Below are 72,089 nucleotides of genomic sequence, written 5' to 3' on the forward strand. Positions count from 1 at the left end.
ATGGTTGGGGTCCCTCGCATCCCAATCGTCGTGTTAAGACTAGGCCCTAGATCGGATCGTGACAAGAGCTAAGTGAGACTTAGGGATTTTTCTTTTTATTTGTCCACCAATATTTTCTATAAAGGTAAGTTATTCATTTCTCTAACATGTAGTTCGATTCTTAGACCTTAGAATCTACAGGAATTCATTTGGGGGAAGGGTTTGGCCTGAAACTAATAGTGGAAAAGCCCTAATTGGGGGACATGATCATGAAATTGGCCAAGGGTTAGGATTTTGATATAATCTGGATAAAATAGGCCAGTGTTCATTGATTATATATATTGTTTATTTGTTTTAGACCAAGAACGAGCCAAGGCATTGGAAAAAGGAAAAGGTCCAGTTCTTTAGAGTTTCCAAGGTTTGTTTCGAGGTAAGTGATGGTTGTGTTTTCTCATTTGTGTTATATGTTCTTGTTAACGACTTCACTAGTATTGCATGGATAATATATGATTAGGGTAAAAGGAAGAACATAAATTAAAATGATATCTTGTGATCAAATTGCATGGAATGACTGTATTACTTAGTTGTGTAAGTGTGTGTGCCTATTCATTATGGCTGTGATTGTGATGTGTTAATTCATATTGGATTGAGTACCATGCAAGTACAATTAGATCGGGTACCACGCTGGTACAATTAGATCAGATGCCATGTGAAACATAATTAGATCTAGTACCACGCTGGTACACTAACTATTGGGATGAGTACCACGTCGGTACACTGATAGTTTGGATATGGGTTCCATGAGAGGACCATCGTTGACTCTAGAACTGTCATTGAGCATATATATATATAATGATTTAAGATTTGGCATAATTGTGTTATGATTGCATATTTTATTGTCTTACCATTTTTTGGTTTCTGGTGCATATTTCATTTACTGGAAATCACCACATAATCCTACCAGTACTCTGTGGTTTTGTGTTGATACTGCAATTTCTCTTTCTTTGTTTAATATAGGGCATCTTCATGTGGTTGTTGAGATACCTTAGTTAGGATATCGCTGACCGACAAATTCAAGGGTGAGCTAGTTCTTTCAGGTTGTCATGGATTCATCTTGGTTCTTAGTACCTTATCTTTAAACTTAGACCTTTCCAGACTTTTATTTTTCATTTTTTATTTTCAGGGTTGCATCCTTTTAATCTAGACCATTAGTAAAGTTTTGGTACAATGACTTTAAGGTTCTAAGGAGTTAACTTCCGCGTTATTTTGGTAAATTTCCTGAGTTTATGGGAACTTAGTTTGTTAAACTATATTTAATCTATTTTCACTCGCTAAATGCATGTTTGAGTTAATAGTTGTGTTCTAGTTTGGTCAGTTTTGGTTATCCCATTGTAGGACTCTTTTCTCGGGCTTTTCAGTATTTAGAGTTTTCCGGTAGCGACTCCAAGTCATTTATGACTTGCTAGGACTGACAGTTCGATCGCCTGTCTGTGTTTTGGAGCTCTTGGAGTTTGAATGGTTTACTTGATCAAAACTTCAAGTTAATGGCCTTAAAATGCAATTTTAAAGATTTTATTAGCTCTTGAACGTCGAGTTTGGTCTAGAAGGATATTTTGCTCGGGTCCCAAGGCTTCCAGACTCATTTCGAGCTACCTTATGGAATTTGACTTAAAATGAAGTTAGGATGTGAGACCCACTTTTCATTGAGACTACCTTGGTTGGAAGTTTCGACACCTCCATTGCTTTCAGAATGTCAAATTTTGTGGGGTAGCATAGTTTATTTGCGTGTACGGGGTTCTGAACGAATCTCAAACAGCCCATCCGAGAATTTCCAACATTGGTGAACTAGCTAATGCACCAGCATCTGGTGCACCTCAACTTCTTCTTCGCGCTCGCGGTCTTAGATCCACATCCACGTTCGCGGGCTCAATCGTACATTCGTGAAGAGGAGGGATCTTAACCCTTAGCGATCGTGGATGGCTTCCCGCGTTTAGGGAGAAGAGTCTGGATTGACCAGACTCGGTTGACCACCGTGATCGTGGCCATAGGGCACGCGTTTACATAGATCTCTTGATCGATCTTTTTAATTAAGGCCATTGGCAATTTCAGCATTTGTTATTATATTTAAAAGACTATTTTGAGAGTTGTTGACCTCTGAATTGGGTGATTCAAGTTGCTTTTGGTCCAGAATTAGTGTGGCTACACATTGGAGTATTCAGGGAAGTGTGGGGAGCGTCGATTTGAGGTAATTAATATCTCGAAGGGGCTGCCCAAGCTTTGTTTCGGTGATTTCATGGTGTTTTCTTGCATGGGCTATTTTTGGTCTATTTCCAGCTCGAATTGTGCCCATTTGGTTGGTACAAATTTGTTGGGTTAATTAAGACCCTTTAACGGAGCTAATTTTGGGATTTCTAGTACGGGGCCTACAATTCTATTTTAGACTCAATTTTGGGTGTGTCTCCAATTATTGCGATTTTAGTATCAAAACGTCCATATTGACGTCGTGATCAATATTTTGATAGTGTGGTGGTGACTGGAGGGTTTTGGAAGGGGAAAAGCTCCAACTCATCAGATTGGAAGCGCGCGTGATCGTCTTTGAGGTAGGCTACGATCTACTTTCTTCTAGATTGGGCTTCATAAGATAATGTATAGCATTAATTGCATGTGAGTTAGGATTGTATGTGACGGGCTTAGGATTATTTGCCATACTCTTATTTTCTTGATTCTCATAAAAGTCTCAGGCTAGTATAGTATTGTGATATCCTTAGTCTAGGCGAGAGATGCCTTGTTTATGGATTAGTGTGATATTGGAGGCTTTGGAATAATTGGTGATCTAAGTGCCTTAGAATGAGATTCTATTGGACCGTTAGATAATTTGGTTGTTCCGTGTAGAAATTGTTATGGTTTGGTACTCTCTGCTTATGCATGGACCATAGGGTTACTTTAGTGTTATGGGAATTCACCCTGATTAGACTCTTAGACTTGATATTGATCCCTAATTTGGACTAGGCTTCAGAATCTTAGGTGCTTATTGTAGCCATAGGTTGTCTTTAGTTGTACTTATTGTTCCATTGAGTAATACTTTTGGGTAAATGTGGAGATCCTCGAGTCTTCCTTCCGTTACTTGATCCCTCGTAATTCCTTTCATTTCCTAGTAGTGTTAATCTTGTTGTATTATTATTGTTGAGATTGATGGAGTATTTTTGGGCCCAAACCTTGATCGAGGACTAGCTAGATTCCAAGTCAGTTTTCTATGCTCTAGGAGAAAGGTGTTTTTGGTTATATACCATAGGTTGAATAGATGTTATTGTTTGGATGTTAGTGATGACATGCATTGCCTTGAAACTCATCCTCACGTGTTTTGTAGTACGACCCCGATGCATGCATTGGTTGGTCATCATCATTTTCAAGAAAGCAGGGTTTTTGTCCTTTGTACTATTAAACTTATTTTTTTATAGGAGTCGTACTACCTTTACTATGGAAAAATGGATTTTTGAGATAAAGAGGCATCTATGATGTTCCCACTTTTTACTTGATCGGTTGGAGAGTCGCCGACCCATTCTATACTGTGTTGGTATTATATATATCCGATCACCATGATATAGAAGATCCAAAAGGATTGATTGGATAGTCCTGAAACGAAATCAGGAAGGTATATACGGACTTCCTGAACCCCCTATGGATTCCTCGATCCCTGTGATCCACTAAACAGGCGGAGTAAGGCGCATGAGTCCTACCTAGCATGCCTCAAGCAGGAAGTAGGTGTATATACTTGGTACAAGGCACTTGGCACTATGGCTTTATTACATAACTTGCATTCATATACATCGCCTATCACCAGTATAATTGATTGTTATTTGCACCTGACAGTTATATGAGGGCCATAATATTCTTTACAAACAATAAATAATAAAATCTAAATTATTTGTAACTAAAACTATTTTAATATAATTCTCAAATATTATATTTAAAATAAAAAGTAAGCTAATTTTTTTTAATATACTATGTAAGTCTGGCAGAAGTGCAAGGTAAGACTGCGTACAATAGACTCTTGTGGTCGGGCCCTTTCCCGGACCATGTGCATAGGGACCCTGCGCATAGCGGGAGCTTTAGTGCATCGGACTGCCCTTTTATACTATGTAGGCCTGGCTCTGCCAGCTAGTGTTAAAATGAATCAACAGCAAAATGGATGAGCCATAAAACCATAATAGAGATGCAAAAGAAAAAAACTATTTCAACTGCAACATAGTTTCTTACACAATATGAAGCTTAAAACTTAGAGCTTATACAAATCTGCAAGTAGAATAGAATCAGAAAATTCAGTACTTATTTTTGGTGGATCCTAAGTTGGTATCCCTGTTGTTTCACACTAGTAAAGCAAAAAAATGTTGAATACAGTCTAAGAGAAAAGCAAATCCCTGATAAAAGAACTACAAGAACAAACAACAGCAGCTTTGCCAGTCACTAAACCGGACAAAAAAGTTTTTTTAAAAAAACTCTACCTCTCGACATAGTCCAATGGTACTCGCTTTGTTATGGATGCACAAGACACCAACTGTAGTGGACGGTGTCAAGTATAATCGAATATACATCTTGATTAAATGCTGATACAGGAGCCTAAATTGCTTTCGAAAAATTGAAACATCAAACCATAACACAAAATCCCTTTAAAACTGCTCTCTCTCAATATGTATCCTTTTTTCAGACAGGCCCCTCGTTAGCTCTATATGATCAGCTATAGCTGAAATGCATATTATGTGGATTATGTATTAACATTCCCAGCGCACTTAATTTTCTTAAGGCACTTCTAAGAATCTTCAGATATCCAAAATAAAGAGATCTCCTATGCTGCAATTCCTGAAAATATTCAAGAACAAAAGATTGAGCAGTCTAGGTATCTGGACAACTTTCCACAGAGTAATATATAACATTAATTCAAGAAACTAGGCAAGACTCGGAGAAAGATAATGCACAAAAGGCAACATTCTGCATTTACTCAATAGCAAGTTTGACGAAAGAAAAATAACATCATTTATATATGACAATTTTTTTGTGAAGGAACTCATTGTATACTAGAACACTGCATCTAACCAGGTTTGTCTACTCCCCACATTTGAATAAGGGCATCCTTTGCAATTAAACTGTTACAGGAGCCTACAACTTAAATCTTCAGAGTTCTTTCTCCTGGGTCCAAAAGACGTGATCATTATTCTCTTAAAGCAAACACAAAGGAATGTTCCAAAACATTTTCAGACAGATTGAACTAGAATGTTGTCTATTCTGGTATACACAGTCCTTTTATATGTCCACTACAAATTCATCATTCATCAGTAAGGGATGAAAAAACAGAGCTCAGCAAGAGATAATCCTCCTCCAGCCCCTAAATATAGACCTCCTGTAGATCTACAGGATCCTAGGGAATGTAGGAAATAAAATTTTGAACCATTTTCCAGGGGAAGCAGGAGGCGAGGAGGAAAAGCCCCACACATTCAGCCTCTCTTTAGGCACTCTAGCTTGTCGGAGTCACTAATCTTTATTTGCCCTTCCCTTTTTAGCATGCAATTGATTTCCATTATAAAAGAAACAAATTTAGCTAAGACAGTCACGATCATAAGGCCAAACAGCTTAAGCAGCTATGGCAGTGGAAGGACAAAGGGAGGAAGAACCTAATTCATCTCCCATCTAACCACCATTACTGTTCCCCTCAGTACTATCTCATGCTAAATGAGGAACCTTTTACTCATTGTTGCATATATAATGATGTATATGGAACTTGGCCATGTTAACTCGAAAACAAAGTTGTGCTGCAAAGTCATAATTACAACTGTAATTTGAAAAATTTAACACCAACACTGTATGACATTAAAACAATAGGACAGCTCTTTTGAAAGTTGTCAAACCTTAGTACATGATTTGCTCATGCATTAACTATCAGGAGGAAAAATATTTTACCCCATTCCCCATTCAAAATCCCTCCTCTCACACCATTATGGGCGGACGTACACAAATCCCTAGTTCCTTCAACCTCATTCCCGTAACAGCAAGGATTTACTATCTTATGAAAGCTCATGAAAACCATTTCTGGTTTACTGAAGTGGTTATAATTAATGCTTATGTAACTCGAAGAAACTTTTTTAGTAAAAAGTTATGGCACAAGCTTCACCATTATAATCTTAAATTTAAGAACAATTTCCAAGAACTTAACTGGTAAAGACTATTTATTTTTGTGTTTTGTTAAGAGAGAAAAGGAAGTTTCACATTTAGGGACATATTGCAGACTTCGAAAAAAAATCAAATGCAAGATTGCCCAAGGACCTTAGGAAAAGCTGCATGCCCACAGTTCTACAAATATTTCAACTACAATTGCTTGAATAGTGAGTCCTCTTTTCCCTAGGAGAAAAAGGCCAGCAAAGGTATTCTTAAGTTTCTAATAAGGTATTTTCAAGTTCCATATGAGGCATAATAAGGGTTTTCAACCACTTCTGTTATTCCGGATAAAGAAGACTATGATTCATTCCACTACAAATTAATTCAAATGAGCATACCACATCAATGTAATAAATAGAAAATTTTGGGTGTGGAACCACATTTTTTTTACATTTTGAATCCTTTTTTTAACATATCTCACTCCATATCTTCCAGTCAAAACTATGATAATGAAGTTACAGTAATTTTTAGAATGTCAACTCAAATTTAAACGTAGAACAAATACTAACTAAAATGAGATCAAATCTTCAAGAGATATTTTGCAAATATCTTTAATGATCTTTCAAGTTAAGAGTCTACTAATCACAAAAGTAAGGTGTCCTCCTTGCAAATGGAAAACCAAGTTCCTATAAAAAGAAGTATACTAAATCCAAAAGGGGAAAAGCCGGTCATTATCTACTTGACCAATCTTGGTAATATGACAGATATGTGTCAAGATTCAAGAAATCTTCTTCAAAAGGAAAAGTAGAATACACAATATGAAGCCTAGGTTAGAAGTAATGGAAGAAAAATATCAAAATTATACAGGGTATGCAATTGGATGAGTATTCATACCTCTATTTGATTGCCTATTTGCAATACTATAATTTCCAATATAATTCTCAGAGTCTTTAGCTGAATCATCTGCTGGATTTTCAATTCCATATCCAAATGTATTAGAGCCATCCATATCAGAAGACACAGCTTCCCATGTTGAATCACCATACATTGAGCCACTGCGATATACATCTCCATAAGGCCCCTCATAAGCACCACTTGATGCAGCAAATGAAGTTGGGACAGCACCTGCTGCATTGCTTCTTGCAAGTCCGCCAGATCCCAGCCCATAACTGTTTCCCCCACTCCTGAACCCAATATTCCGACCACCATATCCAGAAGCACTACCAACTGGAGCAGAAACAGCCGACGAGCCCCAATTGGTACCATTATTACCAAAGACCCCATAATTTCCAGTTCCAGAGCCCGAAAATGAACCGGAGCTACCAGGACCTGGAGAACTGTTAAGACCACCATTTCCCCATACATTCCTTGTTGGTGAGCTAAGCAAAGAATCACCTCTATTGCTGCCTGTGCTATATCCAATGGGCGTAGTGTATCTGCTTGAGTTGCCTGTGAAATATGGGTTCAGAACCCGCCCATAACCAAGATTGTTGGTAAAATTGGAAGCTCCTGCAAAGCTGGGGCTCAAAGCTGGGTCCAAATTGACACCCATTCCATAAGCAGGAGAAGAAAACTGAGAGAAACTTGTACGTGCGCTGGCAACTGGACTAAATCTACCATCCATCCTGACCCCATATCCTCCAACCGAACCTAAACTATACCCCTGAGCATAGTTGTTGAGGAAGTTATTTACTCTACCAAGTCCATAGTTGTATCCAGTGAAAGGGCTCCTGTTGGGCCCTGGAGACAGCTCTTTAGGAACGGCACGCTTCACCTCAATCATTTTACCATTTAGATCATGAAAGGTCTTATACAATGCCCTATCCACTGCCTCCTCTGAATCATAAGTTATAAATCCAAAGCCTCTTGGCCTCTGAGTGTTGTGGTCATACATCACTACAACATCTGTAATTGTACCAAACTGATCAAAGTATGTCTTGAAGTCGCTCTCAGTGACAGTAGATGCTAAACCTCCTACAAATATCTTTTTTGTGCGTCCAGGACCTGGAGATCCTTGAATGATGCTATTGTTTCTATTTATTATGTGTTGGTCATCCCTAGGAACAGCCTTCTTTGCCTCAACCTGAAAATTGGAGGCCAATGAAGAATTTGGAGATACAGAGATGATTATTCATCTATTCTAATCAACACAATCCAGCTTGGATTAATCTTTAATTCAAACTTTCCGGAAACATTTCAGGCGTTTTTCCATCAGTTATGTGTAGTAAATTGTGAACAGAAAACTAGCTGAAAGAAGCATAAAATTCACTTAGGCAATACCAACTAGTTGAGTTCCATGATGATAAATTATGAACCTCTAGTATTAGAGAACTCCCAATTGTTGAATACTGGAATGAAGCAGGTCCGAATAGAGTGAAATAGATTGCAGAATTCATATAACCGAGCCCAACTAAACACGTAATTGTTGCTGTTGTATTCTAATCAAACATGTAATGAGGAAAAAGGCAAAAAAAAACTGACCGTCCTCCCATCGATGATGTGCTTCTCATTAACCACTCTTTCAGCAACAGCAGGATTAGCAAAGACAACAAAACCAAAACCACGAGCACGACCAGTATTGCGATCTCTCATGATCACAGCTTCTACCACTTCTCCATATGAAGTGAAATATTCCTTAAGACGTTTTTCATCTGTGTCCCAAGATATCCCACCAATAAATAGCTTGCCGAGATCTGTCTCCATCATTTCTGCTATCAAAATTCAATAAATAAATAACAGTTACATCCAGATCACAACAAATACAAAAATCAATAACAAGTATTAATAACAATAACCCATCATCAATACTAAGCATACAGATCCAGATTTGGATAAGAAAAGGAATCAACAAACCTTTACGAAGAAAATCAGGCAGACCCCAGTTTGCAAATACTGATTAAACAGCAGTTTTGGATTCAATCTAAAAACATCAGATCTTTATACCATCAATCAAAACTCAATCCACAATCTCTGAAAAATACAGAATTCAGATCAGAAACTCATAACAAAAGCTAAAAAAGAAGAAGCCTATGGATGAAGCATAAATATGAAAAAGAAAATGCAACATTTGTGAATGATGAAGAAGATTAAAGAGAAATGGATACAAACCAGAAGAGATCTATAAAAAAATGAAAACAGAGGATGTGGTCATCATCCTCTTTTCTTTTCATTGATCTTTGGTTATTCCAAAGCTTCTTTTTTTTCTCTCTCTCTTTTTTATTATATAGTTTATAAAATGGAAATGGAAATGGCAATGCCGAACAAATAATTTGGATTAGAAAAAATTATATACAAGAAAGAGAGAAAGGAGGGATTGTGTGAGGCAGCAAAGAATATTTGAAGTGCACAACATGGTACACGACGACTACCCTTTTGGTTAATCCAAAGGCCTATAATACAATGTACTACCATATCTATTTCATTTTTCATTTATCTTTTTTACAACTAGCTTAGTCTGTTTCAATTTATTTGAAGAAATTTTGAATCTTGTTATTCTTAATTAAATTTACATTGTCTCCTTATTCTTTGTACATGGGTTTACTGTATTTGAATTGAAAATCTTTCGAAAACAGTTTTTCTATGTTCATGAGATAGAAAAACATTACACGTGGAATGTTTTTGATATATAAAATGTATCAAAATATTCTTTAATTTTGTTATTTTAAACATATCATGTGACAAGTTAAAAAAGATATTTTTAAAAAATAAATAGAGAAAAGTAAAACAAAAAAATTAAAACGGATGAAATATTACAACAATGGAAATGAATTGTTAAAATTACAACTAAGCAAATAAAATTGTCATCAAGAAAGAGGAAGGAGTACAAGTAACAAATATTTTTGCTAACTGAAATCCGAAATTCTCTCGCATTGAAACCAATTTATTTTTATTAGTCAAATCAAAAAATTACTTGATCACTTGAGAATCAGCTTTTGAACTCACTTCATTTGCACCGGGCAACAGGTATTCGAAATGATTCGTCTAAGAATAATTTTTAGTACCCAGATGGCAATAATCATGAAAGCGATTACCATTAGTTTATCCTATAAATTCCTCACTTCTCTACTATTGTACACATCTAAATAATTATTATACTTATTTTCTTCTTAATTTTTTCACTATTGTTGTTCTTGAAAGTTGATTGTCGTTTATCGACGATAAATGTCACGATTCGAAAATTGAGTGATGATGCGCCTACTATAATCCCCAATAGGTGAGCCAAACTCAAGATAACATAAGATAAATAAAATAAAAATAACTACAGTGGAAGCAATATAAAGATGAGAAAGGGACTCTCGCATAGATATGTATAAAACTATATAAAATATACAAAATGGGCGAAAACGAGATCAAGTAAAACAAAATATATAGAAAAAAATCAATCCTTCGAACTTGGTGTCACCGATACAAGATCATATAAAGTACGAAAATAGAGCTATACAAAACATTACTATCTAACAAAAAATAAAATATAGGCAGTAAATATAGAAGGAAAAACAGCAAGCCTCCGAATACAAGGAGCTCGCCACAATTCGAATAAGAAGAAGGCCTCGAACAAGTGAAGGTCAGCGAGGATGACTCGTATTAGGCGTTGCATCTGAAAAAATTGCAGAAGCATTGTATGAATACCAAAAAACGTGGTACTCAATAGGCATCATAAGCATATCATGTTTAAAAGACACTTGTTGCGCTCCAAATCTAGGGAGGTGTGATCGGCACCCGAGTGAACCTACTAAAATCAAGCCAAACAACACATGGATCATCATGGCCAAACTAAATTAAAAAACGCAATGAAAAACTCATACTGTTACCAAAATGAAATAGAAGGTCTTCTAGGCAACAGCTTGAAAACCACAATTAACATAAGGTCAACATGGCCACAATTGACTTACAAAACCCCTAACAAATGTCTACAAGCCTCTAAGATGAAAAACTACCAACACCTGGTCAAGGTAGGGCCCCTAACATACCCATTAGCTACACAAAACAAAGGAAGACTCCAGACTCAGCAACTCTAGAAAGAATGGAGCATACCAATCATCAACTGAATTTGACCACATGCAAAGAGGATCCTTGTCCACCTGAAAATTTGCAAGCATGAATGCAATGTCTCCGGGCAATGGAAATGTCAATACAAAATCAAGTATCGAGCATGTAAGGCATTAGAATAACAACAATAGCTTAACCAAAAGTGAAACCAAATAAGACAGACTTAATCTGCACCAAACCAGAGTAGTTTGTATCCACTTTTTATGTTCCTAGCTCAAATCACATAAATAACCAACAGTTCAACTGTCTCACAATCATTTACCCAAGCCCCCATAAGCTCGATTGTTTTCATCCACAATCATATGATAATGAATATAATACAATCAGAATAGAACCAACTACAACTAAAAATAATCTTACATGCTCCTACCTAAGGTCACCAACCATATCAATCACAATAAGAACAACCATTTGTCGTTAACTCATATCCAAATCTACCTACTTCTATCCCATCTTACATCACTACAGTATCAACAACATACTAAAAGTCAGAAATTATGTACTGAGCTGACCACAACAACTCAAGCCATAATACACAATATTATGAATTGTAATGCAATGCGGTGTAGGTAAACACCCTGATACATAGCGTCAAGAACATAAATGCATGTGGAGTAGGCGAACACCCCAATTCTAACCTCAAGTACATAAATACATGTGGTGTAGGCAAGCACCCCAATTCAATGCATTTGGTGTTGGTGTACATCGTGATCTCCTAACCTCAAAGGCATGAAATGCAATACAAGTGCATTATGCGTATGTATGTGGACTAACGATAAGCAAATTGTTACCTAAAAACAATCTCAGCTAACCCAATAGTTCATAATAAAAATAGATAAAGCGTTATATGAGTTGGCAAGGCCATCATGATATCTAAAACTACGTAAATTGCTATGCAAGCCAACAAGGCCATCATGATATCTAACAGCAAGTAAATTGTTATACGAACCGACAAGGCTATCATGATATCTAAAAGCACGTAATGCATGAATATATTTATACACAAAATAGTAGCCCCGCAAGTAACTTGCATGTAACCTTTCCTTCTACGTATCACAGTCATAATATCATGATTAATCTGATAATCATTATAATATGATAATCACAACAATATATCTAATCACATTCTACTAACCAACTTTACGTGAAATCGACATTATTGAATATGAGTTTTTAATAAGAATAACACAAATAACAATTTAGAGACATCTAGAACCAGCTCTTTGATAGCACACTAGACCCGAAAATCACATATATTAAAAAATCAGGCCAAAAAAAAGAGCCTCTGTACACCTTAAACTTGAACTTGAATAACTTGATATAAATAATTAATTTCCTTTTGAGGATCTAATAAACCGTCAAAAATGTTTTTCCTACCAAACTTCAACAAAGTATATGTAGGTATTTGAGAAACTTGTGATATATACATATAATTATCCATAATCCAAAAATAACAGCCGAAGTCAAGTTCCATATGTTTTGCTGCAATAACAGTTAACCACTAAGTTGAAAAAGGAAAAAGAGAAATGTATACTAAGCATATATATTCTTATCTATGTATAGACGATATGAGTTTAAAATTGCCCAACATACCTTAAATACTAATACCACATTACTTATTTTACATATAATAAATATGCTAGGGGGGGCAAGTTGCAGCATGCCAAAGTTAAACAAGTTGTCCATCTCCCTCACTCCACGTGGAACGGAGTGGCAACACTAAAAATGTTCGTATCATTACGTGTGCACTTGGGTATTGCATAAATTTATGATAAAATAAATATAATTTTTTAAATATATATAATTAATAAAAAGAAAATATTTTGAATAAAACTTACCCCATATAATAATAATTTCTTAATATAACTATACTTATTATCTCCGTTAAACTTGTAATACATCATAAAAATCTTATAAAATAAATGCACTATACAAATATATCGTCATAAATATTAAAGACATTTTTCAAATACCAATCTAAATTGAATGTTACCGAATCACGCACAATATTACAAAAAAATCTTAAATTTAGGCTCATAACCTTCGACATGGAACAAACGATAACGGTAAATACATTATACATTATAAAGAACATGAAAGTAATAATACTATAAATCAAAAACTACACTAGAAAACTATACTCAAAGAAAATAACGGTGGTGCATATTTGAGGATGTCCTGCAGTGTGGGCGGGATGGTTTAATGCATATGTGGTCAATACATAAAAGTAAAAAGTCTCAGAATTACCTTGTTGACCGTTCCTAGGCTCCCCAAAATATTTCATAGATTCGTCTGAGCTTAACTACAAATGCAATGAAAGTAAAATCCGAAATGATCCTTTGGGCCGACCGAAATGCACCTCAGACTCATAACATGTCACTATCTTAATTCGTCGTGATGGGCACCCACATTAACTCTCCGATGGGAGAATCAATTAATAGCTCAGCTAAATTCATCAACCCATTTTAGAGAAGCCAAACTATTCAGTAATAAGAGTAAAACAATTTTAAATAATCAAAACTTGAGTTCCCATAAACTCAATCAAATGTCAAAAATCTTTTGCGAAAATTAAACTCCCTAGAACCTGAAGGTCATAGTATTAAAATTCTAACAAAGTCTAGAATAAAATGGTATGCAACCCCAACTAAGAAAGCAATAAACTAAAGTCTCGAAATGTTTTAGTCTGAAAAGATGGACAAAGAAATAGAGAAGAATTCATGGTAGCTCGAAAGAACTAGCTCACCCTTGGATTTAGAACTCTAGCATCTCTCAGCTGAGATCTCTCAACAGCCGCTTGACTATGTCATGTACTCAACAAAGAAAAGAGCAAGTGTAGCATCAGTACACAATCACCTTGTACTGGTAGGATCACACGGCTAGTTTCAAACTATGAATATAAACAAACAACTACAACATAGTAAAACATGTTCAACACATATATACATCACAGTCACAACATAATATAGATTCTCAATCACAGTAACCTAAATCAACCAATGAATGAAACATGTCTCACATGTTCACACAATATATATATATTCGATTCTCTCATGGAACCCACATACAAACAGTTAGTGTTTCGATGCGATACCCGAATCAACCAATAATGAATCATACCAAGTGTGATACCCGAAGCTAACAATATAAATATTTTGTACTGGCATGATACCCGAGACAACCATATAAATATCCGTACGAGGTGGTACTCGATTCAACCATCAATCATAACCAACATGCACATTCACAATCACAACCACAATGAGCAATCACACTTGAAACCACAAGTAAATAAACAGGGTTATTTGCATGAGATCCTCAACATAATGCCATTTCACATTAGCCTTTTTGTTTCCTTCGCCTACATTACACAAGTAATACTACAAAGCAGTAGACATGCATACACACACAATTTGAAAACACACAGACTATCACCTACATTGAATCAAGCATTGAAAACTCTTAAAGAATCTAAGCTTTTCCTTTTTACAATGCCTTGGCTTATTCTTGGTCTAAAATAATAAATAAATAAATAAATACAAAATATCAATTACAATGCCCTAATTAAACCCGAATTAAACTTAAATCCTAACCCTATACCAATTCATGATCATTCTATCCAAATCGGGGCTTTTTACACCATTAAATCAAGTTTTTAAGGCTTAAGAATTAATTTACAAGATTGGGGAGTAATTAACTCATCTTTAACGATGAACACAGTGAAAAATTGAATGAAAACTGCCCTAAATCGTCTTTCTCAAACTCAAAAATGAAGTTACAGAAAACAAAAAAAAATTGAGACTTTTCTACATAAAACCCTACTTACTCCGCTATAGTGGTCCCTCCACAGCGGTCCACCCCGCTATAACACCTGATTAACCGCTATAGCGCCTGAAAGATTGTTTTGCTATAGCAAGATGACACCCGTTATAGCGGCTTGCATGGGATCACAGACTCATAAACTCTCCCAAAATCCCATATTTTACAACATATCTACAATTCTTGACGTTCCAAACTAATCCTTTCATGCCAAGTTCGATTCCAGGAGTTCTATTCACTCGAATTCAATTTTGAAAAGTCCTACAAAATCCTTAATATCTTTGGCTAATAGAAAAAAATCATACTTAAAAATCACTCCAATCCATTTTCGGATTGCCCTAGACCTCACTTCACACCCAAAAAGTTTTCTGGCCCAAGTCTGTCATGCCCCGAAAGGGTACCCTAGGCGTGACCGGCACTCGAAGACCATTGCTGGTCCCCAAGCGAACCACTTGGTCCAATCACACATCCATTTACTATCAATCAATTAGCAAAAAGTTTAAAATAACAAAATAATTTGGCGGACAATCCAAATCAACGATCTAATTCAAGAAAGAAAGGTCATGGGCCAACAAATCAAACTTCAATCTCTGTCATTAAAAATAGTTTGACAAGAATAATTCAAGGAAAGAAAATACTCAATCGACTCATCACTATCTAGTCTATGAAGCCTATATCACTACTATCTAATTGGTGCCAATGACATGTTCATGGCTACCTCAAATCAGAATGAAAAAGGGTTAAACTCAATGCAAGAATAACATAAGCGGTGTCCTCCAAATGTAGGGGAGGACTCACCAACAAGCTGAGTGTGAATAGATCCTCAATGGTGCTCCTATTGACGATCTCTTAAACTTGTTTCTGTATCATGAAATGATGCAGGCCCAAATGGACGTCAGTACATGAAATGTACGAGTATGTAATATGGCAGAATGAAACATACCTCAAGGAAGAATAACATTGGTTCAAATATCTCAAATCAGGAAGATAAGATAGACTCAATCAAAGTGTTATAAGTCTAAAGTAAGAATACAATTTTTAGACAAAGATCAATCATATACCATATAATCCAATTCAATCATGTACAATACAGTTCAATCAAATCATTTACAATTCGACCCCATCCAATCATGTATCATCCGATCTGATCCAAGCATATACAATCGGTTCAATCCAATAATATATAATCCGATCCAATTCAATCCAATTGTACACTATCCAATCATATATAATTTAATCCAATCCATCACATATCACCTAATCCAATCCAATCATACACAATCCAATCATATATCCTCCAATCCAATCATATGCAATCAACTCCACCATAAAGTCAAAGGAATCAACTCAATAAATATGCACATTAAATTATGCAATGTTTTACAATTTAACCCAATCGTCTACAATCACAATCAAACCAATCATACCAAGCATAATCCATTCAATTGGAAGTTTCTCTAACCAACAACTATCACCATATGAGCGAGTGATAGTACAACAAGCTGAAGTTGTTGCCACGTCCATTCATACCTTGCCAGGGTAAGAACGAATCAACAATCATGGATCCATAACCAATCAAGTCCTATAATGTCAGGATAGTAATTTAGGAAACATCCAACTTTAACGGTTCAATCGTTTCCTACATTTGGCGACGTAGTTTATTGGTTCGAGTATGGACTATACTCTTATCCAATTCGGTGCTCGATACTCCTCCCAAGACTCAATATGCTCATATCTATCAAGTGAGTAAAATACTTAAAATACTCATTTAGTCTCATTGGACTCTTTTCAAAACTCAATCAAATCTGGCCTCATTGGACCTTCTTTCAAATCGACTCATCTCAAATCATCAAACTCTTCTCTTTAAATTTGATACCATCTCAACTCAATGAATGCAGAAAATATTAGATGCATTTAAAACATAATTTCAACTCCTCAACTCAAACTCAAAATAGATATTTTTATGTAAAAATACTCAACTCGTTTATACTCAAAATACACATGTTCAAAAATAATTAAAAGACTTCTCAAACTCAACTCATGCTTAAACTCCTTTTAAATCATAGATGAAAATAATCATTCTTTGAACTCAAAATAGTGTGTAAATAGTTTATGCAAAATGTTCACAATCATTTATTTAAAACTCTTTCTCAAAAGATCATTTATTTTCAAAATATTCATAAGACTCCAATCAAATCAAATTATGCAAATCACATATCACATAATCACATTAGACTCCAATCCACTTCATCACACAACATCCTCATCAACATAACCTCTCCATTCACATCATCATCAAATATCATCATTCACATCATCATCAAGCATCATCATCACATCATCCTCAAATATCATCATTCACATCATCATTAAACATCATCATCACATCAACATCAAACATCTACTCCAAAATCCTTATTTAATTCTATGTTCAATTTATAGAGACAAAAAGATATTTTAACTCTACCAAGGTTTTGTTCCTTTTTATGCCCTTCACATTCATAACTATCCCAAAATTCTCATATAACTAAAAATCAATTTTATCAAACTCATGTAAAAGAATACCTCATTTCACTATGAAAAATAATATTATTTTTATTATACATAAAAATTATCAATCTCATCCTCAAGACAAATTATGACCAAAAAAAAATCTCATCTTGGGTTCATGTGAATGAATACATGAATCCATACTCTCAACAAAGTCAACTCAAGAACATCATTAACACATTTTAGTAATATTCTATAGTTTAGAAAATTTCAAGAAAACCTTCATAGAAGATTCAAATCTTTCACAACTTCTATCCAACACTTCTATGGGCATATGGAAGAACTCAATCCATATTTTAGGTTAGCCTTACATACCTTGCTTGAAGATCATCTCACCGGAAACTAAGACTTGACTTGAAGATCTTAAATCCTTGAGCTTTTGAGGGCAAATCTTGTTGGAGGTGTTTTGTCACGCCCCGGGAGGGTACCCTAGATGTAACCGGCACCCGAAGGCTATTTCTGACCTCCGAGCGAACCACCTGGTCCAGTCACTCCTTCATTCAAGCACATTCTCTTAGCGGAACTCAATTAATGAAATACTTTTCATACTATAAGGGCCGAAGGCTAAACATTTACAACCCAACAAGAATAGTAAATTAAGACTCCTCAAGATAACAGTTTAATCCTCCCCACACTCCAGTCTACGAAGCCTCTATTCAAGTCTAAAAGGTGCCAATGACAAGCCTATGGCTACCAACAATCTAAATAAAAGAAGAGACAACAAAACTGTACAAGAAGGCCCAATATCCTCTGGGAACTAGGAGGACTCACCGACTGGCTGGAAGTGTATATGGATCTTCAACGGAGCGCCGGTTGATGATCTCTAGTACTTGTCTCTGCATCATGAAATGATGCAGGCTAAATGGCGTCAGTACATGGAATATACGAGTATGTAAAATGGCCGGATGAAACCACATTAAGAAAACATCAATATCAACTCAGGACTTCAACTCATACATGTATACATCACAACTCACTCAATGTCCTAAGTCCAACAAGAATAGTTTAGATAGGACTAACTCATAAGCCACTTAACTCAACTGACTCGGAGCACTAACAAGGCCTAAATGGGAGTTTCTCTTAACCGACAACCATCACCTATGAGCCGGTGATAGTACAACAATCCGACGTTGCCACGTCCGTCCATACCTTGCCAGGGTATGAACGCCTCTCTAATCATGAGTACCATCGATTAGTCAAGTCCTATCATTTCAGGACAATACAAATGGGAAACATCCGACTTTAATGATTCGATCCCACGAGAAGCATCCGACTTTAATGGTTCCAATCCCTCGGAAAGCATCCGACTTTAACGGTTCCATCCCTACCTACGTTGGCGGCGTAGTTTCTGGGGTTCGGGTATGGACTATACTCGCACCCGCTTCGGTGCTCGATACTTCTCCCATGACTCTATGCTCATAAGACTCCTCAAATCATCTCAAACAAGCCCTCACGGCTAGTTTCATGTGGTACAATACCACCTCATCAACTCGGTTCTTATTTGCAATTCAATTGAGGCATAATGACAAGTCTCATTTAGGACCTTGTCCACTTGCCAATTCCTTCCTCATATCAACTCAATCAAGCCTCCTCTATATGAACATTTATGACATCTCCTCAAGATTTAACACAACTCTATGACTTCAACTCAACCATTCAAATAGAATAGCGCATTTAAGGAAATTGACTTAAACAACATATTCACATGGCTAAAGAGGTCAACAAAACATAACAACAATTCATCTCCATCAATTCATACTAATCATGAAGGAATTTAAGGACTTCTTGGCTCAACAACATCAACACATATAGCATTATATAAATAGGAGACAAAGTTCATATAGGCATACACCATACCAACAACTCTATTTTTCATGAATATCTAACCTCAAGCAAGAATAGGGCACATGGGTGAACTTAGCCCATGTTTTGGATAGCCTTACATACCTTGTTTGAAGACTTTGAAGAAACCTTGATGTTGGGTCTCCAATGGGGGACTCAAATCTTGAAGCTCTTGGACTCTTTTTGTTGGAAATGGAGAAGATGAAGAAGAGAGAGATAGAGAAGCTCCTAGGGCTTTTTTTTAGAGAAAGAGTGGGGGCTGCCAAATGGGTTCCCAAAAGACCAAGGGTTACATATATATAATTTGGGTAAGTTCCCAAATTGCCCCTCCTCAAAAGTTCTGAAAATAGGCTAAAACGCCCTTGGCGCGATAGTGGCGCGTCGCGCCTTTACAGCGCCAAGGCCAATCACGCCTAAAACCTGCACAACTTTTAGTGGCACGTCGCGCCAGGGACCAAACTACTGAGGCATGTTTCTGGCGCGATAGTGGTGCGTCGCGCCCTTACAGCGCCAAGCCCATTGTTCTGAATTCTGGGAATTTGGCCTGAAAAACCCTGCACAACTTTTAGTGGCGCGTCGCGCCAGGGACCAAACTACTAAGGCATGTTTCTGGCGCGATAGTGGCGCATCGCGCCCTTACAGCGCCAAGGCCATTTCCCGAGCAGTTGCAACTTAGGCCAAAAAAATAAAATTCCTATCGTGCTAGTTCATCTTAGGATCGTCATATCTTTTGACTCCGAACTCCAAAATTTACGTTCTTGGTGGCGTTGGAAAGAAGACTCGACGACCTTTAATTTTGATAGGTCGTGGGCCACCCAGATTGACGCCTTTCAAAAGATAGGGTCATTAAAAGTCGACCCTTACATGAACTCATCCTAAACTTAGCCACAACGGATCTCTTGGACTTAGCTCGGTCCTAGGGGTCCTCAATGACCCCACATCACCTCCAACGCTCCTAATTTCTCAAGGACTCATCTTAACTCAAGCACATACTTCAAAATAAATATGATGGGCCCCACACGTATACAAAGAAGGCCCGAATCTTAGGGAAAATTTTGAGGGGTGTTGCATGTTTGGGAGAGAAGAGAATTGAGATTAGGGCTTTTTAGAGAGAGGCACAAGACTGAAAAAATGGTCCAAATCGTTCAAGGCTAGAGTATATATAATTAGGGAAAAAGTCCAATTTGCCCTTCCTCAAAAATCTGAAAAAAAGGGCTAAAACTCACCTAGCGTTATAGTGGCGCGCCGCGCCAAGTCAAAATAGGCTTAAAAACCCTGCAACCTAATAGTGGCGCGTCGCGCCAAGCCTAAATTTTCTGGGTTCTGAAAAATGGGCTTAAAAATCCTGCACACCTAATAGTGGCGCGTCGCGCCAAGCCTAAATTTTCTGGGTTCTGGAAAATGGGCTTAAAAATCCTGCACACCTAATAGTGGCGCGTCGCGCCAAGGACCAAACTACTGAGGTTGTTTTTTGGCGCTATAGTGGCGTGTCACGCCCTTGCAACGCTAAGCCTAAATTTTCTGGAGTTGGAGTCTAGGCTTGAAATTCCTGCAGTACTAGTTTGTAGTAAAAGGGTCATAACTTTTGACTCCGAACTCCAAAAATTACAATCTTGGTGGCGTTGGAAAGAAGAATAAATGACCTTTAATTTGGTAGTTCATGGGCCACCTATTTCGTTATATTCAAGGAGATATGGTCGTTTGAAGTTGACCCTTATACGAACTCATTCGGAAACTTAGTCGAGACTAATTCTTTGGACTCGACTTGGTGTTAGAGGTGTCTTATGACCCTAAACCACATCTAATACCCTTCAAATACTTAGAAATTAATCCTAACTACAAGTCTTTCGGTTCGAGCCTACACACACGTGAAGAAATGTTCGAGTCTTTGCAAAAAAAAAATTGGGGTGCTACAAAGTCTTTCGCCCTTGGCCTACCCATAACGATCGGAATGGATCGTTACATGACTAAAAGTAAAGAAGAAATAGACTCGAGAGAGTAACTGCGAACCATAAATAAAAATAGTACATTTTTCAAAACTCAAAAAAAATTAAGAATAAAAATCTCTTCAAAAGCTGAAACGCAATAAAAAGAGTGCATTTTACCTAAAACCAAATTTTCAACAATAAAATCAGTAGTACACTCCCTCGAAGCTCAAATATGATAAAATATAAGGCATAATAGTTAAAAAAACTGAAAATCAAATTATTTTTTTTGCCTCTAACTAATGTTTTGATTCAATGCGAGTGCAATGCGCGTGAATGCATGCTAACCAAAAGCATATAAGTACACATACATATCACACAAATAAATAAAACACCCTCCACAATATAATTATATTAACCTAAAACTCCTTCAGTCCAAATTCATGGCCTCAGAACAACAATCTCAACAAAAGAGGTACAACAACTAACCAGAATTTAAAATAACACAATAACATTAATCGAACAACCACAAATGTTATCACTAAGTTAACATTTCTTAAATCATACGAAAGATTTTATCTTAATCACACTGAGTATAAGAGCAACCTAAACTAAGGGTTAAGCGTAAGAATAATTCTAAAATTTCAAAAATAGTCAATTCATTCATAAAAAAAAATCAACGTAATTCTATCCTGCAATCCTCCCTAATGATCATGGAACATATAAATTATAACAGAGCTAAGTCTAAAGAGGGTAAGTTGTAACCTACTTCGAATCTGAATCGCAAATCATGAACTGTCATTCTAAAGTTTTTTCCTTCTGAATAGCTTTGAATTACTATCACGTTGTCAAATAAATAATCTACATGTCAATACGGGACTAATAATATCGATATTAATAGTAAGAAATTTGGAGTTTTAGATCAGAAATCGACCCTTGGGGTCCGATGACAAAACAGAAAACTAACTTCGCAATCCTATTTCCCTCGAAGTACACGTGTTGCAAAATTAGAAAAAGATGAGAGTAAATTCGGACCTCAAATGATCCGAAAAGCTCACTTTAGAGATGAAAGAATCGAGCTAATTTGAGACCCATTTCAAGAATGAATCGTGAATTTAAAGCTTAGATGTATAGTAGAAAGAGAAGGGGAAGAGTTTTACCTTGAAATCACAAGAAATTATTAATAAATAAAGTAGTTCTCTTCTATCCAAGCTTCAATAATATAGAATGTAGGTCTTTCTAGACTTGAAATTAAAGATGAAGAGTATTTAAAAGTACTTCATGATCGTCGCTTTTGTGGACCATTATCGCAGGGGTGACGTCGTAAGAGCGGAGGAAACTCAGCAAGAGCAGAGGCCATCACTTTCCTCCAGCTTTTTGTAAGGGCGGCCGCGAGCCTGCAACGGCGACGAAGCATCGTCGAAGTGTCTAAGCTTCACAGCAACAGAGGTTGCTGACGTCAGTAGCTATCGTTGGTGCGTCCTGCTCTCCACGGGAGCGGCACATCAACACCAGCAACTTCAACAATTTTTCAAATTCTTTCGAACGGACCCTCAAATTCATTCGATGTCCCGTCCACAAATAAGACATTTTATCCAATTAAAAATAATATTTCAGATTCAATAAAATCAATAAAATAACCATCGGAGATCGTCTTGACAAAATATTAACCAAAATCAATACTTTAACTAAACCAACTAAAATAAAGAAACAATCAAGCGCCCCAAAATCAAATCAACAATCTCGAAATCCAAACTAAAGGTCATACTGGGCCAAAATCAACTTTTCAGAGCTAACGACGTTGAGGATAATCTCATCCAAGTCCATTTACCAATAATATTAATTGAAATTAATCCTTTCAACACAAAAACTCCAAAATGAGGAAAACTCACCCCAAAACTCCCCTGATCACATCAAAAATTAAGTCATCCACCCTGACAAGCCACTAATACACACAAAAACTATAAAAAGGAACTAACTAATTAGAACACACAAAAACAAGCAAATGACCATGAGCATCATCACAAGAAAACACTATAAGAATCTCTTTATCCCCTCTTTCCTCAATCATTTATATTTGGTTAATTATCTGGTTATTTTAATAACATTATTTTCATTACATTCACATTATCAAAGATTAGCAAGATTTAAATTAATTACGTTGCTTATGATCTCATTATTAATAATTTGACTGATTGACCTAATAACAAGATTTTAATCTAAATAGTTTGACATCAACCGTAGAAGCCTAAAAATAGTGATTATCACTGATAATTCTTTGTTGAATTTTTATTTGTCAATCTTGCGAATTGTAATGGGAGGAGAGTAAAAGTTTATTCAAGTTCAAAATAATCTAAGGGGAATAACCTTACGTTAGCATGAGCTGACCTTTTTTATGGGAAAAAACATAACTAAATAATTTTTAAATAGTTATTGCAAATACATGAAATCATTAACTCGTTATCAATTATGACGTATAAAATATTAACCTAAATAGAAAATTATAATATACATGAAATCTGTCATAAATATACATACTATATATATTTGCTTTAAATACAAAAGTTTATACCATACATATACTATAAATATATATTTAATAAATGTTTTTTTTCAAAAAATACTTCAAAAAATAAATTTATACCATGAATATTTATTCCATAAATTTATACTAAAAATATAATATAATCTAACTGTGAAATAAATTATATTTAAAAAAATATATGATATATTTTAGATATAAAATTTTTATACATGCTTATAGACAAATAAAAATGTATATGTTATAATACTATCAATGTTGATTTTACATTGAAAGAAGGAGTAATGTTAAAATAACTTTTATATATACGGACTGTAGTAGAGATAAATTATTGTTATAATATTTTGAATATGCATATGTAGTGAGAGATTAGACATTCTTTTTATGATATATTTTTGCTTAAGGATGGAAAAGAAACTCTTAATTTAAGGTAAATTGATAAATTGTTATAGCATTAGATTAGGGACAATAACTATTTCTTCTGATTCTTAAAATCTGTTACATATGTAAATATAACAATAATTTATTTCTGTAATATTGAAGAAATACTATTATCTATGTTGCTAAGTCTTAAAAACTGTCTTACCACGTAATTTTTTTCTTTTATTATTCCATTTCAAATTAAGGATTTTTAATCTAGGGAAAATTAAGCTCATGCTCCATAAAAACAAAATAATTACAAACAAATGCCCCTTTATAATTCATACCTCCTAAGGCATGAGATCCGTGAGCAAGATATCGTCGCAGTATCAATATACTGACATAGTATCATTGAGGCTGCTTCAGTTCTTAATGATACCACCACAATATATCTATATATTGTCATGGTATGACTGATGTCTACTTTAATCCTTCAGCTACATCTCCATGAAAATCATCATATATTGACATGGTATCATTAAAGATCGTTTCATATAAGCATTAAGGATCATTTCAAACAAATGTTGATTGATACCATCATAGTATATATATACTGTGATGGTATCATAAAGGTTTTCCTAAGTCATTCGATATTACATGAATGATATTACCACAGTACTATATATTCATATATTATAATGATATTGAAAATCCTTAATGAGACACTTTTAAAATCCTCAATGATACCATAACAATATATTGATACCTTATTGATATCATATAACATTGAGCTCTTTTTTTTAAGAAATAAAAATAAAACAATTAAGAGAAAATTATTAAAATCACAATCTTATCTATTAAACTAATTAGTAAATATATTTTTTGTGATACTCCGCCGGTATGTTGATATCATATCGATATCATATAGAGTTGAACTTAATCCTCTGTGATACTCCATCGGTATATCATACCCTATCGGTATCATGTAGGGTGGATGCTGACGTCAGCGCACGAATTTAAAAATAATTATAGAGGGTACAGGGGTAATTAGCTTGGCTGAAGGGATATATAAAAGAATTATTTAAGAAAAGGGTATGAAATGATATATAAATTTGTTTAAATGATCCATTTTGTGTAGTTTTCCTTTAATGTAGTACAACTTAACTCGTGGTCCAACAAGGTTTGGTTGGGCTGTATTGGATTAGTTTTGAAAACTTTACTTCAGTGATATTCAATAAAATTATAATGATACAAAAAATATAAGGGTGTTTGAATTAACTTTTTGAGCAGAAGAAAAGCTAAAAGTTATAACTCAGTTATATTCAATTTTTAATTTTTAGCTTATTTTTATATTTTTTGGCCTAAAAATAGCTATTTAATAATATTTTTTGTTTTTCTCTAACACTTTTAAAAATAAACAAATAAATTTAAAAATAAAAAATTACTTAAAATAAATCAATTCAAACTTCCTCTAGTACATTACTACCTCTACTATTCTAAAATCATACTAGAAACCAACATTTTTCAACCATTATCTCGACATCGCCCTTCAAAAAATATTACACTATCTTCCGTTCGTTATTTATAGATAAGATGTATTTTATTATTTAATATACTAATTAATAGAAATGTGCATCAATTGATTCGGTTCGATTTTATGTATTATCGATTTAGTTTATCGATTTTCAGTTTTGAAATATGCTAACCCAATAACAAATCAATAAAATATTCTTTTATCGATTTTGGTCCTTAACGGTTCGATTTTCGATTTAACCAATAAGAAAATGCTCATAAAATAATTATAAGACTTCTCCAATAATTTAACGCGACAAGACAATAATATAACTTTACGAAATGTTCATAAAATAGAAACAATAGTGACTAACATGAAAAGAACTCTATAAATGCAACACAAATAAAAGAACTAGGACAATAATGTGAATTGAAAGCTAAAGAGCAAAGGTAGTAACTAATAAAGTATTGATATTAATATTTAATATTTATTTAGGGGTAAAGTAGTAAATTACTATTATCTTAATGGGTTATCGATTTACCCAATAACCCAATATTAAAAATCAATATCGAATCAATAACCCGATAATTTTTTTTATAAAATCATTAAAAATCCATTAACCCAATAACATTTTTTTCGATTCAATTTATTGGCCGGTTTGGTTTTTGCACACCCCTACTAATTAATGTGGATTTTTATTAGTAACTTTTAAATTCAAGAAGTGTTTATTTGAAAAAGCTTTTTTTTTATAACTTCTTTATATTTTAATTTTTGATCAAGCTAAACGAGTCAAATCATTTAAGTAAAATTGTATTTATCTAATAAAATAAGAAAGTGTTCTTTTCAAATAGAACCGATGCTAATTCATCTTTTCACACTTGAGAAAATTAGAGAATGAATCTAATGAATATGTTTGAGACTAAAAAAAAGGAAAAATGACAGACACAAATCAGCACCAATCTCAACAAAATTATGACTTATCACATAACTTATCATAAGGTTCGTAGATTATACAACCAAAAAATTTAATTGCACCACATTTAAAAAAAAATCTATATTTTTTAATCAAGCAAACACTGTTAGAGAAAAAAGAAGAAGGGAATTTTCAAGAGATTTGAAAGCACTATGTGACTAGTTTTTTTTTTCCAATTTTTTTACAATAATTGATTTATTTATTCTTAGTGCTCATTTGATCATGAGTTATTTTTATTTTTATTTTGAAAAATTATTTGAACATAAAAGTTTTATAGATTTTGAATTCATTTGAGTTGAATCCCATAATTTTCTGGAATTCAAAATATTCCAAAAAGTAATTTTCAATATAAATCGTTCACAAAAATTTAAAAACATCCAATTTGTATTCATGTTCTAACACGACTCTAATATTTAAATTGAAAACAAATATTATGTTTTTTTTTCAAATTTCATAAGTCTTATACACCCACTTAATATAATATTTAAAATTTTTGAAATTATAGTTGAAATTGTGTTTGATCATAGTATATAGATTTTATTGTTTTTTTAGAATTTGAATATATTTTGTTTTTTACATATGATACTCTCAATTTGTAAAAACAAACAAAATAACCCAACTTGACTTTTACAGCTCCACTATAATAGATTTTATTGTTTTTTAGAATTTGAATGTATTTTTTTTATACATATGATACTCTCATTTGTAAAAACTAACAAAATAACCCAACTTGACTTTTACAACTCCACTATAATACAAAAAAAAAAAAAAAAACATTACTATTGAACATTAAAAGCAACCGCATGAAACAATATTTTCATCTCCCATAACATCGAATTATCGAGCCTCATGAATCAATTGGTGGTTGTAAATGGCAATTTTAATTTGGTTGGTGGGTAAAATAAATGAGGTAATTTTTATAAAAATTGAAAAGTTGGGGTAATATTTAAAAATAAAATACTAATGTACAAAAAGTGTTTAAAAGAATATTTTTGTCATTATTTTTTTATCCCAAAATTACTATATCACCAAAGAAAAGAGATAATTTATCTCAATATTAATTATTAACCCCCGAATAAGTTATCACAAATCTGTCAATCAAACAACAAATTAAATAACACTATAATTTAGGGAAAACTACACAAAATATATCTAATTGTGAAACTATTTATTCAAATTAGATCAAACCCAAACTATTTATCCTTAATAGACCCATGATCTAAACTATTTACCCTCTTACTCAACTTTCTCCTTTCTTATTTTGCGCATGACGTTAGCATCACTGCCATGAATTAATCATTTGTGATATTTCATCGGTATGTTGATACCATATTGGTATTATATATGATTGAGCTGAATTTTCTGTGATAGTGTGTCAGTATATTGACACCTTATCGGTATAGGATTGAACTCTTCTTTTAAGAAATAAAAATAAAACAATTAAGAGAAAATTATTAAAGTCATAATCTTATTTATTAAATTCTAAATTAATAGAAAAATATATTTTTTGTGAACCTCTATCGATATATTGATACTATATCGATATCATATACGATAAAACGTGAATTTTAAAATAAATTTATGTCATTTTAAAATAAAAAAGGATATAAAAATAAATAATTTTTCTTTTTAAAAATATGTGTTCTTTTTCAATTTTTTAATTCTATGGCTATTTGGTATTATCGTTCAAGCCAAACAAGGCCTCTCTTTATTGTCTACCTGCCCTTGTTGGTCTAACCCTCATCGTCCGTGTCCACCCACCCCACACCTCACCCCACCCTCTACCCCAGAGGCCCACACCCCATCCCGTTTCTCTCCTTTTGACTGTGTCTCTTCCTACCTCAAAAAACTCTTCTGAATCCGTCAATGGAAGATTCTCAGTCTCAGTCCTACCCTCACCAATACAGTCACTCATCTCCACTCTCTTCCATCAATGAATCTTCTGAGCAAGTCAAATTCGCAAGCTCCGATGCTGCCTTCGCACACAACTCCTCCGTGGTTGGATCCAACATCAGTGCTAAGTACAAGCTCATGTCACCTGCTAAGCTCCCGATTTCTCGCTCCTCCGCATGTATCACCATCCCTCCTGGTCTCAGTCCTTCATCCTTTCTCGAATCTCCCGTTCTTCTTTCTAACATCAAAGTTAGTTCTTCTTCTCAACAATTGAAATTTATGCTTCCGGTTAATATTATGAGAAATTTCACTTTCATAGTTGAGATCCGATTCCCTAATTAGATGTAAGAAAAGGAAATTGGATATCTTAACTAATATTTTGATTGCTAATCTGGATTAGATTAGATGTTGTTGGAGTAAGGTAGTATAGTTGTGCTGTCTTCAAATTGTTTTCCTTATTTAATACTCTGTAGTGGAGGACCGGAGGAATTTATTGATGTGATTGCTGCTTTTCTTAAAGTACATTTTGAACTATTAATTAGATGTTTGGTTGTTTTCATTTTATTGCTATTTGTTCGTTTGATTCTTTTTCCACTTGAATGCTATTTTGGGCATATATTCGAATTTCTGTAAAATTTGCCACCGTAGGTTCTGATGCTTACATTAGGGACGCTGATATAATTATTCCTCTAGATTCTCATAGAATTATATTCTGTCTTCCTCTGCATATTTAGCCGTCAGTGTGTTTCTTCACATTTTGAATCTTCCTTTTGGCAAGGTACTCAACTTACCACTAAGTTGTTCCATAGTGAAAAAGATACTGTTGTTATGAATGTGGCCATACTAATGGCATCGGAGAGTTATAATACTCTTTTGTTATTTTAACCAGTATGATTATTATAAGTATGTGTGCTGCATGTGTCACTTAAGTCTTATATTGAAAGGTTCCAACTTCAGTGGCTGGTGATGAATCACCTATGAAACTACTATAAGTGGTATCTATATTTCTTGAAATTTTTTCTTGAAAGCATCTACCACCCACCACCGAGATAGAATGATAATTGATAAAGAATTAACAAAAAGGAAAAAGAAAAAACTTTTCTTCCCCCATAAAAAAGCAGGAAGCTGAGAAAAAAAGAGGAAAATTTGTATCACTTTGGTTATCCTATGTTCAGATGCTACTTCTATTTGGAAAGAAGATTGTGATCACTGAATATTATTTCACTTATAACCTGCAGGCTGAGCCGTCTCCGACCACAGGTTCCTTCTCCAAGTTTCAATTAATGCAAGGCTCTAGTGGAAGTGCTGCTTTTTCATTTATGAGAAGCTGCTCCAGTGGAAATGCATACGGTGAAACAACCGGCGAATTTGAGTTTAAGTTTGCTAGTGGATCTAGTTCTACATCAGGATCACTGGCGAAGGAAGCTGCGGTGGTAATGCCCTTGACTGTTATCTTTGGCATTATTGGAAATAAATCACCTAGGTTTTATCCAAAGCCTATATGCTTGAATTAGATTAGAAAAAAGGAAATACAACAAGAGCACTATTGAACATTAATTATTTTCTCTTCCCCCTTTCTAACTTCTCAATTGGCCAATCCATTCCTTCGATTGAGCTGTGCTTGATTGAGAACACCTGCAAGTGAGAGAGTACAAAATTCTTGCATATGAATTTCATCACATCATTTCTTTTTTTAACTAGTAACTGGACCTATTTTTTATTAATAACTTCTATGTAACCAAAGTTGTGGGAACAGGTGGGTTTTTGGTTAATTCCCTCTTTAACAGGAACATAAAAGCAGTACAATGATTGCAACTTTTGTTTTGTTTGTTTTTAGTTTTTGTAACAAGGTGATTACATCTCTTTTGTTAATAGTTCAAGACCCTTAAATGAGTTGATTTTGAAGATTGACTTTATAAAAAATGAAAAGAATGGAGTGTGGCTGTTAAAAGTACAGTCAAAAGGTGTTAACTCATTGCCAGGAAAATGATGATTGGTTTGCATTGTGTATTTGGTTTCCATATATGTTGCCAATTTTTTCCTCTTGTTTTTTATTTGTTTTCTTCTACAGTTGAGTGGATGTGAGGTCTTGATGAATTGCTCATCTCACTTGACTGATACTTTGGGGTTTGGAAGCATTTCCTTTCTTTCTACATTTTTTGGATTTAATGACAAAGGATCCAACAACAATAGGAAGGCCCTGCAGATTTAGTTTTTTTATTTCCTTTTAGTACCTAAAGAAGCAACATGTGAGCCTTATTATTATTTTAACCGAGTTGAATTGAGTTAGTTCCTAATACACTGTTGTAATGAAGATTTCTGCAGGTTTCAACCAACAGCAAAATGAACCTCTGATTCAAGTTCAAGATCGATATCTTTCTCCATCATTAGCATCTTCAGCACTTGTTGAAAGCGAGATGCCTAATTCAAAAGAGCTGAGTCTACCTGCACCTGTTAGTTTAGATGCCTCGTCAATTAGTACTTCTGCTGCTGCAACTGATAATGAGGAAATAAAACAGAGAGGTCAATCAAATCCAAGCTCGCAAGGGTCACATGCTGATAATAAAGATGTATCATCAGTAACAGCTGAGAGATCATCAGAAGATGGGTATAACTGGAGAAAGTATGGCCAGAAACTTGTTAAAGGAAGTGAATTCCCAAGGAGCTACTACAAATGTACATACCCTAACTGTGACGTTAAAAAGATATTTGAGCGCTCTCCTGATGGACAAATAACAGAGATTGTGTATAAAGGTTCCCATGATCATCCTAAACCCCAACCCAGCCGTAGGTTTACTCCTGGTGCGCTTACGTCCATCCAAGAAGACAGAGGTGAGAGAGATGCATGCCTCACTGGTCAAGAAGGTAAACTGAATTGCTCTTTAAGGGTTGTTTCCCACTCAACAAATGCATGACATGGTTGTCCTTATTGAAGTTTCTTTAATCTCATATGGAATTATTCCTCTCTTTGGTTTATCTTTTCTTGAAGACAAATTCAACACTAATGCCCCGACTACTAACACTGAGCCCAGTGGTACTCCACTATCGCCTCGACAAGCAGATGATGATGGTCTTGAAGGTACAGTGTCTCAGTTGCACAACACTAATGATCAGATGGACGAGGATGATCCATTTGCAAAAAGAAGGTAAAAACTAAGGGTCCTAAATTTATTCCTGTGTTGTAGTTCGATTTAACAATTGATTCTTTAAGCAGGAAAATGGATGGTGGCGTGGATATTACACCAGTTGTTAAGCCTATCCGCGAACCACGTGTTGTTGTTCAAACTGTGAGTGAAGTTGATATATTGGATGATGGATACAGGTGGCGGAAATATGGTCAAAAGGTGGTCCGTGGTAATCCTAATCCCAGGTATGTAAAGCATTGTGTGGCATCTAATGCTAAGTGTCTGAAGTTCATGGTGGTTAAGAGGTTGTTTTATGGTCCAAAGAAAATCAATACTTTTAGGGGGGTTTCCCCATAATGTTCTAACTTCTAAGCCATCTTTCTAGGTGATTCGATAGATTCCCCTCTCAATAACAGTATTATTTAGCAAATTGAAGAAATAGATAGTCAACCATTATTTTGGATGAGGTGAGATGAGATGTAGTGGTGATGTCTTATTAAGCTGTGAACTGAAACTTATTGAACAATCCCATACAACCATAACTGGAAGAATTGGGAAGTCGTGTTATAGCAGAAAGCTTTGGGTCTGTAACACAGCTTAGAATGTTAGCACTTTCAACTAATTAGACTCTCTAAATGAGGGTCTTAGATGAACCTGTACCGATTGTTGAGAAATGATTTGAAATCATTTATATGTCAATTATCATTGCTTGGTAGCCATTTGCATAAATCAAATAAAATTTATATGTGAAATGAACATATTTAGCTCTCCAACCCTCCCTCTCCCCCATCTAGCAGTGACTCTTCTGATCCCTTTTTCCACCTAATTTTTTTGTTTGATTTATGTTATATTATTTACACTCAATTTTTTTTACATTAGATTTTTCTTGGTTCTGAATCTACTCCAATTTTATCTATCGCAGTATTAATAATACAAGAACAACATACCTAGTGTAATCCCACAAAGTGGAGTCTGAGGAGGGGAGAGTGTACGCAAACCTTACCCCTACCTTGGAGTTAGAGAGGCATTTCATAGTATTAATAATATGTATCGAAATTGTCTATGTTAATAATAGATTAATGGCAGCAGTGCCGTTATTGAATGTATTACTTTGACAACTTTTTTTTTTGGGCTAAAATCTGTTTGAGGTTAATTACCACTTGATGCCCTGTAGCCTGTAGGTTAAGTTACAGCAATTGAAGCTGCCGTTAGAGAAACAGTCACTCTAGTAATCATTTATATCCAATCTGTGCTTTTCTCTGCTCATTTAATTGTTGGTACTCTGGAGAGCTCCTTAATAGCATAATGGCCTAAAGTATTTGGAGGTCCTAGATTCAACTCTCATACCCTTGAAATGCTGAAGCAAAGCAAGGTTTAATATGCACCTGCATGACTGTGTGTGAACCCTGTGTCTCTAAAATTTAGAAAGTTGGACCACTCAGTATTTCATCTATTTGCCAAAGGGCTGGTTGTAATGCCCTTGTTTCAGAAGCAGACCATAGAGTTCTATATGCAGCTTATCAAGCAAACATTTCAGAATGAGCTGAATGTACTTCTAGTGAGACATCTAAGTAGTAAAGGGTGAATGGTTTCAGGTTTAATTGATTATCTTCTGGTAAATGTTTAATTAGGAGTCTAGGACAAGTGAATAAAACCTTACATGTGTTAAAATATCAAGGTAGTTTGTGACTAGATTCATACACACCCAGATGCATTGTATTGAATAAAGAAAATCATATAGAATATATTCTATAGGATACCTCAGGATATTCTCTATTTGATTATAGAATATTTACTTATTTTATCAGTATAGGTATTGATTACCTACTATATTATGTATTAGGTCAATTATTTTTTTATTTTTTTCACAAAATGAATATCTGATCTCCTAAATTTTCTTGGGATAATTAACAGTAGATGGCCATTCGGTCATTTTTATTACCAAAAAATTGGCCATTCGGTGTATATTCATGGATATTCGGTGTATATTTCATGTATAGAGTGTATCATAATGTATATTTAGTGTATAACTCATGTATAAGTAATCTGTATAGTATAGTTAGTGTATACTTTCTATGACTTTTGACAAACTATATTATTTAGTTACTGTATATTTCTTATGATTTTGGCTATTTTTTTTTATGTAAATAAAACATAGCTATATTTGTTGTAAACTAATTAGTTTATTGTATATATTTGAAATTGTGCCAATTTTCTTTTTGAAACTCAAAATACCCTTAATTAGATTTCATGGGTGGAAATTACTTAAACTGAAGACTGAGCAGGCAGAGAGATCATGCATCTAACAATTCATCAAATCTCTGATAAACTTCTGAATATCTTTGCATGGAGGACCTGGTGATGTTTCATTAATTTGGCATACTTTAAACAGGAAGGTGAAAGAACCTAGATTGTTGATCTCTCTTTCAATTTTGTAGTTTTTGGAAGGAGGGTGATTATTTAGATATCATTTTAGGTATTATAGAACATAGTTAGTTTACCTCTAAATCTGTAAAGTCTACATCCAAAATACAATGAACCTGTGGTTTGATGTTTCTTCACTATAGGCGTGAGTTTCTTTATGTTTTTCTGGTATTCATGTGAATGTGATGTAGGAGTTATTACAAGTGCACCAATGCTGGATGCCCTGTCAGGAAACATGTGGAGAGGGCATCCCATGATCCCAAAGCTGTAATAACTACATATGAGGGGAAACACAATCACGATGTACCAGCAGCTAGGACTAATAACCATGAAATGGCTGGATCGGCGCCTGTAACTGGGGGTTCAAGGGTCAGGAGGGAAGATAATGGCTCAGTTAGCTTGGATCTAGGTGTTGGTATAGGATATGGTATGGAGAATAGACGCAATGGACAACTTCGCACACTGCCTGCAGAAACTGTACATAGCCAAGTTCAGGTTTCAGGTTCTAGTATGATGGTAGTACAGCCAGCTACAGTTGCGTCATGCTACAATATTTTAAATGGTGGAATAAGCCGGTTTGGAACTATAGAAAATCGCGTTCAGGGCACTGGGTTTGAGACTATGCCCTTGCAATCATCTGCTCAATGTCCTCAAAACTATGGAAGGATACTTTTGGGCCCGTGAATCCTGTGAATGTTTCTTCCTTCAGGCAAAAGTTAAAAATAAGAAACCTCCATCTGTTTTCTTTTTCAGCTTCTTGGGGGATTACAGAAGGCTACATCTCTTGTTGGTATATACACTTCGCTTCAGAATTGAGAACCCAACATGTTGTATGATACAGGTTCACCAAGTATTCATTATGTAATTAGCTTTATTATCCCAGTTGCTTTATAACAACAGTATGCTACAAAATGTAACAACTATGCATGTCTGAGTAGATGTGAGCGTCATTATTTTCGCCCAACAGTAGGCAAAATTTGCTCGGCTTAGTTGTGAAGAACTTGAAAGTATGGGCTCCATTTAGGAAATTATAAGATACTTTAATATGCTGTATTTTCTGTAATATGGTAGTAGACACGTGTGAAATGTATCCTCCCAATATAGGCTTTGTACAATAGACATTTGTGGTTCGATTCCTTTCTGGATTCCGCACATAGCGGAAGGTTTAGTGCATTGGACTCTTTTTTTTTTTTTTTTTTTTTTTAGGTAAAGAAAAGATTTGGTTCTGATGAATATGCATTTTGTACTTTTCCAGTTGATGCTCTTGTGTCCTTTAAGTTTACTCTCGCATGGCCGCATTTGTAGGTATTTGCGCTGCACAAACCCAGGCAACGTTTTTGCTTAATTCACATGGATTTAGTTTATATATTGATTTAGAGTTGTAAATATGAGCTAGGCTTGTTTGGCTGGCTCAACTTCTGATTTGATAGGGTTTTAATAAAAAAAAAGCATTTGTACTTCAAAAAAGTAAAATATTTACCTTTACATGTCCCATTACTTTCATACTCTTTTTTATTTTAAAGTCATGCGTTGATGTTATGTTAATGTTAGCGTCCATCTTTTTTTCCTCTATGATATCATCACAGTATATGAATATACTCTGATGGTATTAAAGAATAACTGAACAATGTTTTCATTAAAAGACTACTTCTTCTTCCTTGATATTATCAAAGTACAATAAACTCGGGTGGTATCAAAGAGTAACGAGGTAGTGTTTTCATTGAGGTTTGTTTCAATCCTTCGATGAGATTATACGGTATCTACATACTGTTATGATATCATTGATGTATGTTTCAATTCTTCAATATTTTAATTTTAAAACAGTTAAAAAAAGAGTCATAATTTAGATACAATTTTTTAAAAATTTGCAAAAGGGAAAAAATTATAAAAATATATTTTATACTAACTTAAAGTTTAATAAATAATATTGTGACTTTCATAATTTTTTCTTAATTGTTTCTTATTTACTTCTTACAAAAAGAGCCAAATTCTATATGATACCAATATGGTATCAATATAATGACGGAGTATCACTGATGATTAAGCTCAGTTCTATATGATATCGACATGATATCAATATACCGACGGAGTATTACAGAGGATTAATTCATAGTTGTGATGTTGACGTCATGCGTGAAATAAGAAAATATAAAAAGGGGTAGGCGTATAAATAGTTTGAGTCGTGGGTCTATTAAGGATAAATAGTTTGGGTTGGTCCAATTTGGATAAATAATTTCACTAATGGGTCCAATTTATGTAGTTTTTCCAAAATTTTAGGAGTCTATTTAAGAACATGACTTTTTAGCCTGATCCGAATAAGCCTGTTGGTTTGTGGGGCTTGAGCAATGTGGATTGGGTTGGATCGTGGGCTGAATAAGATAAAATAAAGTAGAATACTAAAAATAAGTAAATAATAAGAGGAGTCAAACTCAAAGTCTACTTAAATCATCGTAGGTAAGTAATACTATCATTAACTATTTAGTTTACTTATTATTATCTTTATTTGGTTCAAATAATATCATGTCAAAAATTATTTCGTTTCGCAGAAACTTTCTTGAGTTGTCATATTAGGCTTTCTATGAAAATGTACCTATTTTTGTTAGTGAAGTTATGATAAAATTTATATACTAGACGAAATGGTTATGGGACGAACTCAGTACAATGTCGAAAAAGTTTTTTTTTTTTTGGGAATGGGAACAGACCCTACATGAGGCTCCCACCTCTCGTGCACAGTCAGGGGTTGAGCAACACCCCCAAGCCTTAACATAAATAACAAAAGTAAAAATACAAGGAGGGGGACATAAAACCTTACCTCCGATCCTATGTTGGTTCATAAGTCGGCTAACCTACTAAGGTCGGCTAACTCATCCCCGGTACAAAACAAAAGGGTCTAACTATAACTAGAAAGCAGTAAACCTATGAGAGGACTCCTCCCAGTACAAATCGGCTAAGAAAGCATAAATGAGGGAGACTCTCCCCTTCCATGAGAATACAATAAAGTAACCTACACTAGTCCTATTCAAATATGCTACAACTCAGACATAGTGTCACGACCCAAAAACTGAGGTCATGATGGCACACATCTCAAAACCCAATCTGATGTGTAACCCTAAAAATAAAATTCATACAAGACTTCCAAAGAGGAAAGTGATTCCACGATTTAAATAAAAAGAAAAAAAAATAATGAAGAAATTATCCCAAAACCTGGTGTCATAAGTATAAAGAGCATCTAATACAAGGTTCGAATCTGAAGATACAACATAAGTCTCTGAATGATACAAAAGACTGAAAAATAAAGATAGACTAGTGACGATCCGAATTCTGGGACCTCACCACTAATCTGAGAATTACACAATCCGCTAGAATATTAACTGCCACATGGGGTACCCCGATTAGTATCTGCATCAAAAAGGGACACAGAAGTAGGGGTGAGTACAATTCACATGTACTCAGTAGGTTTTAGCTGACTGAGTATAAGGAATTAATCAAACCTATGAAGTAAACTAAGGAACGCTTCCACCTGCATATAGAAAAGTCCCACTTCGGCATCGGTGCCGCCAGTTTATATATATAGTGGCACGAATAAAGTATAATAACAACTCATAATCACAATTAATCAAATAATTCAAGCAGCACAAATGTCAATGCAATGCAATGCAATATGATGATGCAATGATGTGGTGGTACGGTGGAATCAAGACTGTCGCACAGCCTGTCGTATACACCTGCCGAGCTGTGCTACCAAGCAGGACCCATGGGGGTCTCGCAGACCATATACCTCAACCAAAATATCTCATTATCCTTGCCACCTCCTCGTGGTCAAGGGATCACAATGCATCCACTACCCTGCCGGAAAACTACCTCGGTCAGGGACTCAAGATACAAAGGTTGGGATCACAATGCATCCACTACCCTACCGGAAAACTGCCTCGGTCAGGGACTCAAGATACAAAGGTTTAAAGGTGTTTCATTTTCTTTCTCAAAAAGAATTTCCATATTTCTCAACTTCCCATGTTTCATGATGTGATGAATGAGGATGAATGCATCAAAACACATATGCATGGAAGTAATAATCAACTCACATGTGGTATAATGTTCAAAGTTCTCAAAACTTAACCTACACATGATATTCACCCTCAATAAATAGTAACGGGAAGAACACACTTTCATTTAAATATTCACCCCTTTCTCAACAATATTTCAATACTCAAGTATGCTCAAAACCCCCAACTCAATCTCTTAGGCGGCATCACAAGTCAAATAATATACTCAAGCCTCTCTCTTAGGCAAATCATAATTCACATGCTCTCAAAGCAAATAAGATAACAAATAAGGCCCCCACACGGGCTATGTAATACAAATAAACCCCGTCACGGCAACACATTAATAAATAAGCCTCCACACGGACATCATAATATATATAACATTCTCAACTCATACTACAACCCCATCCCAAAGTCTATAACATATGAATGATTAATTACCCCATCTCAATCTCAAAGAAAGATAGCCAAACCTACCTCAATTGCCGAAACCGCACTCGAATACCTCCACCGGACAAGTAACTCTCGAATTCAGCGCTCGGAATGACAACCCACTATCAACAATGAAACATACACGTCACAAGGAGTCCAATGACACCCATATTGATAGGTTTCGGAACCGGGGGTAAAATGGTCCAAAAATTAACTATTTTCGAAAAGGGTCAAATCTGTAAATTTATTGAACAATCTCATTCTATTGGTAATAAGGAACTCATGGTTGAAAAACCCATAAAAATAGAGCTCAAAACGAGTTGGAAATCACAATTTTCCTTAAATTCGGATTAGGGAAGAAACAAGGATTTTTGGGGTTTGAAACTAAAATTTAAGAGTTAAAATCGTCAAAAACTTAATGAAAAAGGAAGGTTTTAGGTCAAAAATCACTTACCCAACACTTTGCCTCGAAAATCTCTTCTCAAATCACCTCAAGGAGTTCAAGAACTCAAACAAATGTTGAAAAATATTGAAATGAGAAGAAAGGGGCATTTTCTGCCCAAAAAGTTACTGTTCACGCGTGTTACTGTTCACGCGTGTTTTGTACAAATTTACGAAAATCACCCTCAAGGTCATTACAATATCCACCACTAAAAAGGATGTTCGTCCTCGAACATAAGATAAAATAAAGTACCTGGGGTCTCAAAAAGCTGAGGGTATCGAGCCTGCATATCAGACTCTAACTCCCAAGTCGCCTCCTCAGCAGGCCGATGCTGCCACTGCACCTTGACCGAAGCGACCTCCTTGGTCCTGAGTCTACGAAGCCGCCTATCTAGAATAACTGTCGGCTCCTCCTCATAAGTCAAATCCGGACTCAACTCTACCGCATCATAAGAAATCACATGAGACTCATCCGGTATGTACTTGCGAAGCATAGAAACATGAAACACCGGATGGACAGCTGACAATTTAGGGGGTAAGGCCAACTTATACGCCACTCCACCTACTCTCCTCAGGATTTCAAACGGGCCAACAAACCTTGGGCTAAGCTTGCCCTTCTTTCCGAACCTCATCACACCCTTCATGGGCGATATTTTAAGCCACACGCAATCACCCACCATGAACTCTAAGGGACGAACCCTCCTATCAGCATAACTCTTCTGACGACTCTGAGCTGTCAATAGTCGACCCTGAATCAAACGTACCCGCTCCACAGCATCCCTAAGTAAGTCAGTATCCAATGCATCAACCGCAACAGAATCAAACCATCCAATGGGTGATCGACACCTACGACCATACAATGCCTCAAATGGTGCCATTTGAATGCTGGAGTGATAACTGTTATTATAGGCAAACTCTGCTAAGGGCAAGTGTTGGTCCCATCGGGCACCAAAATCAATCACACAGGCCCTAAGCATATCCTCCAACACCTGAATAGTCCGTTCAGACTGACCATCGGTTTGGGGATGAAATGCTGAACTCATCTCTAGTCGCGTACCCAAACCACGCTGTAATGCCTTCCAAAAGTGAGAGGTGAACACTGAACCCCGATCCGATACAATAGAGATAGGCACCCCATGCAGCCTAACAATCTCACGAAGATAGATCCTAGCTAACTGATCCGCATTGTAGCTAGTCTTCACCGGAAGGAAATGGGCTGATTTGGTCAATCGATCCACAATCACCCAGACAGAGTCATACTTACCCAATGCCATGGGTAATCCAGACACGAAGTCCATAGTGATACGCTCCCATTTCCACTCAGGAATGGGCATCCTTTGCATAGGACCACCCGGTTTCTGATGCTCATACTTCACTTGTTGGCAATTTAGACACTTAGCCACAAAATCAATAATGTCTCTCTTCATGCCACACCACCAATAATGTTGTTTCAAGTCATGAAACATCTTTGCCACTCCCGGGTGAATCGAATACTTGGAACAATGAGCCTCCTCTAATATCATACGTACCCATTCACTAACCTTGGGCACACAAATGCGACCATTAATCCTCAAAACTCCTTCCTGATCAAGAGAGGCTGATTTTGCTTCACCACTCAACACTTTGTCTCGAATGGCCCTCAACTTTTCATCTTCAAACTGGTGTGTACGAATCTGGTCCATCAAAGTAGACCTAGCCTCCACAAATGCCAAAATACCATGATGTGTAGAAATATCCAGTCGGACCAACTGTCTAGCCAATGACTGAACCTCCAACGCCAAAGGCCTCTCCACAGCCTTAAGAAAGGCCAAACTACCCATGCTAGATGCTTTGCGACTCAGGGCATCCGCTACCACATTAGCTTTGCCCGGATGATAAAGTATGGTAATGTCATAGTCTTTCAATAACTCTAACCACCTACGCTGCCGCATGTTCAGATTCGGCTGAGAAAAGATATACTTAAGGCTACGGTGGTCAGTATAGACCTCGCAATGCACTCCATAGAGATAATGCCTCCACAACTTCAGAACAAACACCACTGCTGCTAACTCTAAGTCGTGGGTAGGATGGTTCTTCTCATGTACCTTCAACTGTCGAGAAGCATAAGCTATAACTCTACCTTTTTGCATCAATACACCACCCAAGCCGACTCCCGAAGCATCACAAAACACAATAAATGCCACGCCCTCCTCGGGTAAGGCTAGAATAGGTGCTGAAGTCAATAATTCCTTGAGCTTTTGAAAGCTCGCCTCACACTCATCAGTCCACTGAAATGCCACGGTCTTTTGAGTTAGCCTAGTCAATGGGGCTGCAATAGAAGAGAATCCTTGAACAAACCGACGATAGTAGCCTGCCAACCCAATAAAACTCCGAACCTCGGTAACCGAAGTAGGCCTAACCCAATCACGAACCGCTGCAACTTTGGCTGGATCAACCATAATACCATCCTTGGTCACTATATGACCCAAGAATGTCACGGACTCAAGCCAAAACTCACATTTGGAGAATTTTGCATACAACTTCTCCTCTCTCAATCTCTGAAGGACTGTCCTCAGGTGCCTAACATGATCCGCCTCATTCTTGGAATAAACCAAGATGTCATCAATAAACACAATCACAAACGAGTCCAAATAAGGTCGAAATACCCGGTTCATCAACTCCATAAAAGCAGCCGGGGCATTAGTCAACCCGAAGGACATAACCACAAACTCATAATGCCCATAACGAGTCCTGAATGCAGTCTTCGGGATGTCAGATTCTCGAACTCTCAACTGATGGTAACCCGACCTCAAATCAATCTTTGAGAACACCGATGCACCTTGAAGCTGGTCAAATAAATCATCAATGCGAGGGAGAGGATACTTGTTCTTGATAGTGACTTTGTTCAACTGTCGATAGTCAATACACATCCTCATAGTACCATCTTTCTTCTTCACAAATAAAACCGGTGCACCCCACGGTGATACACTAGGTCTAATAAACCCTTTCTTCAATAAATCTTCCAATTGTTCTTTCAACTCTTTCAATTCTGCCGGAGCCATCCGATAAGGAGAAATAGAGATGGGTTTAGTGTCATGCTCCAAATCAATCACAAAATCGATATCACGATCAGGAGGAACTCCCGGCAAGTCTGTAGGAAATACATCCATAAACTCTCTCACCACCCTCGTAGTCTCTATATGAGATGACTCCGTGGTGAGATCACGTACATGAGCCAAATAAGACAAACAACCCTTATCCATCAAGCGACGAGCACGAATATAAGATATCACCCCCTTAGGGTATGAACTCGGATTACCCTTCCATACTAAGCTAGGTAAACCGGGATAAGCTAAGGTCACGGTCTTTGCATAACAATCTAATATAGCATGATAAGGAGATAACCAGTCCATACCCAGTATCACATCAAAATCAAGCATGTCTAATAAAATCAAGTCTGCACGGGTCTCTCTACCCGAAAATATCACCAAACATCCCTTGTATACCCGATCCACTACTAAAGATTCACCTATTGGGGTAGAAATAGTAATAGGCACAATAAGGGACTCACTCACATAATCAATACCCACATCAAAATAAGTCGACACATAAGAATAGGTAGACCCTGGGTCAAATAATACTGAAGCAGAACGATGGCAAACTGGAACAATACCTGTAATAACTGCATCAGAGGCTTCTGCCTCATATCTACCCGGTATAGCATAGCATAACTGACGGTCACCCTTAGCCTGCGAACCACCACGAGCACCACCTCGTACTCTACCCCTAGCACCATGGGTGCCACCTCTAGTATTCTGCGAAGAACCTCGAATAGTTGGAGCATCTATAGAATGAACAACTGGTGCCCCAGGCCGTCCATTAGAAGGAGCACGTTTGGGGCAATCTTGGGCCTTATGCCCAAACTCATCACACACATAACAACCTCGAGGACCTGAACTCCGTGGGGAATAACTAGAATTGTTAAAACGACCTCCGGAGCTCGAAGAACCCTGAATAGCTGCCTGGACTGGTCTGCCCTGATAACCATGGGTTCCTGAACCCGAATATTCTCTACCCTTGGAGGAATGATCGCTGAATTGACCCTGCCGACGGAACCTCTTGGCCCCGCCCTGTCTAGCACGTCGGATACTCTCTATCATCCTGGCATGATCAATAATACTCTGAAACGTACCCCCAGACAGTACAAGAGAGGCTGTAGCCTCCTGGAGATAACCGGCGAATCCCTTCACTAGTTTGCGAATCCGCTCGAATTCGGTGGGAATACTCGACATAGCATAACGAGATAACTCATGGAAGCGAGTCTCGTACTCAGATACAGATAAGGAGCCCTGCTCCAGTCTGTCAAACTCATCCCTACGCTGATCACGAAGGCTATATGGCACAAATCTCTCAAGGAACACCTCAGTAAACTGTTCCCAACTCATCATAGGAGGACCGACAGGTCTATGAGCAAGAACAGACCTCTATCACTTCTTAGCCATTCCCGCAATTATAAAAAGAAATAAGACATTCCATGTGCCTTCAAGATACCCAATTTTGAACAACCTATCCTGACACTTGGTCAAAAAGATATAAGCCTTCTCAACAGTGATAACCTCAAACTTGGGAGACAATACCCTGACGACATAGGTCTAACATAAACATAGCAACGCTAGAAGACATAGGTGGAACCACAGATCTCAAAGGAATCCAAAGTGGGCTAATTAGATATCTAAAATTTGAAATCTAACTGTCAAAGTCTAACCGACCATCTTCCATACTTTTTTTTTGTTGCTCCACATCTTCATACTCATAATCAGGCTCGAATAGGCATCACTAAATCATCCTTAAGCAAGAGCCGATATTTCGAACCCGACAGTTACTTTTAATGCGGAAGGAATAGATCAGAGGTAAATAACACTTGATATGAATAAATCGCACGAAGGGAGTAAAAAGAAAGAAATTCTCCTATTAAGTATCTTGTAGCCTCTTGAAGATAAGTACGGACGTCTACGTACCGATCCGCAAGACTCTACTAGACACCCTGCTCTTTAACTTATAAGACCGGTGAACCTAGTGCTCTGATACCAATTGTCACGACCCAAAAACTGAGGTCATGATGGCACACATCTCAAAACCCAATCTGATGTGTAACCCTAAAAATAAAATTCATACAAGACTTCCAAAGAGGAAAGTGATTCCACGATTTAAATAAAAAGAAAAAAAAATAATGAAGAAATTATCCCAAAACCTGGTGTCATAAGTATAAAGAGCATCTAATACAAGGTTCGAATCTGAAGATACAACATAAGTCTCTGAATGATACAAAAGACTGAAAAATAAAGATAGACTAGTGACGATCCGAATTCTGGGACCTCACCACTAATCTGAGAATTACACAATCCGCTAGAATATTAACTGCCACGTGGGGTACCCCGACTAGTATCTGCATCAAAAAGGGACACAGAAGTAGGGGTGAGTACAATTCACATGTACTCAGTAGGTTTTAGCTGACTGAGTATAAGGAATTAATCAAACCTATGAAGTAAACTAAGGAACGCTTCCACCTGCATATAGAAAAGTCCCACTTCGGCATCGGTGCCGCCAGTTTATATATATAGTGGCACGAATAAAGTATAATAACAACTCATAATCACAATTAATCAAATAATTCAAGCAGCACAAATGTCAATGCAATGCAATGCAATATAATGATGCAATGATGTGGTGGTACGGTGGAATCAAGACTGTCGCACAGCCTGTCGTATACACCTGCCGAGCTGTGCTACCAAGCAGGACCCATGGGGGTCTCGCAGACCATATACCTCAACCAAAATATCTCATTATCCTTGCCACCTCCTCGTGGTCAAGGGATCACAATGCATCCACTACCCTGCCGGAAAACTACCTCGGTCAGGGACTCAAGATACAAAGGTTGGGATCACAATGCATCCACTACCCTACCGGAAAACTGCCTCGGTCAGGGACTCAAGATACAAAGGTTTAAAGGTGTTTCATTTTCTTTCTCAAAAAGAATTTCCATATTTCTCAACTTCCCATGTTTCATGATGTGATGAATGAGGATGAATGCATCAAAACACATATGCATGGAAGTAATAATCAACTCACATGTGGTATAATGTTCAAAGTTCTCAAAACTTAACCTACACATGATATTCACCCTCAATAAATAGTAACGGGAAGAACACACTTTCATTTAAATATTCACCCCTTTCTCAACAATATTTCAATACTCAAGTATGCTCAAAACCCCCAACTCAATCTCTTAGGCGGCATCACAAGTCAAATAATATACTCAAGCCTCTCTCTTAGGCAAATCATAATTCACATGCTCTCAAAGCAAATAAGATAACAAATAAGGCCCCCACACGGGCTATGTAATACAAATAAACCCCGTCACGGCAACACATTAATAAATAAGCCTCCACACGGACATCATAATATATATAACATTCTCAACTCATACTACAACCCCATCCCAAAGTCTATAACATATGAATGATTAATTACCCCATCTCAATCTCAAAGAAAGATAGCCAAACCTACCTCAATTGCCGAAACCGCACTCGAATACCTCCACCGGACAAGTAACTCTCGAATTCAGCGCTCGGAATGACAACCCACTATCAACAATGAAACATACACGTCACAAGGAGTCCAATGACACCCATATTGATAGGTTTCGGAACCGGGGGTAAAATGGTCCAAAAATTAACTATTTTCGAAAAGGGTCAAATCTGTAAATTTATTGAACAATCTCATTCTATTGGTAATAAGGAACTCATGGTTGAAAAACCCATAAAAATAGAGCTCAAAACGAGTTGGAAATCACAATTTTCCTTAAATTCGGATTAGGGAAGAAACAAGGATTTTTGGGGTTTGAAACTAAAATTTAAGAGTTAAAATCGTCAAAAACTTAATGAAAAAGGAAGGTTTTAGGTCAAAAATCACTTACCCAACACTTTGCCTCGAAAATCTCTTCTCAAATCACCTCAAGGAGTTCAAGAACTCAAACAAATGTTGAAAAATATTGAAATGAGAAGAAAGGGGCATTTTCTGCCCAAAAAGTTACTGTTCACGCGTGTTACTGTTCACGCGTGTTTTGTACAAATTTACGAAAATCACCCTCAAGGTCATTACACATAGCTACATTGAAGAAGAACAAGTATACGAAACTTCTATCTCACATGGGATGTGAAAATTATCTTCATCTTTGCCTTTTTAAGCCATATCATACCAAGTAGGTCCAAAGGAATTATGTAGCCACATCAAAGGCAGGAAGCAGCTAAGGAGGATGAAAGGATAGGAAGTAAATGGAGCCATAGCAGCCAGCAACCTTGGGGTTGTTGTTGTTAAGGAAGCTGAGGGACAGAGAAGGTGTACATTGCAATTTGTATGTGGTGCAGCCCTGACTTGAGCAGTTGGTTGGAGAGTGTGTCATGTATTTTGGATGGTTCCAGTGCTGTCGAAGGTGATCAGAGGTAATCCTGTACTTGCACACCCACAAATATAAAGAGGTTCCAATAGTCTTGGATGCAAGGATGCTGTTGCATGAATGGAAGGAGTGCATCCGGAATGTAAGGACTGCTGAAGGGAATAGATGAGGCCCCTGCATGTGGGTCTGTTGTCTTCCTTTGTTTGAGGCTTTGTAGACCTGCACAAGAAGTAGCAAAGGACCCAAATAAATATGGAAGCTGTTGCAGACCTGTATGCATCTCCTTGTTGCTTCCAAAGACAAAAAGCAAATAGCTGCAAGATTCTTGTGATGCTGAATTGTTGCTGCAGGTATCTCATAAGAGAAATTGGCCTGGATGGAGGGCTGATGTGTTGATGAATTCCTAACATGGTAGGTTGCTGTCTCCATGTTATTGCCTTTTATTTGCCAAGGTGCCCCAGATGCTATTGTGCCTACATATAGACCATCAATAGAATACAAACATCCAACCAAACAGAATAACCAGTAAGGGCCATATGAAGTCCTCTTAGTGGGGATTTTTGATTTGATGGTTGTATCTGTGATGACCTCTATGTAGTTGTTGTTAAGGCCTGTTGATGTATCTTGGAAGGCTGTTGTGATCAGGTTCAACTTTGTTGTGATCAGGTTCAACTTCTTGGAGTACCTGCACAGATAAACAAAACCAACAAACCACACAACCAAAGAATTCTGCAATCTGCTGTAGCCATTACTATTAACTTGTATTTGTTCCTTGTGTGCTGCTAGTTGGTGGAGTTGTTGCTGGAGTGTGTTGCTGTTAGAGATGTTAAAGAATGTGGATGGCAAGCTGAAGGTACTTCTCCATCGAAGCCCCAGGTTATTGCAGCCCTTATAGCAGATCCAAAGAGGGTCTACATAAAGGGATGAGGAAGAGCAAAACCAAAAGTTGGAGTGGATGCTATGGGATTGCTTCTGTGGAGTCCTGGTGAGCATTTCCAACTTGTTCTGATGGGATAGCTCCCCAGTTGTTGATGTACCTAAACAAAAACATTCAACCAAAAAAAGCAACCAAACAAACACAAAAACCAAGAGGGAATTGCAATTCTGCACAGTCCTTGTGTAGGCCTCTTAGTGAAGGTATTTGTTTTGGTGGTTGTATCTGTGATGTCCTCTATGTAGGTGTTGATAAGGCATGTTGATGAATCCATCCTGCCATTTGCAGCTACAAAACAAACAAGAACCAGCAGGAAAGGGATTGCACAAGGTAGCATAGGGGGGGAATGGATAGGCTGCTGTAGGCTTGTGTGCAGCTCCAAGTTGCTTTCATAGTAGGAGAGGTTAAGGAGCTTGTTGGAGCAGGCTTCACATAAAAAAAGGCCCTTCCTTGTGATCTGGTTCAGCTTCTTTGTGTGTGGCTCCCCAGTAGTTGTTGCACCTAGACAAAAACAATTAACAGAATACAGGCAACCAAACAAGTACCAAAACCATGAGGAGCCTCCAGTTCTGCACAATCCTTTTGTATCAGTCTTGGTGAGTCTTGTATCAATGGTGTCCTCTATGTATTTGTTGTTAAAGTATGTTGGTGTATATCTCCAATTACCTGCAACTACATAGCAAATAAACAAAGACAAGGAAGAAGATAGACCTGTATAGGCTAACAGAAAAGCATGGATTTTGGAGCCTGTTAGGATTTTCAAGGTCGCTCGCCTAACTTCTCCACTTATCCGTTTGAGTTGAAACTTCATAAGGTATGCACCTATAGCCTTTTCTTTATACTTGTAAGATTTGAAGGCTTTTTGCCCAAGTTGGAGCTTCCAAATAGCAAATTTTTCTCTCTTTAGGCTTAAGACAGCTGATTGTTTCAAGGTCACTCGCCTAACGTCTCCAATCATCCGTTTGAGCAGAAACTTCTTGGGCCTTGTCAAAAGAGTATATGCTGCAATCCTGCAAAGTTTGGATGCCTTGGTGCATGCCCTCATGCTGCAACACACCCTGCATCTCTTAGCCTGCTGAAGCTTAGATGTTGCAGGGGTGGTGGAAGTTGTATTTGAAGTTTTCTCTATGTATTTGTTGTTAAAGAAAGTTGTTATATCACTCCAGCAACCTGAAATAATACAACAAACAAATCCAAGTAAAAAAGAACTTACACAAACTAGCAATAAAGAAGGGACCTCAGTAAGAGCTTTGGAGACTGTTATCTTTTTCCAAGTCGCTCGACTAACGTCTCCAATTATCCGTTTGAGCTGAAACTTCATGAGGTTTGCATATATATCCTTTTCTTTATCCATGCAAAGTTTGAAGGCTTGCTTCCCATGTTGAAGGGTCCAAATTACTGAAGGCCCTCTCTTTAGTCTTAAGAAAGCTGAATTTTTCAATGTCGCTCGCCTAACGTCTCCAAATATCCGTTTGGACTGAAAATTCTTGGGCCTTGTCAATATAGTATTTTCTGCAACCCTGCAAAGATTGGAGGCCTTTGGACAGGTCCATATGCTACAACTCACCCTGCACATGCTGCCTTGTAGCCAGCTTCTTGGTGCCTTCATATTGGAATTGTTCAGTTGTATGTTGTTGCAAGTTATGTTTAGGAGGAGAGCATTCCACATGATCATCTCCTTAGAGTACCTGCACCTACATACAAGTACAAGGACAAAAAGGAGAAAGAGAAAGAAGAAAGGTTCTATTCTAATCCTAACTTGTAAAAGAAATTTGGTTATTCTAAGAAAGCATAAAACAAGGGAGGTGTTCCCTTTTACCATGGTCCTAACTATAGAACCTTCAAATTGATTAAAGCTATGCATAGCAATATGTAATTTGAAGAGTAAGTTGGACCAATGAGGCTGAAAGGTCATGGTGGCTTCTTGATTCTCTTAAGCCTTCTTCTTCTGAAGTTGGCCATTTCCAGTTTGTCAAGCTCAAAGTAGGCTCTTGCCTCTTTGGGTAGCTCTTGCTTAGTGAGATATATCTGTGGAGTAGTGCACTTGTGGCTATGCTTGGACAAGGCATCAGCTGTAAAGTTGGCTTCTCTGTAAGTGTGACTGCACTTGAATACCTGGAAATGATGGCTGATGTCCTGCAACTGCCGGAGTTGTGCTTTGACAGTCCATGGTTGTTAAGCTAGGTGTTTTATCCATCTGATTACTAGCTTAGAGTCCACTTCAAGGATCACTTTAGTATATCCTAATTGGAGACACCAAGTCAAACCAAAGATGGCTACCAATATTTCAGATTGGTTGTTTGTGCCTTCTCTAAAAGGGGTTGAGAAAGCAAAGAGAAGATCTCCTTGATTGTTCCTTAGCAATCCTCCCCCTCCTATTTTTCCAGGGTTGTGAAGTGCACTACCATCAGTGTTCAGCTTCACCATGTGAGCTGAAGGTTTCCTCCAGTAGACAGTACTAACATTAACTTCATTAGTACATTTTTCCACAAGAAGGACCAGTTCCTTCCAGCTATTTGGCCAGCTGATATAGGAGTAGGTAGTGCTTAGAAGGTTGAAGTTATCCTTGAAGAATGAGTAGATCACTCTTGTAATATTGGACTTCTTCCCTCCATATTTGATGGCACATCTATTTTTCCATAGGTTCCAACATATGAAGATTGGAGTTGCTTGTAGGATAAGTTTATGGACCTTATTACTGTAATTACTGGACCACCACCTCATCATCAGGTTTCTAAGGGGTGTGTATTCTTTACTAATACCTAAAGAATCAGAAAATACACTCCAAACCTTCCTGGCAAAGTTTCCAGAAACAAATATATGGTCAATGGTATCCAAACCAGCTCTATGGCAACAATAACATTGGGCTGGGGCTTCTCCAAAGCTAATAAGATTTTCATTAGTAGGTAGTTTCCCTCTAAGTGCTCTCCAGAGTAGGAAAGAACACTTAAAAGGAATGTGTTTGTGCCATGTTTGAGAGTTAATTCTTGTCTTACTCCTTTTGTCCCTGATAAGTTCCCAGGCAGAAGAACAACTAAATTCCCCACTGCTATTAGGCTTCCAAGAGGCCTGATCAAGTTTGTGGGGCTGATAGTTGATGTTACTTGCCAGGATGCTAGGTACAAACTGAGGAGGTGCTTTCTGAGAGACCAGTTCTGCATTCCATTGACCATTAATCATGAAAGAAGACACCTTAGTATTGTTCTATCTACTACTGGCAGACCTGAAATTAGCTAAGGGGCCAACTCCCAACCAATTATCCCACCAAAAGAGGCAAGAACCAGACTGTATCTGCCATTGGATATGAGGCTCAACATTGTGCTTGTTCTTCATGAGGTGCTTCCATATCAAAGACTGTCCTGTATGCCATTTTTTGGTCATAGGATTTGACCTCTGACAGTACTTAGCTTTGAGGAACTCACTCCATAAGGAATTCTTAGTTCTGAATATCCACCATTGTTTGTATTGGAAAGACTTGGCAACATCTGATATTAGTCTCACTCCAATACCACCCTCTTCATAGGGATAACTCAGATTCTTCCAAGAAGACCAATGATATTTCCTCCTTTCATTCTTCCACCCCCAGAAGAAATTGGCTGTGATGCTTTGAATTTGCTTGATAGTAGTTGCAGGAGAGGAACTAGTAGATAACAAGTGAATAGGAAGTGCTTGGATGACATGCTTAATCAAAGTAACTCTTCCTCCATAACTAATTAACTTTGCCTGCCATCCAGCTATCCTAGCCACAACTTTAGCTATAAACTCAGAATAATAGATGATCCTCTGTCTACCAATGTAGAGAGGACACCCCAGATATGTGATAGAGATGTTCTTTTGCTTGAAGCCTATAACTTTCTTGATTCTTCTAACAATAGAGTTGAAGGCATTTGAGGGTACCATGAAGTTACTCTTGTCTCTGTTGATCAATTGGCCTGAAGCATGCTCATAGGTATGTAGTGTCTCCATGATAAGCTTCAAGGTATGAGATCTTCCAGATGAGAATATGATGATGTCATCTGCAAAACTGAGATGATTAATTTGAGGGCCCTTTTTAGCCATCAGGAAACCATGATATTGGGGGTGTTGATGAAGATTGTTCATGAGCATGGAGAGGACTTCAACACCTATGATAAACAAAGCTGGTGATAATGGATCCCCTTGCTTAAGGCCTCTTGTGGAATGAAAGAATCCATGCCTTGAACCATTAATAATGATGGAATACCAATTATCAGCCATAATTCTCCATACCATATCAATGAAACCTTCTTCAAATCCCATTTTCCTCAAAACTAGACAAGTATAGGACTAAGATACCCTATCATAGGCTTTAGCCATGTCAAGTTTGATAATTACATTGCCTCCTACATTTGCCTTCTTGATCTGGTGTATAATCTCTTGGGCTAGCATAATATTTTCAGAAATGTTCCTGCCTTTGACAAATTCAGATTTTTTAAGGGAAATGAGGTTGGGTAGGATAGGTGCCAGTCTAAGGGAAATGAGTTTGGAGATGATTTTGTTTGTGAAGTTGCTAAGGCTAATTGGTCTATACTCAGAGAGCTTGTTAGGATGGTGTACTTTTGGGAGAAGCACCAAACAAGAGTGAGTAAAGTATTTAGGCATAGCTTGTCCATAGAAGAAAGATAGAATCACTTTAAGGAGGTCCTCTTTTATGATGTTCCAACATGCTTGGAAGAACTTGCCATTCATTCCATTAGGTCCCGCAGTTGAATTGGGATTCATTAAAAACACTACAGTTCTCAACTCCTCCATTGTAGGGATAGCTTTCAGGTTTCTGTTATGCTCATCAGTGACCATCCTGGGAATACATTGGAGGGTATGCTCCTGAATTTGTGTTTCCTCACCAGTGAAAATAGCTTGGAAGTGATCACATGCAGCTTTGGCTATGTTTTCTTCACCTTGTACCCAATTATCATCCTCATTCTAGATCTTATGGATGTATAATTTCCTCCTCCTTCCTCTTATCAAGGCATGAAAATACTTGGAATTCACATCACCCTCTTTGAACCAATGCAACTGAGTTTTTTGCTTTAGCATGGATTCCTCCAGTTTCAGGTATTTTATATACTCTGCATTGATGGCATGGAGCTTTGTTCTGTTCTTTTTAGAATTACTAGAGATTAGCTCTTCCTCTGCATGTCTAGTCTTGTCTTCATATTCTTTAACTTTGGCATATATATCACCAAATTGCAATCTGGACCAAGTACTAAGAGTGGCTGCCAACCTCTTCATTTTCTGATGGAAACACCACATTGGATTACCCTCCATGGTCCTGTTCCAACAATTACGAACAGTATCCAAGAAAGATGGATGTTCTGTCCAGCAGTTAAGGAATTTGAAATATTTGGTGTGTTGGTGGTTTTGATCAGTCATCTCCAGCAGTAAGGGGTAGTGATCTGAACCCACAGATGTAATCATTTATATATTCGAGGTCGCAATTCATTTTCTCAACTATTTTCTCTCTCTAACATCTCACTAGAAAAAAAGCTCTCAAAGAAGACTAGTTTTAAGCTTATGGCTACCAGGGAGCCGGATCCACCTTCGGACCTCCAAAAATTTCGTTCAAAAGACCGAATCGTAGGTATCGACGAGACGAATCCAACACAATAGGAATCGTCTCAATCGGACATTCGAAGCTTCGGGAATGTTGAAAAAACAGCAGCGATCACTATTTAACATTCTGCCACTGATCAAGGAACCAATTCTAAGTCAACTTCTGTAATTTGTATTGATAAACCATTAATTGGGGATGTTAGAACAGCATCCCAGCCACATCATATCAAAAATCCAAGGGATTTCACTGTGGAAATTGAGAGAAATCCAGGCGCGACAGTGGGACGAAACTCCGGAGAAACGCCGGCCACTCGAACTGCAAATTCGACGGCCTCTGATGTTATTCGAGGTGGTGCACCACCTGGGGTTGGTAGTGCACCCCAGGCGCACCTCATACTAAAAGCCCAGCTCCAATGGGTGACGGCGTCGCCAGCGACACACTGTTGAACTCCGACGTTGGCGTTCCGGCGACATTCGAGATTCAAGACCAATGCCATCTTGTAGAGGAGATCAATACGAATACAACCATCCAAAAATCGCCGCCATACACAAAGCCAAACTCGTCGAATATCAATTTGAAGAATTCCGACGGTGAAGTGATTTCCGATTGTGGCGGCGTCGCCGCGTCTGGTGGAGAAAATACAAATTGTTCTAGGGGTTTGGTAGACGATCTTACAAGGAACACAATGAACCAAAAAGCCCCTTCAGCAACAACACCTATCTCCTCTAATTTCGAAATTAGGGTTCCAATCCAACCTACTGGAGGCGGCGCAGCGGCAAAGCTCCAATTCCAAAATTGGCAATGCCAACCTGTTCATCTTGAAGAGAGGAGTCCAGAAACACAAAAAGCCCCTTCAGGTATGGTCCCTATCAATTCGAATTTATCAATTAGGGTTGCCAATTTGAGTACTAACACTGGCAGCGGCGACACTGGAACTCCGGCGATCGGAAAAAATGTTTCTAGTTTGAATAATAATATGCACCAATACAGTATCCATCAAAAAAAATTAAATTAAAAAAATGACTATCCTAACACACCAAATGCCAATACTAGAATTGAACCTAACATAAAAATCATCGAAAACACTCATCCGGTGAACGCCCAAAGAAATTCTCAAGGTATTACTAACCCCCATATCAGTACGAACGTTTTAAACCAAACGCCACAATTTTTAGACACCTCTAACTCAAATTCCAAATTTCCATCTTGTGATAATAGAGTCGAAAACAGTCTTTTAGTGCCTAAAAATGTTTCCCCAGATAATCCTAGCACCTTAACTAATCCTAAAAGTACCAAATACCCTCCCAGTTCAGACTTCCCTCCAATATCTTCTAATTTCCAAAAATACGACCCAAAAAACTCTAAAAATCCGGTAGTGACCCTAACCACCAGTGCGCTACCTCCAAAGACCAAGCCCCCTGTTAACCAATCGGTCACCACAAATCACCCTCCGCCCCCTATAGCAAAACAATCCATGGCCACACGGCTGAGAGCTACACAAACTGAGAATACTACCAAAATTGACCTTACAACCCCAAAAAGAGTAATGAAACAAGGCTGTCCTGCTATTATGTTTAAGAGAGAGGACTACATGATTAAAATGGCAGAATCATGTAAGTACACCCTCATAGGCAAGTTCTATAGCCCAATGCCCAAGATGGAGGTCATTCGAAAGAAATTCATTGCCCAAACAGAACTCCGAGGCAAGGTCAAGATTACACATTTTAACTCTAGATATATATATATATATTGACCTGGATAACGAACACGATAGAGCTACTGTCTTAGATAGAAAGCGCATGTACATTGAAGGTGCCTTTATGAGATTTCAAGTTTGGACTCCTACCTTTGATCCAAACTATGAAACCCCCATTCTCCCTATATGGGTCATACTCCCGGAGCTCCCATGACATTATTTCCATAAAGAATTTGTTACGATTTTGCTGTAGGACGTGGGACAAGTATTGCACTTAGACATGGCCTTCATGCAAAAGACGAGGGGTAGCGTAGCAAAAGTAAAAGTCCAAATGGACATCACCAAGCCTAGAATCCAAAGTGTGTGGATTGGCTTTGACGAAAATGATGACCCAAATGGGGAAGGTAGATGGCAGGATATCGAATATGACGATATACCACTTTATTGTACTTATTGTAAACACCAGGGTCATACTCCTCTAGCCTGCCCAGTCATCAGATGAGATGCAGAACGCAATAAGGCCAAAAACAAGGAAGAAGAGCCAAAGAAAGATGAGTCGACAAAAAATATAAGTATGATCTCTTCTCCGACTGTTTTAACTAATGTTGTAAGTGTTAGACAACAGGTACCGATACAAGAAACAACCACCACAACTCAAGGAGGAAGAAACAAAATACAGGAACACTCAAACAACCAAAACAGGAATCAAGTCCCAAACAACCAATGGCAAACCCAAAAGAGAAGAAATTTCAAAGGGAAGACACAAACCGTACAAAACACCTTAAAGATACAAGGCAACACTCAACAGGTATACCACTCCACTGGGTTCTATGGCCAAAGAACTAGGGTCTATAGCAAACACTAGTGTCACAGGGTCTAATGAAAAAAAGAATAAACTGAGCAAAAGGAGAAGGGATGCATTTAAAAAAAGAATAGAAGAAAGGAATTTGTCTCACGAGGAACAAATTGCTCTGGTAGTAGACAATGTGAAAGAACAACATCCTAACCTTGGATGCCAACAATTTGTGCTGGAGGATGACCAAGTGGGGATGGATATTACACCCTTGCAAACTCAGTACAACCACACACCTCCTCAATATCCTGCAAGCATAACTGCAGAACAACACAGAATCTCTCCCCAAATGTACTCTCAATACTAATACTAATATAGAAGTCCCTCCTGACCTCGATGAATATGCAGTTATTGAGTCTGAAGATGAGGGTGACTATGAGGACCAACCCTTGAAGGATCTAGATGAGGAGGATGCTGCCAGTGAACACTTAAACAGACCCTTAGGTACATCCTACACAAATGAGTATGATGATGAGATTCAACAAATAGCTAACTCCCAAGGTTTGTCCCCTAGAGGAATTCATAGAACCAGTCACAGTAATAAACCCATCAGTCCAACTATTTCTGCTCACACAAGCAGACCTCACACTAGGCTGTTCACTTCCAAAAACTCTCAATGATTAGTACATTATGCTGGAATGTGAGGGGTATTAATACCCAAGGAGCCATGGAAAGACTTAAATCTCTTTAGAGTATCCATAAAATTCCCATTATTGCCATCCTAGAGCCTTTTTCTGATAGCATTCAGATTCAGTACTTCAGAAATCAACTCAACATGGACCATGCTATTAGTAATCCAAATGGTAAGATTTGGCTTTTTTGGACCAAGGATGTAGACTGCAGGATATTGGAAAATGAGGAGCTGTTGATTACTTGTGAATTTAATCATGTAATGAATCCAAATCAGTTCATAGTTACCTTTATATATGCAAAATGCAAAGATCATCTCAGAAGACCTCTGTGGGATAGCATGCTACAACAGTCAGCCACCTCCCTTCCATAGTGCACATTAGGTGATTTCAATGTTATCAGAGACCCTCAAGAAAAGTGTCACTTACAATATGAAAAAGAGCCTTGAGTTCATCAGCATCATAGAAGCCTGTGGACTACAAGATCTTGGGTTTTGTGGTCAGAGATACACTTGTTCTAATCTAAGAGGTATAATTTTCAGAATCTGGAAGAGACTTGACAGAGGAATGGTCAATGATAAGTGGCTAGAGATGATGCCTCAGACTACCATTACTCATCTACCCTCTGTGGGTTTAGATCACTGCCCCTTACTGCTGGAGATGACTGATCAAAACCACCAACACACCAAATATTTCAAATTCCTTAACTGCTGGACAGAACATCCATCTTTCTTGGATACTGTTAGTAATTGTTGGAACAGGACCATGGAGGGTAATCCAATATGGTGTTTCCATCAGAAAATGAAGAGGTTGGCAGCCACTCTTAGTACTTGGTCCAGATTGCAATTTGGTGATATATATGCCAAAGTTAAAGAATATGAAGACAAGACTAGACATGCAAAGGAAGAGCTAATCTCTAGTAATTCTGAAGAGAACAGAACAAAGTTTCATGCCATCAATGCAGAGTATATAAAATACCTGAAACTGGAGGAATCCATGCTAAAGCAAAAAACTCAGTTGCATTGGTTCAAAGAGGGTGATGTGAATTCCAAGTATTTTCATGCCTTGATAAGAGGAAGGAGGAGGAAATTATACATCCATAAGATCCAGAATGAGGATGACAATTGGGTACAAGGTGAAGAAAACATAGCCAAAGCTGCATGTGATCACTTCCAAGCTATTTTCACTGGTGAGGAAACACAAATTCAGGAGCATACCCTCCAATGTATTCCCAGGATGGTCACTGATGAGCATAACAGAAACCTGAAAGCTATCCCTACAATGGAGGAGTTGAGAACTGTAGTGTTTTTAATGAATCCCAATTCAACTGCGGGACCTAATGGAATGAATGACAAGTTCTTCCAAGCATGTTGGAACATCATAAAAGAGGACCTCCTTAAAGTGATTCTATCTTTCTTCTATGGACAAGCTATGCCTAAATACTTTACTCACTCTTGTTTGGTGCTGCTCCCAAAAGTACACCATCCTAACAAGCTCTCTGAGTATAGACCAATTAGCCTCAGCAACTTCACAAACAAAATCATCTCCAAACTCATTTCCCTTAGACTGGCACCTATCCTACCCAACCTCATTTCCCTTAACCAATCTGGATTTGTCAAAGGCAGGAACATTTCTGAAAATATTATGCTAGCCCAAGAGATTATATACCAGATCAAGAAGCCAAATGTAGGAGGCAATGTAGTTATCAAACTTGACATAGCTAAAGCCTATGATAGGGTATCTTGGTCCTATACTTGTCTAGTTTTGAGGAAAATGGGATTTGAAGAAGGTTTCATTGATATGGTATGGAGAATTATGGCTGATAATTGGTATTCCATCATTATTAATGGTTCAAGGCATGGATTCTTTCATTCCACAAGAGGCCTTAAGCAAGGGGATCCATTATCACCAGCTTTGTTTATCATAGGTGCTGAAGTCCTCTCCAGGCTCATGAACAATATTCATCCACACCCCCAATATCATGGTTTCCTGATGGCTAAAAAGGGCCCTCAAATTAATCATCTCAGTTTTGCAGATGACATCATCATATGTTCATCTGGAAGATCTCACACCTTGAAGCTTATCATGGAGACACTACATACCTATGAGCATGCTTCAGGCCAATTGATCAACATAGACAAGAGTAACTTCATGGTACGCTCAAATGCCTTCAACTCTACTGTTAGAAGAATCAAGAAAGTTACAGGCTTCAAGCAAAAGAACAGCCCTATCACATATCTGGGGTGTCCTCTCTACATTGGTAGACAGAGGATCATCTATTATTCTAAGCTTATAGCTAAAGTTGTGGCTAGAATAGCTGGATGACAGGCAAAGTTAATTAGTTATGGAGGAAGAGTTACTTTGATTAAGCATGTCATCCAAGCACTTCCTATTCACTTGTTATCTGCTAGTTCCCCTCCTGCAACTACTATCAAGCAAATTCAAAGCATCACAGCCAATTTCTTCTGGGGGTGGAAGAATGAAAGGAGGAAATATCATTGGTCTTCTTGGAAGAATCTGAGTTATCCCTATGAAGAGGGTGGTATTGGAGTGAGACTAATATCAGATGTTGCCAAGTCTTTCCAATACAAACAATGGTGGATATTCAGAACTAAGAATTCCTTATGGAGTGAGTTCCTCAAAGCAAAGTACTGTCAGAGGTCAAATCCTATAACCAAAAAATGGCATACAGGACAGTCTCTGATATAGAAGCACCTCATGAAGAACAAGCACAATGTTGAGCCTCATATCCAATGGCAAATACAGTCTGGTTCTTGCCTCTTTTGGTGGGATAATTGGTTGGGAGTTGGCCCCTTAGCTAATTTCAGGTCTGCCAGTAGTAGATAGAACAATACTAAGGTGTCTTCTTTCATGATTAATGGTCAATGGAATGCTATCAGAAAAAGGCTCTAGGATGGCAATAATGGGAATTTGATGGATACTCTTAAGAGATTTAAGTCTTTCCATGGCTCCTTGGGTATTAATACCCCTCACATTCCAGCATAGTGTACTAATCATTGAGCTTTTTTGAAAGTGAACAGCCTAGTGTGAGGTCTGCTTGTGTGAGCAGAAATAGTTGGACTGATGGGTTTATTACTGTGACTGGTTCTATGAATTCCTCTAGGGGACAAACCTTGGGAGTTAGCTATTTGTTGAATCTCATCATTATACTCATTTGTGTAGGATGTACCTAAGGGTCTGTTTAAGTGTTCACTGGCAGCATCCTCCTCATCTAGATCCTTCAAGGGTTGGTCCTCATAGTCACCCTCATCTTCAGACTCAATAACTGTATATTCATCCAGGTCAGGAGGGACTTCTATATTAGTATTAGTATTGAGGGTGCATTTGGGGAGAGATTGTGTGTATTGTTCTGCAGTTCTGCTTGCAGGATATTGAGGAGGTGTGTGGTTGTACTGAGTTTGCAAGCGTGTAATATCCATACCCACTTGGTCATCCTCCAGCACAAATTGTTGGCATCCAAGGTTAGGATGTTGTTCTTTCAGATTGTCTACTACCAGAGGAATTTGTTCCTCATGAGATAAATTCCTTTCTTCTATTGTTTTTTTTAATGCATCCCTTCTCCTTTTGCTCAGTTTATTCTTTTTTTCATTAGACCCTGTGACACTAGTGCTTGCTACAGACCCTAGTTCTTTGGCCATAGAACCTAGTGGAGTGGTATGACTGGTAGTGTCATGTTTTCCATCTGTGTTGTCATTAGGCTGAGTAATTATAGGAAGATCCATGTTAAGAAGTGTAGGGGTTGAGTCTTCTCCCTGAAAATGCAGGTTGTGTATTTGAATTGGGACTTGATAGTACCTTTGTTGCTGCTGCATATCAACATCCCTTCTGTCAACATGCATTGCATTGTCCTTCAAGATAATACCTGCTCTTTCCTCCAAGGATTCCTTTGAGTTAACAGGTGCAACTTCTTCCTAGATTTGCAGATTTGTAGACTGAGTAGGAGTTGTAATGTTGCCCATTTCTAGATTGAAAGTGGGAAAAGCTGCAGGTTCCAGTTCATGCAACTCTGTGGCCCTATTTTGCACATTCATTTCGTTTAATTTAGCAGCTGAAAAAATATATAAAGTGGTAGTAGGAGCTCTAGAGTCACTCCTAGGGTCAACCATATGGTTCTCATAAAAACATGAGACATAACCCCCCCTCTGGGTACCCCATCCTGCAAGTTAATTGGCTTCTCCTGAAACCCACCATCCTCACCTCCATTAACTACTTCAGCAGGAGCAGTTAAAACATTCAATACATTACGACTATAGGGGGAGCCATGGGGGATTGGGAGCATTGAGTCAATACCTGATCGATGCTCGCTCTGTACAGTTTGAATTGCGCTGGTCGTAGTGACAGTATTACCATCAATACCTGTAGTTCTGACTTGAGTGGGTTTATATACCTATTGAGTGTTGCCTTGTATCTTTTGGGTCTTTTGTACGGTTTTTGTCTTCCCTTTGAAATTTTTTCTCTTTTGGGTTTGCCATTGGTTGTTTGGGACTTGATTCCTGTTTTGGTTGTTTGAGTGTTCCTGTATTTTGTTTCTTCCTCCTTGAGTTGTGGTGGTTGTTTCTTGTATCGGTACCTGTTGTCTAACACTTACAACATTAGTTAAAACAGTCGGAGAAGAGATCATACTTATATTTTTTGTCGACTCATCTTTCTTTGGCTCTTCTTCCTTGTTTTTGGCCTTATTGCGTTCTGCATCTCATCTGATGACTGGGCAGGCTAGAGGAGTATGACCCTGGTGTTTACAATAAGTACAATAAAGTGGTATATCGTCATATTCGATATCCTGCCATCTACCTTCCCCATTTGGGTCATCATTTTCGTCAAAGCCAATCCACACACTTTGGATTCTAGGCTTGGTGATGTCCATTTGGACTTTTACTTTTGCTACGCTACCCCTCGTCTTTTGCATGAAGGCCATGTCTAAGTGCAATACTTGTCCCACGTCCTACAGCAAAATCGTAACAAATTCTTTATGGAAATAATGTCATGGGAGCTCCGGGAGTATGACCCATATAGGGAGAATGGGGGTTTCATAGTTTGGATCAAAGGTAGGAGTCCAAACTTGAAATCTCATAAAGACACCTTCAATGTACATGCGCTTTCTATCTAAGACAGTAGCTCTATCGTGTTCGTTATCCAGGTCAATATATATATGTCTAGAGTTAAAATGCGTAATCTTGACCTTGCCTCGGAGTTCTGTTTGGGCAATGAATTTCTTTCGAATGACCTCCATCTTGGGCATTGGGCTATAGAACTTGCCTATGAGGGTGTACTTACATGATTCTGCCATTTTAATCATGTAGTCCTCTCTCTTAAACATAATAGCAGGACAGCCTTGTTTCATTACTCTTTTTGAGGTTGTAAGGTCAATTTTGGTAGTATTCTCAGTTTGTGTAGCTCTCAGCGATGTGGCCATGGATTGTTTTGCTATAGGGGGCGGAGGGTGATTTGTGGTGACAGGTTGGTTAACAGGGGGCTTGGTCTTTGGAGGTAGCGCACTGGTGGTTAGGGTCACTACCGGATTTTTAGAGTTTTTTGGGTCGTATTTTTGGAAATTAGAAGATATTGGAGGGAAGTCTGAACTGGGAGGGTATTTGGTACTTTTAGGATTAGTTAAGGTGCTAGGATTATCTGGGGAAACATTTTTAGGCACTAAAAGACTGTTTTCGACTCTATTATCACAAGATGGAAATTTGGAATTTGAGTTAGAGGTGTCTAAAAATTGTGGCGTTTGGTTTAAAACGTTCGTACTGATATGGGGGTTAGTAATACCTTGAGAATTTCTTTGGGCGTTCACCGGATGAGTGTTTTCGATGATTTTTACGTTAGGTTCAATTCTAGTATTGGCATTTGGTGTGTTAGGATAGTCATTTTTTGAATTTAATTTTTTTTGATGGATACTGTATTGGTGCATATTATTATTCAAACTAGAAACATTTTTTCCGATCGCCGGAGTTCCGGTGTCGCCGCTGCCAGTGTTAGTACTCAAATTGGCAACCCTAATTGATAAATTCGAATTGATAGGGACCATACCTGAAGGGGCTTTTTGTGTTTCTGGACTCCTCTCTTCAAGATGAACAGGTTGGCATTGCCAATTTTGGAATTGGAGCTTTGCCGCTGCGCCGCCTCCAGTAGGTTGGATTGGAACCCTAATTTCAAAATTGGAGGAGATAGGTGTTGTTGCTGAAGGGGCTTTTTGGTTCATTGTGTTCCTTGTAAGATCGTCTACCAAACCCCTAGAACAATTTGTATTTTCTCCACCAGACGCGGCAACACCGCCACAATCGGAAATCACTTCACCGCCGGAATTCTTCAAATTGATATTCGACGAGTTTGGCTTTGTGTATGGCGGCGATTTTTGGATGGTTGTATTCGTATTGATCTCCTCTACAAGATGGCATTGGTCTTGAATCTCGAATGTCGCCGGAACGCCAACGTCGGAGTTCAACAGTGTGTCGCTGGCGACGCCGTCACCCATTGGAGCTGGGCTTTTAGTATGAGGTGCGCCTGGGGGTGCACTACCAACCCCAGGTGGTGCGCCACCTCGAATAACATCAGAGGCCGTCAAATTTGTAGTTCGAGTGGCCGGCGTTTCTCCGGAGTTTCGTCCCACTGTCGCGCCTGGATTTCTCTCAATTTCCACAGTGAAATCCCTTGGATTTTTGATATGATGTGGCTGGGATGCTGTTCTAACATCCCCAATTAATGGTTTATCAATACAAATTACAGAAGTTGACTTAGAATTGGTTCCTTGATCAGTGGTAGAATGTTGAACAATGATCGCTGCTATTTTTTCAACATTTCCGAAGCTTCGAATGTCCGATTGAGACGATTCCTATTGTGTTAGATTCGTCTCGTCGATACCTATGATTCTGTCTTTTGAACGAAATTTTTGGAGGTCCGGAGGTGGATCCGGCTCCCTGGTAGCCATATGCTTAAAACTAGTCTTCTTTGAGAGTTTTTTTTCTAGTGAGATATTAGAGAGAGAAAATAGTTGAGAAGATGAATTGCGACCTAGAATATATAAATGATTACCTCATATATACAATGTAATATTTTGTCGATTGGGTTCAGATAAACACCCTCCTGACACCCTCTTAATCCGCCCCTGATCACTCATTTCAAAGTGTTGAGAATGAAGAAATAGGTAAAGTTGTGAGCTAAGAAGCCAACTGGGATAGTTAGTTGCAACTAACTTAAATATTAGTTAGATTGTTGGTTAAAGGTAGTTAGAGATCAATTAGTGAATTAAATATTTTACCTGATTGCTTAGTTGGATATAAATAGATAGTAGCTTGTATTAGATGATAAAAATGGGAATTTGATCCTTTTCTCTCAATCTCCACTTTACTCTTCTTCTCCATTAGTTTTCATTCCAGAATATCATTGATTTTAACATGGTATCAGAGCAATCAATGGAAATTGAAATTCAGTGATTGATATCCAGTGATTGATATCCAGTTACCAACAAATTTTCATCTAGTTGTTCTTAAACTTTTTTTTGTTTGCTTCTTCACTGCTTCGTATTGCTCTTATCTGTGCCCTGATTTTTTCATCAATGACAATTGAAACAGAATCAATGGAAGAAAATGGAGTAGACATCCATGAATCTGGATCTAGACATGCAAGCAATCAAAGATTAATTTCAAATTTTGATTCATTTGATCCATTGGTCTTACAAAATTAGGATATTCCCAGAGTTAATCTAGCTCATTGTGTTCTCACTAGGATGGAGAACTACACGCTCTAGAGTAAATCAATGTTAATTGCACTGCTAGGAAAGAATAAAATTGATTTTTTGGATGATACCTGCCGGAATGACATGTATAAGGGGCAAATGGCGCATTAATGGGAGTGTGTTGTCTTAGATCATGAGTTCAGTTTCGAAAGATCTTGTTAATGGAATTGTCTATTCTTCAAATACTCACAAAGTCTGGGTAGATCTCAAGGAGTGTTTTGATAAAGTGAATGCTACGAAGATCTATCACATACACAAGGGAATTGCGACACTAACTCAAGGTACTTCAACTATCTTAGTTTATTTTTCGCAATTAAGTGAGCTTTGGGAAGAGTATGAATCCTTGGTACCACCTCTTTTATGTTCCTGTGACAAATCTCGTGATTTCATCACCAACATAGAACAATAGAAACTCATGCAATTTTTAGGTGGATTAAATGAAAATTATAACCAGTCAAGGAGTCAAATTTTTATGATTCCGATAATACCTTCCGTGAATGAAGCTTATTCTATGCTAATACATGAGCAAAGTCAGAGAGCACACTTAAATATGGTTGCACTAACTTCACACTCTCAGCCAGAATATGAAGAAGGAAAATCTTCATCTCTTGCAGCAGCTGCTATAATGCGACATGGCTATGACTTGAAACAGAAATCAATTTTACCTCCTCCATATGAGGAAGGAGAATCTTCAGGATCAGGTGCTGGTGGTGATCATTTCACAAGGAGTAATAGTAATAATATGCGGATAAAGAATAACTCCAATCTTCAATGTGATTTTTATCATCTTAAGAGTCACATTAGAAAGAATTGTTACAAGTTAATTAGTTATCTATCTGATTTCAAGTTTATCAGGAATAAGGAGAGAGAACAAAATGATTTTAGAGGTGGAAATTACCACAACTCAGGTTATAGAAGTGCAAATAGACAAAAGTCTGGTGGATATAGTGCACACAATGTTAATGTTCATTGTCATTATGATTTTGAGCAACAAAAAAATGTCCAACAACCTAATGTACATTCATCAAAGGAACAAGGTTTCACAATAGAACAATTCAAGAAGCTCCTCAACCTGATTGATAAACAGGGTTCTCTTGAGAGCATAACAAACATGGCAGGTAAATTGTTTTTTGGCTAGTTTTAAGACTAACTTCTGAATTGTTGATACACGAGCTTCAAATCACACGGTTTCATCCATGGACTTAGTGTCATCTTGTTCTGCTCATCCACAGTCCCCTCAAAACCAAGTCTATCTACCAAATGGTGACATAGCCCAGATTACTCATAAAGGAACTTTTCAATTAGACAAGGACTAACTCAAAATGTTCTATATATACCCCAGTTCAGATACTACTTACTTTCAGTATCTAAACTTACCAAATAACTACAATGTTTTGACTCATCCTATTATGATTTTTTCCTTTTTCAGGATCTTTACACTAGCAAAGTGAAGGGGATTGGTAAGGAAAAAGGATGGACTTTACATTCTCACCACCAAATCACCATCACCTGTCATTTCCTCTAAATTGCAAGATGCTTCTATCTGTCTCTCCACTCAAACTGGTTGTATCAAGAACTCTGTATGGTGTCAAAGGCTTAGTCATGCACTAGTTCACATCCTAAATCAAATACATGCTATTAAGCATACTTTAGATAAATCTCAGATTTGTAATTGTCCTATTTATTCTATTGCTAAACAGACTAGATTGTCTTTTCCTATTCATCAAACTACTTCTACTCAAGTCTTTCAATTAGTTATATGGATGTATGGGGTTCTTATAAACATAACACTTATAATGGGAACAAATATATTCTTCCTCTTGTGGATGATTTTAGTAGAATGACTTGAATTTTTCAGTTGAAATTCAAAAGTGATCGTATGATACATTTGAAATTCTTTATCTAACTCATTCAGAATCAATTTAACACATGCATCAAGACCATCAGATCAGATACTGATCTTGAATTTATCAATTTTCAATGCACATCTTTCTTTCAGTCTCTTGGTATTGTTCATCAAAGGACATGTGTATACACTCCTTGGCAGAATGGGGTAGCTGAGAAAAAACATAGACACCTTCTAGAAGTGACTAGAGTAATAAGATTTCAAGGTCACATTCCTATTAAATTTTGGAGTAAATGTGTACTTATTGCAACTCACATTATCAATAGACTTCCCACTACTGTTCTTCATGGAATTTCACCCTATGAAAAGCTTCACAAAATTACACCTTCTCTAACTCACATGAGAACCTTAGGTTGTTTATGCTATGCCACTAATCTTAATCTCCTTGATAAATTTTCTCCCAGAGCAATCCCTGCTACTTTCATGAGTTATTTCTTTACACAAAAGGGATATAGATTGTATAATCTCCAAACTCATATATTCTTTGTTAGCAGAGATGTTCATTTTAGAGAATACATTTTTCCCTTCAAGAATTTTGTTGTTACTTCTTCTGACTCTCCAACTACATGTTTTTTCCACCATATCTCCTTGATCCAAATACTACATCTACAACTTATCCAGCTCATGCTCAACTTGATCGTCCAACTTCCTCTTCCTCCAACAATCAGTCTCATCTGTCTACACCTTCATCACCTATCTCTTTCTCTACTGCACCCATTGATTCTCCTATAATCCATTCTCCACCTAGTCATTCTATTCATCCATCTCCCAATACTTCACCACCTCCACCACCTACCAAAAGATTCACTAGAGCAACCAAACCTCTCATGTGGTTGTCTGACTATGTTCATCCTAAACCTCATTCAAGATCTCATCCTCACTCTATCCACCAGGTTGTCAACTACTCTCACCTTAGTCCAGACTACCAAGATTTCCTTTCCAATTTTTCTTTCACTACTAAACCTCACACATACTCTGAAGCTATATTAGATGACAGATGGGTTCAAGCAATGAAACAAGAGATTGATGCTCTTGGAGATAACAAAACTTGGGATATAGGTGATTTACCAGCAGGAAAACTGTCCATAGGATGTAAATGGGTATACAAAATCAGGTATAGTGCTGATGGTTTATAGAAAGATTCAAGGCCAGGCTTGTAGCTAAAGGTTACACACAACAGGAAGGTGTGGATTTTTATGATACCTTTTCTCCTTTTGCAAAAATAATTACTGTTAAATGTGCACTTTCTTTGGCTGCTATGCATGATTGGCATGTGTTTCAAATGGATGTTTTCAATGCTTTTCTCCAAGGATATCTTTATGAGGAAGTGTATATGGTACTGCCTCAAGGTTTTGGCAGTAAGGGGGAGACATCAAAGGTATGCAGATTGAAGAAGTCCTTATATGGTCTTAAGCAAACATCTAGCCAATGAAACATCAAGCTCACAAATGCATTGACCAAATCTGATTTTCAGCAGAGTAAGCATGATTATTCCTTGTTCACTAAGAGAGTAAATCAGAAGTTTGTAATGATACCCATCTATGTAGATGACTTGTTAATCACTGAAAATGATTTAATACTTATCAAAGACTAACAAAATACTCTACAACAGAACTTCAAAATTAAGAAGTCTTTTTTAGGGATAGAGTTCCTCAGATCCAGAAAAAGGAATAACAATGACACAAAGAAAATACATATTAGAGTTGATATCAGAATGGGATTGGCAGGAGCAAAGCCTGCTATGACACCTTTAGAACAAAATATGAAGTTCACTACCACAGACTATGACAAGCACTTGAAGAGGGAAGATAATGATCCACAACTAGTAGAAAAAAGTTCATATCAAAGATTAGTAGGAAAACTACTTTTTCTAGCAATGACAAGACTAGACATCTCTTATGCAGAATAAACTCTGAGTTAGTTTACGCATGATCCAAAACAGTCACATCTAGAAGGAGCACTTCATGTGGTAAGGTATCTTAAAGGAAGACCTGGTTTACGCATTTTGCTGAGTAGTAATAAAGATGATACACTTAAAGCTTTTTGTGACTCTGATTGGGCATCTTGTGCAGTAACAAGAAAATCAGTGACTGGTTATTATATGAAGTTGGGCAAGTCTCTGATCTCTTGAAGGTCCAAGAGGTAAGAAACTGTATCAAGAAGTACAACTGAAGTAGAGTATAGAAGCATGGCTTCTGTAGTTTTAGAAATTATTTGGCTTTGGGACTATTGGAAGAGATAAACATAAAAGTGAAGACACCAGTGGAGTTGTTCTGTGACAACAAAGCAACCATACAGATTGCTGGGAATCCTATATTGCATGAGAGAACTAAACGCATAGAAATAGATTGTCATTTTGTGAGAGAGAAAATCCAGAAGCAGACATTTTGACTAAGGTTCTACGAGGACAACAACATCACTATATATTAGACAAGTTGAAGTTGATAGATGTTTTTCAACCTTCTACTTGAGAGGGAGTGTTGAGAATGATAGTTAAATTTGTTAGCTAAGAAGCCAAATGGCATAGTGAGTTGTAACTAACTTAAATATTAGTTAGATTGTTGGTTAAAGGTAGTTAGAGATCAATTAGTGAATTATATATTTTACTTGATTGATTAGTTGGGTATAAATAGATAGTAGCTTGTATTAGATGATTGTAGCACACTGAAGAAATGGGAATTTGATCTTTTTCTTTCAATTTCCAGTTCACTCTTCTTCTCCATTAGTTTTCATTCCAGAAATATCACTGATTTTAACACAAAGAAATGAGATAATGTATGAAACGATTTAAGTTGAGTCATGGAGCACCTCACATCAAAAACAAGTGACAATATATATATTTTGTCAATGAAGTATATACCCCAACAAAATCTGCATTGGCCTGCAGGAGTATCTAAAAACTGTACCTTCTATCTTGGAAACTGAAAATTAAGGCGCAGTACTTCCAACGGGAGCTTTTAATACATGAGTACAGAATCCTTAAATTCATTCAGTGTGTCACTTTTCTCCTTTTGGCAAACTTCCACATATATTCCACTACATTTATTTAGATAACAATATTCAACTTCTCCATACACTACTTGGTTCATGCTTTTAAGCTCTGCCTGCACAACTATTAGACTCAAGATTTGGAGTCAAGAATATGCCAAAAAAAGTTTTCCAACCTCAAACTTGTTTCATGGTATGAAGAGAGACGTTAGCTAGAGAGTTTCATACTCATCCAATTTACATTCCACTCCTCATTCTATTGAACTAAATCAACACGGAGCTAAAATTCTTTGGCCCATTACATTATTAATCCCACATTGTTTACTTGCTTGTTAGGGTTATCCCACAAGAGTTGCCAAATTTTAGGTGTATGTAGCATTATTGTGAGGGACGGAGCTGGGTAGAAGCAAGGAGTTCGAGTGGAAAATCACATGTATATAGTACAAATATTGAATACTCTTGACGTCTTCATATTTTTGAACCCCCTCAATAATAACTCACTCCGCCACTAATTACTAGGGGTGTTCATGGTTCGATTTGGATCGGTTATTGGTTAAAATCAAAACCAAACCAATTTAATTGATTTTCAAATTTCTAAAACCAAATCAAATCAAACAAAAAAACCCGTCGGTTTGGTTATTGTCAGTTGGTTCGATCTTTTTTTGGTTTTTTCGGTTCGAATAATAATTAGTTTGTTGAAGACATACATATCTCGATATACACAAACACCTAGTACATGAACAATTCACAAAAAACCCACTGTGGATTCAATCAAGCAATTAAGCAATATTAGAGTTATATTACATGAAAAAAGTGATTTAGTTAGGAAATACTAAAGTCATTATACACTAAAGATCAAAAGATCAAATTCTTTATAGCAAAAATATAATTCCAAACTCAACAATTGAGAAAGTACCCTGGGGAGGGGTACAAGAAAATTATATATAAAGATCCGTTAGGTCATTTTGAGAATGAGTCATCTCTCTTTCATAAAAGACCCCTTTTGTAAATTTAAATTGGATATTTTGGACTATTCGGTAACTACGGTTAATTAGTTGACGGTTGATTTACATAATTAATTTAGTTGGTGGGCTAAATTGTTAATTTATTTAATATTATACACCACTTTATTTATTAAAATAAGTTAGTATACTTTGTCACTTTTAATACATAATTATTTTTCAAAAAAAAAAGAGAAGGGAGAATAGAAACCTGCGGCCTCGACAATGAAAGAGAAACACGAGCAGGTACATTGTTGTCAAAATTCTAGTGCTTGTATCAAGTGATTGTTAGCAATAATTAATATAAGGAATCTATAATGTGATTACAAGGGAATAATGGCAAGGATTGGATAATTGCAATAAAAAAAATTTAGATGTTACAATGCACTGGAATGTAAATCCTTTAAATTTGTGGGTCAAATTTTGGTTATGATGGACAAATTAGTGGGGGGTAATTATGGGATAATCATGAGACAATGATTGAATATTTATGACATATATAATTGAATTATTTCAAAGTAGTTTTAAGTTCTGCCAATAAGTTTTTATAGTTACAGTTATTAGTGTATAGGTTAGCTTTAGGTATGTTGTTCTTTCATAGTTGAATATATTAATTATTATGATTCAAATTTTGATATATTGAGATAGGTAATTAAATAGTAGGTATATTGTATTGTATGAATATCATTAGAGTTATGTTTGTTTGGAGAAATTAAGACTTAACCATAGGCTTGAGATTTAGAAAATTGATTATAGAATTGAGTGAGTTTTGGGTCTAGGCTAGACCAATAATAATATGGGAGTTGTTAGTTTCAAAATCTTATTGTGATAATTTATTTTATTAGATTGCATTGACTTGGAAGGCCAACGAAAGGGGAAGACTCAAGTCTCAGAGTAATTGTTTAATTAGTTGAGGCAAGTGAACTTTTAAAACTCCGTTAAATTTTAGAGAATTCCCGAATTTCCTTTCTTGTGTGTGTTGGGGATTAATGGGAAAGAAGTTTTGGGTTTTCTCCTTACATGAATGATCCTAAATTAAAATATGGGGTTAACAAAAAGCCAGTGTGTGCTAATCTTATGATGTGAAAGGGTGAAATGCCTTGATTGTGATATGAATGTGTATTTGTTGAAATACTTTGATAGCTTCATTTGTTGGGCTATGACCCATGTTCTATTCAAAGGCCCATGACCTAATCCTATTTATAAAAAAAATTGGAATAATTCTTCTAATTTGGTTTCCAATTCTACTTGGAAAAGGATTTGAATTATAATCCTATTTGGAGTTCGTTTTGGCTTTAGAAAAAAGTACCTCTCTATAAATAGGATAATTTGAGAGAATTATACAATTGCTCATTGGTAGTGTCTTTGAGTGATATTAGGCACATAAGAGAGGATTTTGAGAGAGCTTTCAACAAGAGAGAAGAGAGAAGAGAGAAGAAAAGAGTGTTTTCCCCAACAATTTTGCCTCTCCGACCAACAACCTTCAAATTGCATTTGTCAATTTATTAACCGTTGGATCGGGCTAAACTTTTTACCGAGTGTTTCTAACATCTCAGTATTTGATTTGAACAATGAAAATCAGATTTGGAGGTTAGAAATATCTTGTTTTAAGTCCCAGACAGTAGCTCTATTTTGGGTGGGTTTTTTTCTTTCTATTACTTTTGTTGGTGTAGCTATTGCTTCTCCTTACTTTACAATTGTTGTGTAGCCATTTAGGAGAATATTTTTAACCCTCTTATTGTTATAGTGGAGTAATTCGGATTTCAAAAATTTTGTGGTTGTTACCTTCGATTTGAAGGATTTTCCCACGTTAAATTTGATGTTATTTATTTTCTCTGTTTTCGGATTTGCGTTCTTTCATCATAACAAGTGGTATCAGAGCCTCGTTGTCTATCAAGGATTTTTAATGGAGGGTAATATGAGTAAGATGGTGTATTTAAATGGGAGTAATTTTAACATATGGAAGAACAAGATGAAAGATTTACTGTTCGTGAAAAAGATACATCTTCCCATTTTTGCTGCTCATAAACTCGAGAATATGACAGATGAAAATTGGAATTTTAAACACCAACAAGTATGTGGATATATAATGCAATGGGTTGAAAATAATGTTCGCAACCATATTGTGAATGAGACACATGCTAGAACATTGTGAGAAAAGTTGGAGACGTTTTACGCTTCAAAAATTGGCAATAACAAGTTATTTTTGATAAAGCAATTGATGAACTTTAAATACAAGGAGCGCAGTCTTATTCTTGATCACAT

The 72,089-nt window shown here is 37.0% G+C and overlaps 3 protein-coding genes across 4 annotated transcripts; 2 read left to right on the forward strand and 1 right to left on the reverse strand.

The window, feature by feature from the left end:
* Positions 1-4,189: 4,189 nt before the first annotated feature.
* LOC129870566 (heterogeneous nuclear ribonucleoprotein 1-like) lies at positions 4,190-9,464 on the reverse strand. The gene is made up of 5 exons (XM_055945390.1): positions 9,235-9,464; positions 8,980-9,096; positions 8,608-8,834; positions 7,021-8,209; positions 4,190-4,836 (listed from the first exon to the last, which is right to left on the reverse strand). Exons 3-5 carry the CDS (start codon positions 8,830-8,832, stop codon positions 4,823-4,825), a joined length of 1,428 nt encoding a protein of 475 aa, XP_055801365.1. The 5' UTR covers positions 8,833-8,834; positions 8,980-9,096; positions 9,235-9,464; the 3' UTR covers positions 4,190-4,822.
* Positions 9,465-28,460: 18,996 nt separating this feature from the next.
* LOC129904981 (probable WRKY transcription factor 20) lies at positions 28,461-35,313 on the forward strand. Of its 2 annotated transcripts, none has more exons than XM_055980387.1 (6): positions 28,461-28,838; positions 29,828-30,022; positions 30,905-31,454; positions 31,579-31,735; positions 31,804-31,959; positions 34,330-35,313. In XM_055980387.1, the coding sequence occupies exons 1-6, from the start codon at positions 28,563-28,565 to the stop codon at positions 34,820-34,822; spliced, it is 1,827 nt and encodes a 608-aa protein (XP_055836362.1). In that variant the 5' UTR covers positions 28,461-28,562; the 3' UTR covers positions 34,823-35,313. The 2 variants fall into 2 exon arrangements, with proteins under 2 accessions (XP_055836362.1, XP_055836363.1); XM_055980388.1 differs by lacking the exon at positions 28,461-28,838 and adding an exon at positions 29,490-29,584.
* A 28,328-nt stretch (positions 35,314-63,641) lies between these two features.
* LOC129870727 (uncharacterized) lies at positions 63,642-65,628 on the forward strand. The gene is made up of 2 exons (XM_055945575.1): positions 63,642-65,047; positions 65,359-65,628. Exons 1-2 carry the CDS (start codon positions 64,345-64,347, stop codon positions 65,370-65,372), a joined length of 717 nt encoding a protein of 238 aa, XP_055801550.1. The 5' UTR covers positions 63,642-64,344; the 3' UTR covers positions 65,373-65,628.
* Positions 65,629-72,089: the final 6,461 nt, after the last annotated feature.

Source organism: Solanum dulcamara, chromosome 10, assembly GCF_947179165.1.
Source record: "Solanum dulcamara chromosome 10, daSolDulc1.2, whole genome shotgun sequence".
Lineage (NCBI taxonomy): Eukaryota > Viridiplantae > Streptophyta > Magnoliopsida > Solanales > Solanaceae > Solanum > Solanum dulcamara.

What these genes read in the sequence shown, in the direction of transcription:
- LOC129870566 (XM_055945390.1), bottom strand. Translation starts at nt 8,832, where the DNA reads ATGATGGAGACAGATCTCGGCAAGCTATTTATTGGTGGGATATCTTGG. An exon ending in ACATCATCGATGGGAGGACG is followed by an intron (nt 8,210 to 8,607) that starts GTCAGTTTTTTT and finishes TCCAATTTTCAG; the next exon opens with GTTGAGGCAAAGAAGGCTGT.
- LOC129870727 (XM_055945575.1), top strand. Translation starts at nt 64,345, where the DNA reads ATGCAATTTTTAGGTGGATTAAATGAAAATTATAACCAGTCAAGGAGT.
- LOC129904981 (XM_055980387.1), top strand. Translation starts at nt 28,563, where the DNA reads ATGGAAGATTCTCAGTCTCAGTCCTACCCTCACCAATACAGTCACTCA. An exon ending in ATGCCTCACTGGTCAAGAAG is followed by an intron (nt 31,455 to 31,578) that starts GTAAACTGAATT and finishes CTTTTCTTGAAG; the next exon opens with ACAAATTCAACACTAATGCC. An exon ending in CGTGGTAATCCTAATCCCAG is followed by an intron (nt 31,960 to 34,329) that starts GTATGTAAAGCA and finishes AATGTGATGTAG; the next exon opens with GAGTTATTACAAGTGCACCA.